This window comes from Camellia sinensis, chromosome 10, assembly GCF_055761805.1.
Source record: "Camellia sinensis isolate YWXY chromosome 10, ASM5576180v1, whole genome shotgun sequence".
In the NCBI taxonomy this organism is placed as follows: Eukaryota; Viridiplantae; Streptophyta; class Magnoliopsida; order Ericales; family Theaceae; genus Camellia; species Camellia sinensis.
This window is the reverse complement of record NC_138970.1, coordinates 167,074,932-167,147,020: the sequence shown is the minus strand read 5'-3', so window position 1 is coordinate 167,147,020 and position 72,089 is coordinate 167,074,932. Positions and strand designations below refer to the sequence as shown.

The following is a 72,089-nucleotide window of genomic DNA, read 5'->3' as shown; positions in this document are numbered from 1 at the left end:
GTATCTGGGTTATCACCCCTAGGATTACTGGACTCAGACTCAGATGAGCTGGAACCTGATTCTGACTCTACAGACTCAGTGGAATCAGATTTCGGCTCACTACCTGACCCGGTGCTGCTTGACAAAAATCCCTCCTCGTACTGCCAGATGAGAGAGGGTGCGATGGATGCATCCAAAATGCTTGATGGTGGGCTTGCAGTCGTTTCGTTCCCAATCATGGACACCGAGAAGTTATCCAACTACTAGCCATGGGCAACCAAAAACAACCCATGTCCAGCAAGTTTGAAAATATACCAAAATACTCTCAACTCTTTAAACATATTTCACACGTATAAATTGACAACCAGCAGCAAACTTATTTAAAGAATAATTCACTCAAAAACAACTATGCAATTTGTGGAATGCCCCCCCTCTCCCCCCCCCCCAACTAATTGTTCCAAATCAAGGGCTGGGGCTTGGAAACAACTCTTCTATGCCTTTTCTACATCTTACAAGGGAATAGCCACTAATCACTTAAAAAGGACAATCATATAACTCGGGACTATAAAATTTGACACCAAATAAATTAACAGACTCCATCTACAAACCATTCAAAGGATCACAAACAAACAAACCCACACCTACCTACATATAAATAGACACACACACACACACACACACACACACACACACACACACATATACACAGAGAGAGAGAGAGAGAGAGAGAGAGAGAGAAAGAGAAGTTACCAGACAAAAGTAACGTGGCCTAGAATAGGGCACACCAAATTGCAATGGGCTAAGAATGAACTCCTGTGTAACAAAATCAGCTTTTGCCAATATCTCAATCATTATTCTATGCATATCAGATGTCTGCAATATATACACACGAAAAAAGAAAGAGAAAAAGAATGGTGCCGTCTCAATAAAGTTTGGTTATTTATCAAAAAAAAAAAAAAAAGAAGAAGAGAGTAAAAGAAGATAAAACAATAAAGCAAGAAACAAAAAAGAAGTGTTAATAATATATATGTAAAGGGAACTGAATTTATTTATTGAGATAAAAGTTTTCTATACAAACCTCAAACCCTACAACATTCTCCACAAATATTGTGGGAGGAGGTTGAGAAGTTTTTGGTATAAGTTCAAGAATTTTGAGAAAAAAAGATGCCCAAGCATCAGTCGAGCCCTTTTGAAGACCTAAATAATAACAGTTTGAGAACACCTTGCCAATCAAAATGAAATTAACAAGCAGAGAAGAGAATAATTTTACTTTGCCGAGTGTAAGGCTGACAAGGAGGAGAAAGAAGCCATGCATGAGCATGATAGCTGTCAAGATCAGCAGCACTAAGGGTTTGAATGTTACCCTAAACTCAGCAAAAAAGTAATATTGACCATAACACAATTTAGATAAGCTCTAATAAAGAACTAGTCAAATGCAATCATGGGTAATCAGTATTTCTTAGCAGCCAAGGGCTAAACAACAAATTAAAGCTTAATGGCGGAAAACCCATAATCCTCCATGTAGTTGCCAAGATAAATGGGTATTAATTTTTTTTATTTTTAAATTAAGAGAAAAAATAAATAAAAGGCTGGAACGTAGGCATATATTGACAGATGATTCAAGGTTCATAGGGGTGCCACTTTCCCTACTTAGCCCAAGGGAGGGGTGCCCCTTCACAAATTTGTGAAAGAGTGAGGACGGATTAAATAAAAATAAATCAATGCAAAGGACTTCCTAACAAGTCACCAAAACTTTTAAATTTTAACATAGTAAACTATGAACGGCTTAGACAATAGCCAAAAGTAAAAAATAGATGATGATATGAGTTCCTTTGACAGATGATGACATGGCTTAGACAATAGGCAAAAGTAAAAAATACATCATGATATGAGTTTCTCAATTAGACACGCACCCTGTACTCAACTGCTGCCATTTGACCTGGCGGCTGCTCAAATGGCTTCTTCTTCATCAATCAACACTTTCTCATTCAACTCCCAACCAAATCTTCACAATCCCAAACCCCTAAAACACACTACTATGTTCAAAGCCCTCAGACCATATAACCCAATACACACACCCAAACTACTCTCTCTCTCTTCTCCAACCTCCAACCCATATCCCACCTTCACATGTCTCTCAAACCTCATTATCGTCCCCCTAATTTTTACTCTTATCTTCCCATTCTTCTAAAACCCACTTAAATTCTCTCACCCCTCAAAACATTTTCCATCTTTTGCACTGAAAATATTGCAGTTTTGCTTGTATATACAAATGAAAAGCACACACATTCATCAAAACAAATAGAAATAGACAGGTGAAGAGCACACACATTCATCAAACACATTCATAGCACTTTAAATCAACCAATCAACCCTTCACACCCTCTCTCCTCTCTCTCTCAATCTCCAATCTCTGCACCACTTTCTAGGGTTCCAATCCCCACACTCATACTTGCATCGACAAAAATGGAGTATCACTTTTCACAAATTCAACACGAGATTTAATTGTGAAACTGTTGCATAATGCGTTGGATTAAAACTGTTGTTTAGGGTTGGTTTATTTATTTTTATTTAGTTAAATCCAATGAAGAGGGCTTGATTCCAATGAAGGAAAAAGAAGAGAAAAAGAGGAGAGGACAGGCGAGGAGAGCAGAGGATAGCAGATGAGAGATATACATGGATGCTAGAGGGAGAATTGGTGGGAAGTTGCTGCTGCTGCTGCTACAAACAGTTTGTAAGGGTAACGCACGAGCAAGAGAGAGAGATTGTAAAGGTCTGTGCGAGCGAGTGTGAGGGGAAAGAAAAGGAGAGGAGATGAGGGTTACCTAGAACTCTTCCCACGCTGGTGCTGTTGGGGTTGCGAGAGGTGATATCCATGTACTGACCGAGATCGAGAGAGAGTGGGCGTCGATGTCGGCTCGGTGAGGGTGGATCAATAAATTGATGCCAGCAGGAGTGAACTAGTAGATGAAAGATGGAGAGAGACAGAGAGAGAGAGAGAACTCGAAGATGGAAGATGGAAGATGGAAAGCGAGAGAGGGAAAAACGAAAGTATCAAGGCGCCAAGCGTTTGAGAAATTTGGGACTTTTGGGTGTTTTGTGGCTATTAGCGACGGCACAATGTTGCCCATCGGGAAAAAAAAAATTAAAAATATATATATTTACGTCGGGAGGGAAGAATCGTCGTAAAAAATGAGCCTTTTACGACAACGATAGGTTTATTGTCGCAAAAACCATTGAACATATGCTTCCTTCTTTTTGAGACAAAAATTACCATCACAATAAGGGACTATTAGCGACGGAATACTAATCATCGCAAAAAGGTCCGTGTCATATACCCCTTTTTCTAGTAGTGTGAATTATTATTTTTTAATTCAATAATTAACTTTTAAAATAACGATTACTATGTTCTTAATAGTTTATATTTAATAATTAATGCTTATTACATTTAAGACAAATTTTAATTAAACAACATCAACACTTGGGTAATTAGTAAATTGTGATAAACAATTTTCATAAAAATTCGCTTAAAGTAATGATACATGAATTGGAGATGATGCATGGGTTCTCATGCCATGTATCCTATCATAATAGTGGCAGCCGCCAACATTGTAAAGACCCAATATCACTTTTCTACAAGTCTGTAACATTAGTTAACTAATCGATTCACATCCAAAATTTTGCAAAAACATCGATTAACTAACCGATTGGAAGAATTGGACACTCCAATCGATTGTCCATTTGATCGGATGGCTTTGCCAACACTAATCCATTCACCAATTGATTGGAAGGTTTGTCCACCACCAAGAGGGTCCTGTTATAATGAAGAAGAATTTGTCAAGACAGTAAAACCAAACAAAATTAAATTCAAATTTATAAATAAGAAGGAATAGAAAATCTAAAACAATTAAAGCTTAGCTGGAGTTTCCATTCCTGTGATAATGCACACCTCATTTTCTAGTTGAAACATTATGTCTAACAATTGGTAGGCAACAAAAAAAGAATGAAAATTGAAATCAATGTTAACGGGCAAATGTGACTAAAATTAAATCCAAGGTTCATTAAATAAAATTAACTGGGAAATTTTATTTGAAACAAAGATTACAGCCAAATGCTTATAAAAGATACTTACCACAACAGAAAAATAAAAGAAAGAGAATGAAACTGAATTAAACATAATTAAGTAGAGAAAATGAATAGTTAAATAGAGAGTGAGAAAAACATAATTAATGCTCCAAATGGTATAAATAGAGTAGTTACCCCTGTGTAATTATTTTCAAATCAAGCTCAGGCACAATGAAGCCCTAGATGAAGCCCTCTCTGTTTCTCCTTTGCAATTGTCGAGATGGAAGTGCTGCAACAGTGATTGAGAGGGGCTACATCAGTGGTTGAAAAGAGCGAGCAATTAAGAAGATATGGAAAGAGAAATTCATATAGAAAATTTGTTGAGGGCTCCAAAATTTAGCTATTAAATCCAATCTCAAATCATATGGAAAATCACAATTATTTTATGATAACAAAGTTCAACCCAAACATAACTAAACCAAGAACTATACTCATCTTTCATGGATAACAAAGCACTGCATATAGTCCAAAACATGAAAGCTATAAACACTTCCACAACACCCCCATTTAGAAGAAAGAAAGATTTGGGGCGTAAGGAATGCCTAACTTAGGGAAAAACTAATCTGGTGGAGGAAGCAAATCAAAACCTAGAAGAAACACACACACACACACACACAAAAAAAAGAAGATAAAACAAACAATAGCGGCAAAAACAATGAAACAAAGAAAAACAATTTATATTAGGGGCAAGAAAATGGACCTTCTTTCTTTTCACTTTTGATATCATTTTCATATCACTTGATTTGGGCTCACAACGAATTTTAGAAGCTTCATCTTCGATATCAAATGCGCTACAATAGCTGTAAATGGCCGCTCACACTTATTTTCTATTGTAATTGAACTTTAGTGCTACAATATAAAAACAAAACACATTAGAGAAAGAGAGATTACGAGAGAGTAGTGAATGGCTTGAAAGGGTCATACATTGTAGAACGAAAAGGAAAACAATATTATAAGGCAAACTCACATTAGGAATTTTAGGATGGTTCTTTCCCTCCTCTACATGGAGCTGCAATAGAGCATTTTCCTTCAAAACAAAGGTGCTCGATATTGGATCTAAAAGGGTCAGATTAGCATATTGATTAATTATTTTAAAATCACAAAACCACAAAAAGAAATGATACTTGAAAAAAAATGAAGAAAAATAAAATTTAAAGCCACGCAACAAAACAAAATCACAAAACAATAATAATAAAAATAAAATCTAAGATCAAACAAATTTCACAATCAGACCTGAACTACAAAATAGAATTCACTACCACAATATGGATTTTATAAATAGATTTACAATCTATGATCAAAATAGAATTCCCTATCACCAAAAGAAAAGATTCCTTCTATGCCTTACTGATTTAGGATAATTGTTGGAGACATCCATAGAATTCACTGCCACCATTGACTTGTTGAACTCAATAAACAATTAGACAAAAGAGAAAACAGCAAACACACTCTAGAAATCTGTTTATTTGTTTAATAAACTCAAGAAACATGTTGCCACATTACACCTTTGCTCACAACCCTTGCAATTTACACATTCAATTTAAAAACAGGGTAAGTTAAATATGCACCATTAATACTTCCATCTTAAAGTGTCTGCAATATGTTGGGGAATTTTCAAAATGGTTTTTAAAATTTATATTTTGTTTTTTGGGTGTTTTCAAAGCCTTCCTTATTTTTATTTGGAAAGCATTAATTAAGCTTGGGGACTTTGTCCCACACTGGAAAGAGAGGAAAACCTGGAGCATTTAATAAAGTGCAACATGGAATATTCCTTTGAATATGGAATTGTGGGATGAAAGCAAGTGTGCATGCACCCACACTGCAAGGATGGTGCTTCGCACCATCCGCACAAGCGCGCGCGTGGCGTTGGCTGTGTGGCGTTTGATGGCGCACTTTGCACTTAGCACGGACGCATCGGCGCCATGAGGGCGCTTTCCTATTTGCATCGGACAGGTTGGAGCGATGACGTGGCATGGGTGGCTGGAATACAGTCAGCTCCACGTGGCAATGACATATTGTCCGTTAGCGATGAGTCAACCAACCAATCAAACGATTGTGTGTTCGATCTGGAGCAGGTTGATCATAGCCGTTGAATGGAGATATGCGCGATCGTACGGATGATATGGCACCTGATCGTAATCAGGTGTGAATAGTCAAGGCATCTATTCGGTGTCAAAATGATCTGCACCATAGGACAGGTTGGAGCGATGACGTGGAATACAGTCAGCTCCATGTGGCAATGATGTGTCGTCCGTTGGCAATGAGTCAACCAACCGATCAAACGGTTGTGTGTTCGATCTGAAGCGGGTTGATCGTAGCCATTGATTGGAGATACGCGCGATCATACGGACGAGATGGCACCCGATCATGATCAGGTGTGAATAGTCAAGGCATCTATTCGGTGTCAGAATGATCTGCACCATAGATCGTCGATCCAACGGTCAGATCTGATCGGATGCGATCAAGGGACATGACCATTCGATCAGATCCATTAAGGCCTATAAATAGACTACGAATTCTATAGCGATCCCGATTGTCCCTTTACTGTTTTGTTGTTGTCTGAATGCGGTTCCGTGGAGTTGGTAGTTGTACCTATCGTGTTGTCAACCTTTAAACTTTTTTATTTGAGTTTTAGAATGTGTTGGGCTTGGTTGTTACAGGTTGGTAGAGCTTTAGCTCCCATTGTTGTTGTCCAGTTTTTGAATGGTCCGCTCGAGCGGGTCTTCTTGCGCTCGAGCGGGGGTTTCACAGTTTCAGTATTTTGTGCCTCTGCAAAACTTCTGCAGATGTGTTTTCTACGCTCGAGCTGATTTCTTGTGCTCGAGCGGGTCACGCTCGAGCGGGCTTGTTAGCGCTCTAGCGGGTTGTACTGTTTGGTGTAAGTTCTAGGAGGGAGAAATCTACGCTCGAGCGGACTGGTTTTCGCGCTCGAGCGGGCCTTCTTGCGCTCGAGCGTACCTAGCTTTTTGTCCTTGACGCTCGAGCGCTGTGTTCTCTGCTCGAGCGGGAGAGTCGTATATCAGTTGACAGCTAGGCTATTTTAAATCACTTTTTACATTTCCTTTCTCTCTCTTACTTTCCCAAAACTGATTTTTGAGAGCTCCTCACTCTAAAACCTAACTTCTCTCTAGGGTTTGATCTAGTAGGAGTGTTTTCCTCACCTTGAGCCTTTGTAAGAAGTGTGTTGATCATTGAGGGCTACTTTTTGATCCGAGAAAGTTGGTGTTTGGAGCACTTCCGAGTTTAGCTCTTCTTCTCCTTAGGTTCTACATTTGAGGTAGGGATTTCCTTGTTCTTTTTCAATACTTCGTCTATAGATAGACATGTGGTAATTTTGTATTGCATGAAAATCATATCCATGTTGGATTTGTTTGAAATCATGAGAAGGAACCTAGGGTTGGGTGTTGAAAATGGTTATGTTATCATTGATGGTTGTTTTGGGCTAATTGGAGTGTAAATTAGCATGTTGAAATTGATAGAAGAAAAAGCCCTAAATCATATTTTGATTGGTAAATTAAAATGGAGGACAGTGAACCCTTTTTTGTAAATCTCTATTGTTGACGTGGGTTGGATGAAGGTGTTAATGCCTAAGGGGTTAACTTTGGCTTTGGAATGGTTTGAAATGAATGCAATGGACTAATGTGAGTTATGGCTTTATTATCAATGGAATTGGTTTTGTAAAACAAAAAGGAATGGGATCGGTTTTGTGGAAACAAAGGGATGGAGTTAGTTTTGTGAAAGCAAAAGGAAGTGGAAATTCGTTTTGTGAAATGGGAAAGGTATTTTCTGAAATAAGTATAAACATTGAAATGTTGTATCTTGAGTGTTGAATACACACTTGTGGTGGTTGTATCTTTAACTACCATGTTGATGTTGTTGTTGGGTTTTGTGATCTCGTGTTAATTGAGCCTGTTAGTAGATGTACAATATGCATGCATCTAGAGGTTCTATCCCTGGTCATCGGTGGAGGATGACGTGGTTATGTTGAATTGTCGTGTATGCATTACACTTATGTGTTCATCTACTTTAACACATTGCTGGTATCTTGTTAGTTTATGTGTATGTAGTACACATGTTGGTTATGCCTTATTGTATTGTGGCTGTTGGTGTTATACCCTGCGCTGAGAATCAGAGGTACCGTTACCTTCCAGCTAGCGCTTGGAGAACTGACTGCGCTGAGAATTGAAGGCACCATACCCTTCCAGCTAGTGCCTGGTAAACTGGTAGATTGTTGTGAGAAGTGTATCTTTGGCTTACTACGCATATAGCTAGTAGAGCAAAGTGTTGTTATTGTTTCAGTGTATCTGGGAACATTGTGGATTGTGTTGGTTACAGTTTTGGAGGGCCAAGTTGCCTCATTGGTTTATTTTATGCATGTAGTTGAGTTTTTATCTCCCGTTTATAAAGGTATGCATGTGTAATTATGATTGAATTGGGAATGAACCAAAATGCCTTTATGTCTTTCGGTAACGTGAAGAAGATCGAACACTTTAGAAACATGTTTTGAAAAGGCACATCTATGGTATTGTGGAAAATGGAAGAAAGTAGTGGGCATAGTGAATTTAATCCCTAAGGAATTGTTAATGTTATGAAAGATTGGGAACGGGGGTTAATGAAAAGAAAGGAGAATTGAATCGCCTATGGAGTTGACTAAAATGGTTGTTTTCAAGAAAAGTTCATACATATATGTATATTTTGTATAAACTGACACATTACTGTTCTAGTATGAGATTGAGCATTCATGATCATAGCTATCTGTATGTTGTTATTGTTGAGGGCCATGTTGAGATCCCTACTGGACTATATGTTCATCCTACGTTGTTGAATCTTTTTCAGGTGTTTAGCAGGATGTACTACAAGATTTGGATCTTCTTATTTGTTGGCCACGGGGCCTCTTTGTTGTAGGCGGAACGCCATATATGTAAAAGGGTTGCACCCTTCATTTGATTAGTTAATGTTGTAAGCCTGAGGGCAATTTATTTATTATACTCATGTTGTATTTAATTAGCATTCGAAAGAGAGAGTTATTGTTCACTCCTTTTAGTTGAACATTTGAGTTTATTTCTGCATGTTATCTCTGAAATTGAATTAAGTTAATGAACTTGGTAATGACTTCGAGTAAAACAAAAAAGTGGGGCGTGACAAATTCAGCCATTTCATTCCATCCCAAAATCCCAAAAAGTATTCCTGCAATTCTCTCTCTCTCTCTCCCTCTTGATTTTGAATTTTCGATCAAAAGTTTCTTAAGCAAATTTCTGCTTTTCTTATTGATAATCAAGTTCTGCAGATTTGATTATCAGTGTCTTGGTTTTTTGATTATATCAACAGTGTTCTGATCTATTGTCGTCAGTGCAGACGCCGATAGACTAGATCTTTAGATCAGGCTTCATTGTATCCTGAAGACAAATTTGTTGCAACCCACTCCACACCTTTTGGTGGGTACACATATTGTCTTAGGAAAGTGACTTAGTAATGCGACTTGAAGCACTAATTTTCTGTTCTATATAGACAAGATCATTGCCAAATTTTGAAGACCCGAAGACCATCATTTGAAGAATTCAAGACCACTTGTTCCAACACAATATTCAAAAATCAAACCCAACAAAGTATCAAGAAATTATAAAAACATAAATCAAACAATTTCACAGAAGTCACCCATTTATAGAAACCCATTTCAAAGAGAAACGACTTATCTCATATCGTAGTAACCTATTTCACATAAATCAGACAATTTCAACCCATTTCATTTTCAAATAAACAAATCAAAACCATAAAGAAACACAAATAATTCTACCCAACTTCTCTGCACTACTCTTTTAGTTATCCATAAAGGTACACAATTTTTTTTTTTAATCAACACTACATAAACAAACCTGCTACAAAGAGGTTACAAAGTTAATGATTGAAACGCATGAAAGTAAAAGTAAAGGAATACCAAAATCAAAGAGGTTCACAACTTCTCTGCAACTACTCTCAGTTATCTACAAAGAAATTTTTTTAAAAAAATCAATCAACACTTCATATAATCCAAAAAGAAGTATATACAACTACTTATAACAAGTCTAGTCGATTCAATTCTTGGCTCAGAACTTTATCTATTACTATGTGATGTGAAATTTCTCAATCTTTAAATGTTGAAATGAACTGCAATCTTCAAATCAACAATTCAAAAGGAAAAGTATTTCTCAAGCATTCAACTTTAGCCGATAGAGACATGAGCACACGTATTAAACACATTAGAAACTGAACCAATTGGAATTCAAAAATAAAACTTGTAATAGAAGAGACAAGAAAAATAAATCTGATTGAGTTCATGTCCAATCAGAATAAAAAATTAAACAAAACAATTACACTATTATCAATACAAATATCGAACCTAGTTGAATGTACCTGTTGTTCTGGAATTAATTTCTTCAGTTGAGAATGAAGGTCCTACTTGGTATGAAAAAATTAGATGAGAAAGACCAAAGAACAATAGAATTGTGAATTTTACGTAGTATGAAAAGTTGTTAACATCAATCCCTGCCAAGCATGCTCAGTGCAAAAAAAAAATTTGGTCTTAACACTTATTTGCAATTTCCCCAAAATTAATTTCAATAATTAAGTGTCACAAATAGAAAGTTACAATCCAAATGAGAAGAAATAAAATTATAAAAAAAAATGACTTACCCTGTAATTTTCGTGAGCAACCTTGGTGGAAAGTTTGCAAAGATTCTAAGATTTTTTGTCCTCAATCAGGCACGAGTCATTCTCTATTTTAATTCATTTTCATATAAGACAATTAGCGAATGACCCGTGCCTAAAGACATTCCGAAAAGGGAAGGGAAAAAATATCTAAGCATGCTTTCTATCAATTCTTGCATAGCCAATCTCATGAATGGTTCGTATGATTTCAAATAAATATCAAATGGGTTATGAGTTTGAAAACAGTTATGATTAAAAACTAATAACTTATTGATTTGGAATCTAAGTTATTTTCAGCCATTTGATGCAAATATTTGGTAGTGTGGATACCCATATTTAGGTAGAGAATGACAAATAAGTATGAATATAAATCTCATATTTAGGTAGAGTATGACAAATTTAAAGCTAAAAGTAACGGCAAGGCCTAGAAGACATTCACCATATTGCAGAAACAAATTGTGAACAACAAAAATAATAGAATGAAAATCATGGTATTGTCATTTTGCTAGAATACATATACCATCATAGTTTTGTAGCAAACACTTAATCTACCCCCAACTTAAACTAATTACCCGATCCAATCATTGAACCCCCGAAGTTTAAGCAATGTGAAAACTTCAATATGGTAATCCAGTGTCAATACCCATTTTCAAATGTCAACAAAATATACAAAAATAAAGGTTTAAACAATAAAATTAAGTTAAAAAAAATACCACTTCAAGAACTCCAAAAACATCAAAGGGATATGAAGAATGCCCAAGATCCTTTCCAAGAAGAATCTAAAAAATAAAACAAAAACAAAGCACATGGAAACTGTTGAGGTTGTTGACCTTTGCTTTCAAGAACTACCTTCATTTTTGTTACTATCAATAAAACATCCACATTTCAGACCATTAGTTTCTGTAAACCGATTCATCTATGTTAATGTCCACAAATTGATTCATCAACATTTCCGCTATTTGAATTGGGTTTCCTATGTTTTAACTTCAATTCCGTCAATTATGCATCAACTTCAACACTGAAAGAAACCATTTGTTTCTAAACATAAGTTCCGGCATTTTGAAGACACAAATTACTACAGCTTTTGAAACAGAAATTAAGCTTTCAAACTTCAATTCAAGCACCAGAAAGCAAGAACAATTAGTACTACTAAAATTTATGCTTCAATTAGGATGTGATGCTTCTAATGAATGACATAGCGAAATATTTTACATGTGGGATAATGTTGGTCCACCTATGTTGGTTGGTAGTTGAGAGACATTGAATAACTCTGTGTGTTTTGTGCCTCTTCAAGAGCAAATAACCAAAGTTACTATCACGAGCAAATAACCAAAGTTACTATCACGAGTCACAAACAGCAATGAAAAAAATATATAAGATAAAAACAAGAGAGAAATAATTTCCTAAAACTAAAGCCAAATAGAAGGATCACAAGTCCACCAATTCAATAATTTTAAATTTTACACTTTCTTTACATTGTCTCAATTACCAAACAAACCTAAAGCACATCCACAGTTAAGTTATCAAAATTTAAAATTATGATGCACAAAAAAAAAAAAAAAAAACCACTTGCCAAAATCAAGATACCAACCTACTAACATTCACTTACAGTTTCTGTAATGGATATACCAAAGGCAAATGTAAAGCAAAAGGGTTATGTGAGCATGTTGTGACTAGAACAGTGTTGCATGCGGTGTTAACAGAGAGAAGGAAAAATGAATTGGATTAAGGAGATAAAAATGGATTCCGATATATAGATAGTTACATTCAGCCCCTTTTTTATGACCAGTTATAATTAGTTAAGATTGAAGTTGGGCTTGATATTTTAGCCTAGCATTTTATTAAATTATCAAACTAATAATCCAATTTATAGACTTTGTTCATTGACTTTTCAAAATGGACATTTATTTTGGGGCATTCAAAAATGAAAAAGTGGACCAACAAAATGGGATGGATTATTTATTTAATACATAAAAATCCACTTCAAAGGCATAATATATACCTGAGTTAAGTAATGATACATGAATTGGAGATGATGGATGGGTTTTGAAGCCATGTATCCTATCATAATATTGACAGCCACCAGCACTGTAAAGACCCAAGATCACTTTTGTACAAGTCAGCAAAATTAGTTACCTAATCGAGTGCACATCTAACATTTTGCGAAAGAATCAATTCACCAACCAATTGGATGGATTGGCAAACACTAATCAATTGTTCAATAAAAATTATAAATAATCATGCTATCATGCCTCATAATGTTCTAAAACTAGGGGAAAAAATCTTATTACTATGCAATCACTGACCCCCAAAGTTTAAGCAATGTGAAAACTTTAATATGGTAATCCAGAGTCAATACTCATTTTCTAATGTCAACAAAATATACAAAAATAAAAGTTTAAACAAGAAAATTCGGTAAAAAATACCACTTCAAGAATTTCAAAAAAATCAAAAGGATATGATAATGTTCTTAAGGTTTCCGTGTGCTCAATGACAATACCACTTGCAACGGCCGATGTCGGGAAGGGCGTAGGTGAGCTGCGGTGGGAGAAAGGGTAAGAGAGAGGAAAAGTGGATCTGAGAGGAGGTTTGGTGCGAGAGGTGAGAGAGATTAGGGGTGGGAAAAGGAAAAAGCATAAGAGAAAAGACAACAGTGGGCGGGAATTTGTCCAGCAAGTACTCTATAATTCTAAAAAATTAAAATTAAAATAAAATACCAAAACAATGCACATGACAAATTATTAGCTGCAACAAACAATATGAACGAAAAAGATGATGTCATGATCACCATTATAATTTCTCACATGTAACAACTTTGAGAGAGCTTCCCATTTGGCTCAAATTTTCTTTTCAATAGAGCATATACTGAAAAAACTTGAAAACAATGACAAAATCATCTTTCTCTACCAAAAAATAATACACAACGCTCTTTTACTAACAGTTAACAGGCAACAAACGAATAATTGGACTTGAATACAATCCTAGTGGGGTTGCATGATCCAGTTAAATCTCTTGGCACAAATGTAACTAAAATTAAAACAAAAGTTATAGTCAAACTCCTTTTTTTTAATCAAAAAACCAATAATATAAAAGATGTTATGACAAAACTTAGTTACTACTTTGTAAAAACAAAATAAAAAAATGCAACTATAATTAACTTATGAATTTACCTTTTATAGCTATAACTCATTCATCAACCTCAAAGTGCTCACACTATACCTGTAAATCAAAAATCACAAAATGACAAACAATTCTAATCGTAGGAACCTTAAAAAACACAAAGAAAGAAAGAAAAAGAAAAGAGAAGCAAAATGCAATGCCTTTACATGTAGAGATGTAAGATGAAGAAGGATGATGTTATCAACTAAAATTACTTTGATTAGTCCAAACACTTCCAAGAATTTGTTCATTGTGAATTAAACTACTCCATCTAAATTAAACTATAAACCTTCCCCAAACTATGAACTTTTAAATCAATGAATTGTAAACCCACTTCTTGTAATGATATTTGGAGGATTCAATTCGAAGCATCATACCAAATCAAAACAATAAATAATAATAATAATAATAATAAACAAAACTGAAAACCTGAAACGAACTACTACCCCTTTACCCTTAAACATTAATTAAGAAGTTTTAAGATGATTAATGTTTGTTTTGGTCGACTAATTGCATACATTTTTTCTGTTGTGAGGTGTCTTGTTAGTCCTTTTTCTCTTGTTCAAATAATGGACAAAACCAATCATACATAAGCAATTACACACATTATAGCAGTGCAAGTCAATAAATTGATTAAATGGACTACAACACAATACCCAAATTGTTAGTTCACACTAGGTTTTTTCTTCCAATAATTCATGTGTACATCCAACATAAATATATTGTGTGTTTAACTGAATTTGCAATTGATCAAAGAAACATAAATATGAAGTACCAACACAAAATACTCCTCAAATTATCAAATCTAGAAATTAACATAAGCCCATAACGAAATATGGTGGCTAAGAGAGAGAGAGAGAGAGATTAGGGCACTATGGCAGGAAGCAAGAGAGGATGTAGAGGGACAACAAAAGCAATGGAAAGCAGGCTTATCGATGGGATTGGCTAGCGGTAGCGATTGGTCGTGCGTGTAACGCCCTCAAAATAACAACATTAAACCCATCAGACAAGACATGCATTTACATATAAACTAACCACATTCCTTTATTCCTTAGAGTTCCATTACATAAGTATTACATGTTAATCATCATAACAAAATGCCCTACGGGCTTACAGCTTTCCAAGTTAACACTTGGTTACAACAAAAGAGTACTAACTCGTTTACACATTAAGCCCTTGGCTTGAAGTTACATGTAATACATCAAAAGTTAAGCAACAAAAGTATGCCCGCCACTAGCCTCCCAGCTATGTCCTTGGAGGTGGCATGCTACCTGCACCTGAAAATGATATTCCCATATAGGGTGAGCCACAGCCCAGCAGAAATACACTAAACCAACCATGAACAATGACTAAAATATTAGCAATTGATAGATGGCCAACACTGATACAATCACATAAATCACATATTTATGTCATACGACTTATAAGTCCAAGTTTCCTTTCATTTTCCCTTTTTCAACGGATAGGCATATAAGCACTAACCACATTCTCAACAGATATGTATAACAACAATATCCACATTCTCAGATAAGCAAATAAGCTATATCCACATTCTACAACAGATATGTATAACCACAATATCCACAGATGAGCATATGAGCTATATCCACACATCACAAAGATAAGCATATGAGCTCTATCTTCACTTCTAGACAAGCATATGAGTTGTATCTACGGAGTTCATCCCCTATCTTCTCCCAACACCAACCGGTTTAGAGGTACATCCCCTATCTTCCCCTAAACCGCGGAGTACATCCCCTATCTCCTCCTCTACACAAAACGTATACAAACACATTGGTTCTATACACAATCACCCAATACATACAATTAATGTATTCTATCAACCGTCAAGTTCCATGACACACTTCATTGATTAGTTTCAGTTTGCCTAATCATCATGCATTGTCTACAACAATCACGACTATCCTCCACCGATAGCCCAAAGCAGTTATTTCTAAACAGAAAATAAATGCACAATGGATATTCAATCAACATTTCATTTCTTCATTCTTCTCAATTAATTATCCCAATTAATTAAACAATGTAATTAGGTCAATTCCCATAATTAACATTTCAACCCTTAGGTCCCATTTTCATCAATGATTCAACAATCATTCCATTTTTCTATGCCAGACATGCATCTAGGTTTATTATGAATAAAACCCCAACTTTTGTAAAATTACACAAAAGCCCCAAACTTTCACAAAATTACCAAACCAAGCCCAACATCTCAAAATACCAAAATTTAAAGACAAAACCCATAGAGAGGAGTAGGATATCCCTACCTTGAAGTTTAAGCCACAAAGGAGATGAAGACTCGAAGATCAACTTGCTCCAAATCCAAACTTTTTCAGATTAAATCGAAGCTCTCAATGCCCTCTATCTTTTTAACAAAGGCCCTAGGCTAGATTCACACCCTAGGGAGATCAAATCTTAGAGAGAATGTAAGTTTAGAGAGAGAGAGGCTCAGATTTAGGGTTTGATCAAAGAAAGGAAGTGAAAAAGTGATGTTTAAGACGCTGCTGTCCGCTGATATAAAACACGCTCGCTCGAGCGAAGCCTTCGTCGCTCGAGCGACCAGACACAGAAACTCTCGCTCGAGCCAAGAAGTTCTCGATCGAGCGAAGAAAAACCCAGACCGCTCGAGCGAAGGAAGCTCGCTCGAGCCAAGAAAGGCAACTCTCAGGTCCAGAACCAGGTGCAACCGCTCGCTCGAGCGAGCCACTCTGGCTCGACCCACCAGACACGAACCCCACTCTCGCTCGAGCGACCAACTCCTCGCTCAAGCGAAGGTCCAAAATTCTGGGCAGCAACACTAGGCTCCCGAACACAACCAACCTGTAACAAACCTGCCTAACACATCCTATAACTCAAATATGAAGAAAATGGAATGTAAACACGATAATAACCAACTACCAACATCCGCGGACACATGTCCGGATCACTGTACAACAAGGGTAAACCCGGGATCGCTATAACCTCCCCCCCTTAAAGAATTTCGCCCCCGAAATTAAGCACAAGTTTTCAAAAACAGGTTTTCCTCCATTTTAGACAATGTTACATTTTAACATTCAACAATTCGACCCATTACCGGTCATCCCATCCCTTTAACAAGAGACATATCACAATATGTAAACAACATATGTATTTTCAACATGCATCAACATTATGCACTATCTTTCCAATTTCAACAATATACTTAACACATATAATGTTACATTCAACTTCCATATGAGGCAAGTTCCAAAACATACTTCCAATAATCAAAACATTTTCAATGTTTCACAACTTAAGACATATATAAAAGCTCTTAAGTTCAACAAAATGTAAAATTTAAGTACAAGATCACACATCAACAAACAAGTCCGGATATTTCTCACGGACTCCCAACTCACGTTCCCAAGTGGCTTCCTCCACTCCGTGATGTTTCCACAAGACTTTCACCAAAGGAATGGTCTTGCCACGCAGGACCTGATCCCACCTATCCAAGACCCGAACCGGTCTCTCCTCATACGAGGCATCCTCATCTACCTCTAAATCGGTCCAATCCAGCACATGTGATGGATCTGGCTCATACTTCCGAAGCATACTCACATGAAACACGTCATGCACTCCGGACAACTGCGGCGGTAAGGCTAACCGATAAGCAACCTCACCTATCCTCTCAAGGATCTCAAAAGGACCAATAAACCGAGGGGATAACTTCCCACTCTTCCCAAACCTCATCAGGCCTCGTCTAGGTGATATCTTCAGAAAGACATGATCACCTACCTCAAACACCAAAGGCCTCCTCCTACGGTCAGCATAACTCTTTTGTCGACTCTGGGCTGTAACAAGCCTCCTACGGATAAGCTCAACTTTCTCCGTCGTCTCCCTAACCAACTCCGGACCCAACAAAGGTGCATCACCCACCTCGGCCCAACACACTGGAGACCTACACGGTCGGCCATACAAGGCCTCAAACGGTGCCATACCGATGCTAGACTGAAAACTGTTGTTGTAGGCAAACTCTACCAATGGCAAGTGCCTCTCCCACGTCCCACTGAAGTCCAGGACACAACCCCGAAGCATATCCTCGAGGATCTGAATAGTACGCTCGGACTGCCCGTCAGTCTGAGGATGATAAGCCGTACTAAAGGTCAACTTAGTGCCCAAGGCACTCTGCAAACTCTGCCACAACCTAGCAGTAAAACGAGGATCTCTATCTGAGACGATCGTCACTGGGACCCCGTGCAATCTCACTACGTCCCGAATATACAAATCGGTAAGATGATCTACCGAATCTCTCACGCGCATAGGAATGAAGTGCGCCGACTTAGTCAACCGGTCTACAACCACCCAAATAGCATCACTACCCCGCTGAGTCCTCGGAAGACCTACAACGAAGTCCATAGTGACATGCTCCCACTTCCACTCGGCAATAGGCAAGGGTTGTAACAAACCCGCTGGCCTTTGATGTTCGGCCTTCACTTGCTGGCAAGTAAGGCACTTCGATACAAAAACAGCCACATCTCTCTTCATACCCCGCCACCAAAATTGGCGACCCAAATCCTGATACATCTTAGTACCTCCCGGATGCACCGCAAGGCGCGAATGGTGAAACTCTCGGAGTACTTCCTCTCGGCAAGACTCCGGTACAAACAAACGGTTTCGGTATCTCACACTCAGGTCGGGATACACCGTCAAACCCTTCTCAACCTTCCCACTGGAGATCTTCTCTCGGAGGGATTCTACCTCAAGGTCACCTCTCTGTGCCTCTAACACTCTAATCACAAGTGTAGGTTGCGCAACAACAGAAAACAAGGCCGCAGCCTCAACAGATTCGCCTAGTAGCAAATCAAACTCGCCAAGTGCTCCCAACATCTCCCATTCCCGGATGGCTATACAAGCTACCTCACCAATGGTCTTCCTACTAAGGGCATCGGCCACAACATTGGCCTTTCTCGGATGATAGTGCAACTCAAAATCATAATCCTCGATGAACTCCATCCACCTCCTCTGCCTCAAATTCAAGTCTCTCTGTGTAAACAGATACTTCAAACTCTTATGATCCGAGAATACCTCGAACCTCTCACCATAAAGGTAGTGCCTCCAGATTTTCAAGGCAAAGATCACTGCTGCTAACTCTAGGTCGTGTGTGGGGTAATTCTTCTCATGTATTTTCAACTGACGTGAGCCGTAAGCTACCACTTTCCCCTCTTGCATCAACACACAACCCAAACCCTCTCGTGAGGCATCACAATAAACCGCATAACCCAACCCTCTCTCCGGAATAATCAACACCGGAGCGGTGGTCAATCTAACTTTCAACTCTTGGAACGACTTTTCACAAGTCTCACTCCACACAAACTTGACTCCCTTCCGAGTCAGTCTAGTCAACGGTGACGCTAACCTGGAGAAATCTTTCACAAACCGATGGTAATACCCAGCTAATCCCAGAAAACTGCGGATCTCAAACACACTCTTAGGCTGTGCCCAATCTTGCACTGCCTCAACCTTGGATGTATCAACAGATACCCCTTCCCCGGATACCACGTGGCCTAAGAATTTGACTTCTCTCAGCCAGAACTCACACTTCCCAAACTTGGCATACAGCCTATGGGCTCTAAGTAACTCAAGCACCACTCTCAAGTGTGCCTCGTGCTCCTCCTCAGAAGACGAATAGATAAGGATATCGTCCACGAAAACAACCACAAATCGGTCTAAGAACTCCCAGAAAATCCGGTTCATCAAGTCCATAAAGACTGCCGGTGCATTGGTAAGTCCGAATGGCATCACCAGAAACTCATAATGGCCATACCGCGTACGGAATGCCGTCTTAGGAATATCTTCCTCCCTGACCCTCAACTGATGGTAACCCGATCTCAAGTCTATCTTAGAGAAACAACGGGAACCCTTCAACTGGTCAAACAAATCATCTATACGGGGCATAGGGTACTTATTCTTAACCGTAGCTCGATTCAACTTCCGGTAGTCTATACACAATCTCAAGGCACCATCTTTCTTTTTAACAAAGAGGGCCGGCACTCCCACGGTGAAACACTAGGGCGAACAAAGCCCTTATCGAGCAATTCCTGGAGCTGAACTTTCAACTCAACCAATTCTGATGGAACAAAACGGTAAGGTGCCATAGAAATCGGCGCCGTACCAGGCACTAAATCAATAGAGAACTCTATCTCTCGGTGAGGTGGCAAACTAACAAGATCTTCGGGAAAAACATCCGAATACTCACAAACCACCCTCGGCAACACAAGCTGGGTCTCACCACTCTCACCACTCTCAAAGCTGGCAAGTAGACTACTAAGCTCACTTCGCCCTCGCGAATCATACCCCGGTGGCAAAACACTACCAACTCGGTCTCCCAAGAAATGGAACCACTCCCCGCTCAAGGTACATAACGTGACCCTCTGGCGGTAGCAATCAATAACAGCCCGGTATGACGATAGCCAGTCCATACCCAAAATAACATCAAAGCCCTTCATGGGCATGACAACAAACGGAAAAGGAAGCCTATAGTCGGCGACCTCTATATCACATCCTCTAACACCCTGTTTCAGAATCAACTCACCACCCAAAGGCGATACCACACAAATAGGAGATGCTAACCGTGCTAACTCCAATTCCAAAACAGATGCAAATGCAGCAGATACAAAAGAATGAGATGCACCCGTGTCTATCAACACACTAGCAACCGAGTTGCAAAACAGAAAAGTACCTCTCACTACCGATGGAGCCGGTACTAAATCCTACGCGGTAACAGCATACACGCGCCCCGTAGGCCCCTGGTCTACCTGCTCACCTCTCGGAGCAAAAGACTGCTGCACAGACTGGGATGACGAAGCTCCCGGATTGGCCCTCGAGGCCTGCACAGACTGAGCTGGCTGAAAACCCTGCGTCTGCCTAGAACCAGACGCTCCCGAAGTGGCACTCAACTGCGGGCAAAACCTCTTCAGGTGCCCAGGCTGTCCACACTGATAACAAGTCAAGGGCTGCCCCCTGCCCAAACTCTGACTCTGCGGTCTAGCTGAAGAAGAAGCAGCTTTCTGACCCCCACCCTTCTGCGGGCAAACTGAAACCTTGTGACCCAGCTGGCCACACTTGTAACAAGTGAATTCCCCCTGACTGCCTCTCCCCGAGCCTACACTCAGCACTGGAAAGGTCGATCTAGAGACTGCACCCTGAGACTGCTGAGGGTTATAACCCTTCTGTCTCCTGCCATCACTCTGACTATCCTGGCTCCTCTTGGAGCCCCTCTGTTCTTCCTCCTCCTCCTGCATCATAATCTCCATATGAGCAGCAGCATCAACTAGGTGTCTATACTCTCGGATGTAAGACCCACCAACTCTCAACTTGAGGCCCCGCCTCAACTTCCGCTCAAACTCATAGCAACGGCGTTCCTCAGACGCCACCATTTCCGGTGCAAACCTGGACAGACTGGTAAAAGTAGCCTCAAACTCGGCCACTGACAAGCCCTGCTGTTTAAGCCGGCTAAACTGATCCCTCAGCTTCTCCCTAGCTGCTGCAGACAAAAACCTCTCCTGAAAAGCATTTATAAACGCCTCCCAAGTACCGCCCACACGAGCCTTCTCGTACTTCCACCATTGACCCGCATCTCCCTTCAGCTGGAAGGATGCCAAGGTCACTTTCAGTGCTCCGTCCTCAATGCCAAGCATCTCGAACGTCTTACTCATCTGTTCTAACCACTCATCAGCCTTCAGTGGCTCCTTCGGATCCCCGATAAACTCATCCGGATTAGACCGGAAGAACTCCCTCTTCAAGAAAGAAGGCCCTGTCTCAGCTGCCTGTTTCCCAGCTCTAAGAATACCCAAAGCTCCTGCTATCTCTCTGGCCAAGGCACCCATGGCCTGCTGACCCACTGGCTCGGCCACATTGGCCTGACCAACTCCCTCCTGCACTGCCGGAATCTCACCCGGTAACGGTACTTCCTGCCTCGCAGGTCTACCACGCCTAGCACCTCTTCCTCGTCCTGACATCCTAATAAAGGCAACACAGAACGTTAGCACATTCATAAATGTGCCGAAACTAAACACTCACGTCCTAATACATGGACAACTGTAATTCACTCCACATAAGCACATAAACACATAAGCACTTACGAATTTCATTTCCGGATAATAATAGTCCCGAGGCGTTACTAGAGTTCCGGTTAGAAACAGCATTGATCAAGTGCTTTTCCAACAAGACTCCCAGAAACACAAGGATCCAATCAACATCCTAGAAATTAAATCCCATACCCACATAGTCACATAAGCATGTTATCACTTAAGCACATAGCATATGATACTACATTTAAGTCTCTATCAAGCGAGACAAACCCATTGTGATCCTAATCACTTCCCACGTACCCAAAGTATTCGAACCTGGTGCGCTCTGATACCAAGTTGTAATGCCCTCAAAATAACAACATTAAACCCATCAGACAAGACATGCATTTACATATAAACTAACCACATTCCTTTATTCCTTAGAGTTCCATTACATAAGTATTACATGTTAATCATCATAACAAAATGCCCTACGGGCTTACAGCTTTCCAAGTTAACACTTGGTTACAACAAAAGAGTACTAACTCGTTTACACATTAAGCCCTTGGCTTGAAGTTACATGTAATACATCAAAAGTTAAGCAACAAAAGTATGCTTGCCACTAGCCTCCCAGCTATGTCCTTGGAGGTGGCATGCTACCTGCACCTGAAAATGATATTCCCATATAGGGTGAGCCACAGCCCAGCAGAAATACACTAAACCAACCATGAACAATGACTAAAATATTAGCAATTGATAGATGGCCAACACTGATACAATCACATAAATCACATATTTATGTCATACGACTTATAAGTCCAAGTTTCCTTTCATTTTCCCTTTTTCAACGGATAGGCATATAAGCACTAACCACATTCTCAACAGATATGTATAACAACAATATCCACATTCTCAGATAAGCAAATAAGCTATATCCACATTCTACAACAGATATGTATAACCACAATATCCACAGATGAGCATATGAGCTATATCCACACATCACAAAGATAAGCATATGAGCTCTATCTTCACTTCTAGACAAGCATATGAGCTGTATCTACGGAGTTCATCCCCTATCTTCTCCCAACACTAACCAGTTTAGAGGTACATCCCCTATCTTCCCCTAAACCGCGGAGTACATCCCCTATCTCCTCCTCTACACAAAACGTATACAAACACATTGGTTCTATACACAATCACCCAATACATACAATTAATGTATTCTATCAGCCGTCAAGTTCCATGACACACTTCATTGATTAGTTTCAGTTTGCCTAATCATCATGCATTGTCTACAATAATCACGACTATCCTCCACCGATAGCCCAAAGCAGTTATTTCTAAACAGAAAATAAATGCACAATGGATATTCAATCAACATTTCATTTCTTCATTCTTCTCAATTAATTAAACAATGTAATTAGGTCAATTCCCATAATTAACATTTCAACCCTTAGGTCCCATTTTCATCAATGATTCAACAATCATTCCATTTTTCTATGCCAGACATGCATCTAGGTTTATTATGAATAAAATCCCAACTTTTGTAAAATTACACAAAAGCCCCAAACTTTCACAAAATTACCAAACCAAGCCCAACATCTCAAAATACCAAAATTTAAAGACAAAACCCGTAGAGAGGAGTAGGATATCCCTACCTTGAAGTTTAAGCCACAAAGGAGATGAAGACTCGAAGATCAACTTGCTCCAAATCCAAACTTTTTCAAATTAAATCGAAGCTCTCAACGCCCTCTATCTTTTTAACAAAGGCCCTAGGCTAGATTCACACCCTAGGGAGATAAAATCTTAGAGAGAATGTAAGTTTAGAGAGAGAGAGGCTCGGATTTAGGGTTTGATCAAAGAAAGGAAGTGAAAAAGTGATGTTTAAGACGCTGCTGTCCGCTGATATAAAACACGCTCGCTCGAGCGAAGCCTTCGTCGCTCGAGCGACCAGACACAGAAACTCTCGCTCGAGCCAAGAAGTTCTCAATCGAGCGAAGAAAAACCCAGACCGCTCGAGCGAAGGAAGCTCGCTCGAGCCAAGAAAGGCAACTCTCAGGTCCAGAACCAGGTGCAACCGCTCGCTCGAGCGAGCCACTCTGGCTCGACCCACCAGACACGAACCCCACTCTCGCTCGAGCGACCAACTCCTCGCTCGAGCGAAGGTCCAAAATTCTGGGCAGCAACACTAGGCTCCCGAACACAACCAACCTGTAACAAACCTGCCTAACACATCCTATAACTCAAATATGAAGAAAATGGAATGTAAACACGATAATAACCAACTACCAACATCCGCGGACACATGTCCGGATCACTGTACAACAAGGGTAAACCCGGGATCGCTATAGTGCGAATTTGGGGACTCTGGTGATAGAAGGGGTTCCATTGTATTCGGTGCCAACGGTGGCGTGGTGTGGTAGTGATTACAGAGCGGTGAAAATGTGTGAGGTAGAGATTGCTAAGAGAGGGAGTCAATTTGTGAGAAATTAGGGCAAAGAATAAGATCCACAGAGAGAGAGAGAAATCAACTTACATAGTTAGAATGAAATAGTCCAAGTTCGTGAATCGGTGGTGTCAACTTTGGATTTCAGGCGGTGCAGCGGTGGAATTGGAGCAACAAAATTGTCCGTGAGGGAGGAGGAATGATAGCAAGTAGTTGTGTGAGAGAGAGGGAGCGAAAGTGACCTGAGAAAGTAGGAGGGATTATGGGCAAAATTTTGAGAGGGAATTTCAAATTAAGGTAAAATTTTGAGAAAAAATTTGTTCCTATTTTTTTTTTTTTTTTTTGTGTAGATGTGAAAAATATGTTATGCTTGTTAAATTAATATTTTTTAATTATTATTTATTGTTTATAATTTTTATTTTATTAGAGTTTTATGACACAGTTTGAGAAGAAGAAAAAAAGTACAAAATTTAAATACATTTAAAAGTATAAATTTTATTCAAAAAATTAAAATTACACCAAATATAAAAATATTAAAATAATCTCTCTTTTTTTTATTTATAGATTTTTTTATAAATATTTTACATTTTAATTATATCTAGATTAATTGAATTTAAAAATTAAATTTTTTAATTAAAATATTAATAAAATTCACTTAAAACAAAATATATATATATTGAAAATTCAAAGATAACTTTTGCAATTCTAAATCAAAATAGAATTAGTTTTTCAACCTCTGCCCACGCCATCCCCCGAGTGGTTCGGGGACTGGTTTGCATTTTCGACCCCCAACGCCATTTTTCGATTAAGTTTAAGGCATTTTCGGGTCTAACTCCCAACCTACGCGTCATAATCACGTGTCGCCTGTTCCCAGGAGTTTTGTTAGGCATAAGCAAGTTGCTCGTGCCTCTTCCCAAGTGGTTTAGTGGTTGTTTTGCATTTTTGACCCACAAACGTCCTTTTTCAGTTAAGTTTAAGGTATTTTCGAATCTAACTTCCAACTTACGTGTCTTGATCACGTGCCGCCAAGGCCGGCTAGACCATAAGGCCAGCCAAGCCCAAGCTTTAGGCCTCGCAATTTAGGAAGGTCCAATTTTCTAATAAGCCCATGTGATTCATTATTTATTTTTTGAATAAAGGACCCAAAACAAAACAAAAGGGTCCAAACTTTAATTACGTATCTAATCAATACCTAGTATTTATCACTAAAGGTGGAAAATCATGTTCTATTGTTCTACCCTATCAATATTTTTCTGTATTTTTATTATTTCTAGTGTTGTACGTTTTTTTTTTTTAAAAAAAATTATTTTTAGAGAAAACAAATATGTCTAATAAAAATTATGAATCTAGATATGAAAAAATTAAGAAAAAAATAGAAAAATTTTACTCAATCTCAAAAGGGAGCTCTTGATAAATTCATTACAACTAATAAAAATATAACAAAAAATTTAGACTAAAATTTTGTAAATGAACAAGTAATTGATCCAAAAGAGTTATAACATATCGAAACTATCCAAAAAAGAAATGATAATACAAAAAATTTAAGCGAAAGTTCCATAAATGAACAAGTGATTGATCTAAAAAAGTTTGAACATAATGAAACTATGCAACCAAAAAATGACATTACAAACAATTTAGGTGAAAAAGATTTGTTAGCAAAACTTGAATGTAAAGATTTAATTAATATTTTTGCATCTCAAAAAGCTAGAAAAATAAATTTTAAATAAAAATTTTATTAAAAAAATTATTATATAAAAGCCTCAGTTTTAATTATTGCTTTAGACCACAAATTATTTAGAGCCAGCCCTGCGTGCTGCTTAATTCAAATAGATAAAATCTTTTAATCTAATCATAAAAACTAATTGAAATGGTAAAATAATCTCATTATCCAACAACAAAAGAATGGCACCAAACAGTTTGCAGAAAAAAATAATATAAAAACCAAACGAATAAACAACAATCTGATATCAATTTTCTTAACGAATTAGAAAACCCAAGTATCTTACTGTTTTACGAAAACCAATAGGAAATTCTGTCAATAAAGAAATCAGTAGGAAATCTGTCACCATACAAAGAAATTAAGTTGGCTTAGTTCTTTATATAACTCCACTAGAAACAACGGGAATATGTCGCCAATCATCTTCTCAACACACTGCTCGTTCGAGTAATATCCTTCCACTGCTTCATCAATGTACATCTTCTTTCCAAATTCGTCCTTGTCATTGATATGACCAAGAAAGTCTCTCACAAAGTGTAGCAAGTCCATTGGCCTATTACGGTAGACACGTGCATTTCGATGTTTGATTAGCTTTTCAAACGGAGTATTGGCCGGAATTCTAGTTTGCCAATCAGTTGCACAAGACACAAGCCGTATTGCCGCATCTATTGTAACTCTAACACTGTTAAGCACCAAACGTTTATGCCTGCACTGTCCTTGTATGTACTCATTCCAAACCTTTCCAAAGAAATGAAGTTTGGTTCGCCAATGCCATAAAGATGGATGACTTGCAATGAACCATCGCACGCCACTGATAGTTTTAATACAAGCATTACCTACCATCAACTTGTGAAGATGTTTCAAGTCCTCCGCAACTTCAAGATTTTCAACCTTAAGTATCTTGTCAAAAATGACAGTGCACAAATCCGCCATATCTTGTTTAATCCCTTCATTGACAACACTACCATCAAACTTACTTGGTTTTATAGTTGTGTTTGGCTTAGATGACCTATATAGGAGGATAACTTCAACCGTTTGAGTCTCCTCCTCACCCACATAGTTTCTAACGAATCGAAGTCCATAGTTTTTAACACAACCTAAGGATCCATAGAATTCTTTTCTCTGATGAAGAAAACACACACTTAAAATCATTCCCCGTAGCACTCTTCTCAAATCATCATTAGGACGATACTCACCCCACTGTCTATAAATTGGACACCACAAGTCTGTCTACCCACATAACCACTCATCCAAAGTAGAATCAAATGGTTCAAAATTTTAAAAATAATTACACTCATTGAATTTTTTAACAGTGTAAGGTGTCATAGAGAGTGAAGAATGTATTTCATAAAAACTCTTGTTGACATTACTTTCTTGTGTAATGTCAAACTCTACTTGTTTAGTAGATGTGGCACGACCACAAGATAGTTTCAGCATTTTAGGCTCCCGGATAATTTTATCAATTTTCCCTTGGCTAGCCTCATCATTTTTCCTTTTACCACCTTTTTCAAGCATTTGTTCTTCCTGAGATAAATCACACACATTCTCGTGTTCTTTTTCTATGTTCTTTTCCTTAGGATAATCAGGCTGAGTTGTCTCAGAAGTGGAGCCTTTCTTTGGTGGTGGTGTCATCTTATGAGAGCCTTTCTTCTTTGGTGGCATTGTTTGAGACACCGAAAAACAACACAGAAACCAACTAGACAAAAACATAAAACATGAGTAAAAATCAGCACTTCATTTAAGCCAAGAAAAAATCAGAATAGAAATGCAATAGAACAAAAAAAAAATTAAAAAAAAAAACAGCATTCCAACAATACTCAAAAATAGAACATCATATATCTAACTATTTTTTTTAAAAAAATTAAATATGCTAAATACAAAAAAGTAAATCTATATCTAATAGTCAACCAAGATTAACAAAAACAAAGTATCATGAGAATTGCATTACATGGAAAGAATATAAGCATCATCGCAAGCTCGGCTCGGCCCAACATTGGGCCTCATCTAATCATTCCAAGTCCACTCCTAAGAAAACTTCTAAATATCAAGCCTGCCTATAAACCCGCTCTATATGAGCTTCTTTTTTTTTTTGGGGGGGGGGGGGGGGAGGGGATGGGGGTTGGGGGTTTCAGAATACTATTAAATAAATTTGATTATTTAATAATTAAATAAATTTGGACAGTTAATAAAATTTAATTATAAATATTTTTTGAATTTTAAGCCTTTAATTCTTAGGTTACAAAAATATTTTGGAGAACAACACATTAAAATGATGAATGAAACTTTAACTTGTATAATATAGAGTAGAGAAAATAAGCTTTCAATTTTGTGAAGGGACATGCCCTGAAATAGTCATGTCCCTCAAATTTCTATCGATGTGCCATCATAAAGCAAAAATGATAGAAGGCCCAATCTCTACCACTGCGAGTGGGAACACATGATTTTAAGGCCCTCCAAAGCACATAAAAGATAAGACTGATACAAGAAAGGTCCATCGGATCCAAAAACAAATTCACACTTTGCAAGCACCATCCTCACTTTGTGATGAGCAATCCTACAAGGGTAGGAAATATGAATGTCTATGACCTATTCCCATGAGTTGCACAATGATTTGTCGTGTATACATCAGATTAAAGATTTACATTTGGCTTCACATGTCCATCCTTTATGAAGACAAGTGTTTGAGTGATTTACTCAGAAAAGAATATCCCCAGCAAGGAAATTATGCCATGCAGGATATGAATTTAGACTGCAAGACTCAAGTGAATCATTCGACTTTATATATATATAGATTTTTTTTTTGGATCGGCAAAAGGGAAATTTATTGATGAACTAATGCAAAGTACCAAGTGAAGAGGTTACAATAAGCAGCTAAGAGGAGAAAGCATGAAAGTTTGAACTATCAAACAAAATCATGATTCAACCCCAGAGGATACATAGGAAAGATAGAAGGCAAGGAGCCAATCTAAAGCGCTAAAAGAAAACAACTGAAATACAAATAAGAGGAGTACAATAAATCACTAAATGATCCCAACCTCGAACTGGAATCATTTTTTAGAAGATTTAGTAGCCAGTCAAGAAGGAAGGGAGAGTCTCCTTTTGGATTTGATCATCCGAACTTCATGTATGTGAAGCAAGAAATTATGGATGAAGAAACTTGAAAGACCTGAATTTGATTTGGTCCAGAAAGCTGTGTGCAATTTAATATCTTTAATGAGTTTATCCCAATGCACTTGAAAGTTATTAAATATGATGTTGTTCCTAGAAAGCTAAATGTTCCAAATGATACTAAGGAACAAAGCTTCCCAGCAGTTCATTCTCTTGAGGCTTTTGAAGGTAGAGTTAAACCACCAATGAGAAAGGGATACAATGGAAAAAGGGCAAATCCATTCAATTTCCCACCAGCAAAGAATGGCAGACCAAATTGACCGAGAGAAGTGGCAGTGTTGAAACAGGTCGTCCACAGATTCAGGGTGTTGATGGCAGAACACACAGAAGCTATCTTTTTATCAACAATTCACGAGTTGCAATTTACTTTTTGAACAGTAACCAGCAGAAATTTTTTACTTTAGGTGGGGCAACATTCTTCCACAAAAGTATACTGGAATCATTCTCACCGCCAAGGCAGCTTCATAATGATTGCAAAAGGACTTAACCATGAAGCTGCCAGATTTGTCTAAATTCCAATGGAACCTATCATGGTGATCAGAGCGTGGGAGGGCGTGATTGATAATTTGGAGAAGATCGTGAAGTTTCTGAACTTCCTAAATACGAAGGCTCCTACAAAAATGGAGATTCCAGAATGGATCTGCTTCTGAAAAGGAGAAGATCTAGGATACGAAGAATAATTTTTGAAGGGACAATGAAAATAATCTTGGAAAAACAGAAGAAAGAGGTTTGGGATTGATCGAAGAATCTGTCCAGAATAGAATACCAGTTCCCGATCCCAATTTCAACACTAGATTGTTCAGGTGCAGATTATCAGAACTAGAATTAAGATGAGAAGCAGATAGGATACCTTTCCATAAAAAGGAGCACAAAGATAAGGGGAGAGAAGAGCGAAACCAGCTTTTACTACAGATATTGTATTTGTGGGACACAACCTTTCTCCATAGTTGTGGGGGACTCATTCAACTATATAACTCACTGGGGTGATTATACCGCACGATCTCTACCTGCAGTAAGGTTGACCGCACTAGTCTCCCAATCATGGATTTAAATCACAGTATCAGGTAGTGTAATGATCGTGGTCACGTGTAACGGTTATCAAGATTATCGGTCATTGTGTAATGGGACTCCAAAACTGAGCTTCTATTTTTTTTTCCAGGTATTAGCAAATGCCAAAGAAACTTATTGATAGGCAAGTTTTAAGTCTTCTGATCATATTTACCACAATTTGAATCTTTCTAATGGTTTTCATCAACAGTGGGACAACTAAAAATATATTTTCTATAGTTAAATTGAATTTCATGTTGATTTTGTGGCCAAAAAGTGGATAAGCTCATATGGTAAGAGAATCATTGCTAGGATAATTAGGAAACCTACTACGATTGATAATTCATAATTCACAATAATGAAGCAAGCACAAGCCAATATGATGGAAGTGTGATTTTAAAAATAATATTTTTATTTTTGGCTATTTTGGAAACAATAGAGAATCAAAATTATTTTGATTTAATATAGAAGATGCTAAATTAATTAGGTTCCTAAAATGTTTTGAGTTTATTTTCCTATTTTATTAGTTTGTCGTTCTACAAGAATTAGGTTTATTATAAATAATTACGCAAGCCATATAACTCAATGAGTTCTAATGTAATGAAACTTTTGAGTTACTTTACTCTTTCTCTAACAATATTTGTACTTTGATTAATGAATATGAATCAACCATTGTTGATGCCTTTATTCCCTGTATTCTTGATGAATCAACGAGTTTAGAGGAAGGTTTTGTTTATGGCATTGTGCACGAATCAATGGACTCAACATCGTTGAACTCATCCTTTCTACATGCTTCCCTACATTAGTTGGTATTAGAGCTCAAGTCCTGATCATGGTGCTAAAAGGAGCACCATCAACCATGTGGTTGGAGTGCCACTGTTGAAGATTTGTAAAGAACAAGGTATGTTCCATGGAAGGGACGACTTAAACAGATGGTTCATGCGATTAACGCAGTGGCACAATATATCGTAGACTTAACCGTTGTAAATCAACCTTACTGTCTACTACCCCAGATCCAATTGTGGGCGAAAAAATCAATACAGATGACAAACATAAATGTCAAGTTCATACTTGATGCATTAGAAGAAAGCCACAGAAGTTAATGACAGTGATATCAAGTTGCCCAAGAAGTCACCAAAGTGTCCCAACCTTTATTTGATAGTGGTTTGATGTCTCGCATGATAAGGTAGCACAAGTTGTTGGCTACTAATAATCATTCAAGCCTTTATTTGTGGTTCATCTATGTAGGCCAATGTTTTGTGTGTCCAATAAAGAGGACAAAAACCCGTTAAAAGATGATTTTGATCAAAAGTCTTTTACTAGTGAAATTAAATTTTAGGTCAACAATGAGCTATGAGTTTCTTATCAATGGACCATTCTAGTAAATTTATGTCAATGGATATTAAAAAAGATTAATCTTAAATACAAAGTAGATGCGGACAAGTATAGGCATATAAAATTATTTTGAGCAGTGAAAACTTGAAGACAACGAGTTTTCTCAAGCTGGTTAGAATGATGTAGCTGTGACTTTAGAAATATTTTTTTGGGTAAACTACCAATAGATCTTAATAGTTTGACTTAATTCCCATTAAGTCCTATTGAAAATAAGTTTTTATTAAATTGTCGCTAAAAATAATTTTTGTGTGACAATTTTTTATATATGTCGGTAAAAATTGGCAATTAGTGACTTTTTTTTTGTCATGATTTTTATAAATTGTCACTAAAACTTACAATTAGTGACTTTTTTATGACAATTTTTTTCCATAAGACCTATTAGACAATAAGTTCACTTATTAGGACCTACACGTAAGTACCCTTTTTTTTTTCTTTTATAGCTATTTTGGAAGTAAAAGGTAATTAGGAATAGTTTGGCTTAGTATAGATGCCAAATTATTAACTTTCCTAAAGTTTTGGTTTCATTTTCCTATTTTATTAGTTTTTGTTCTAAAAAAAATAGATTTATTATAAATAAGGATGTAAGCCTTATGGCTCAATAGCTTTTGATGATTTATGAAACTTTGAGTGAGTTTGCTCATTCTCTAACTTTTGCGTGTTCTGTGGAATATTGTTGATGTCTTCATTCCTGGTATTCTTAGTGAATCAACAGGTTTGGAGTAGGGTTTAGTTTTCAACATTCATGCGTGAATCAATGGAATCAAAATTGTTGTTCCAACTCGTCCTTTCTAAATGCTTCCCTTAATCACAATATTTGTGGTAAAACAATACTAATGGACATGCACTAACTACAAGTAGTTGGAATTCAAGAGCATCCGTGACATAATGGATCTATTATCCAGTTACATGAAATGGAAACACCAATAAAAAAATTCAATAACAAATTAACCATTTTATAAAGTAGGGCTGAGAATAAGCTTGAAAGATTAAGATTTCAATGAGGAGATCTCAATATTTAAAAAAGTGGAGAGTAGCAAACAAAAAAGAGAAAGGTAGAAAAATAATGTAAATGTGACTAGATCGAGTTTGGGTGTGTTGTATACCTAAAGAGGTTATGTAAACCGTATCAGTTGAAATAAGGGTTGCATTACTTAAAATATGGCCATATCAGTCGATAAGGACAAATACAGCAATACAGCACCAATATGAAATAGTATATGTTGTATCAGCCGATACAACTGTGATTTGTTCCCTTGGGGATACAAGTACACATATCTGTAGTGGAGGATCCAAATACCTTTACGTAACAGTATCGGCGATATTTTAAACCATGCCCCTACTACCTAAGCCAAGGGAGGAAGGACTGTATGTTGAGCTCTTCAACGTAGCGTCGCGAGACTCTGGGATCTAATGACTTGGTGGCTAGAGACAAAGGTGTCGATCAAAATGTCACCTCGTTGGGGATATTTATTTCATTTGAGAGAGAGAGAGAGAGAGACCGTGTCATTGAGTTTCTTGTATGGATGCTCGGGGATCAAGGTAAATCCTAACGGATTGATATGCTTTGACACGAGCTGGCATATGCTAACAAAATTATAGAATATATGGGGAATTCATTATCAATCACATGACCTTCATATAAATAGGATAACAAGTAGTACCCTTTACGCCAAACAAGAGAAAAGAACATGACAAATACAAAAAGTTAGCCCTGTACTCAACTCTATGTACTACAGTGCTCGCCTTTCTAGCCTACAACATATTTTATGAGAAGCTACTTGTTTTATAGCTCCAATTTATTTTTGGGCAAATTTCATTTTAACCCTTGTGATGGATACCTAATGAATTACGTTTTGGAACGTTCCAAAACGTGATATACTTTTGTTCTAATATGGTGAATGAAGTGATCCATAGCGATCCGAAAGTTTTTCCAATATATTTCCTTTTATCAAATTTAATAAACTAAAGCTGAGTGAAGTTTTGACATGACAAAATTTAAAAAATAGGTCACATAATGCTCGTATAAATTTGTTTCTATATGATTAATTTGAAGAAAAAAAATTACATTTTATTGGAAATCTAATTTTTTTTTTTTTTAAAAAAAAATACTTTAGACTAGTAGTGCCTTAAATTCTTATAGTATAAATTACACAAGTCTACCCCTATTGTACCGCAATTTAGAGCGTGCGGCATACTGCGTACCTGTTCCCGTTCTATGTACCGAAACAATCCATGTTTTAGTAACATGGAATTTTTGGCCCATATGTAGATGACCCTCTGTCATGTTGCAATAAACACATCACCCCCCCACAAAAAAGTAAAAACTCATATATATATATATATCACTTGTACATAGTCTCACTCCCCTACTATCATAACTTCCCCACCCCCACCCACAAAAAGTAAAAAGAGACTGAAGAGAGAACAAATAAGTAGCATTGGTGCAGTGCATTTTTTTAAATTTTGGAATTGTTAATAAAGGGTATTTTTGTTATAAAAATTATTTACTCTCCACATAGGCTCAGGTGGCTCTATTTGCACTCCACAAATTTGGTTGAACACCCCAATTTGCATACAAAAAATTAATTATACCCCTAAATGAAATTACCAAAAAAGCTCAAAACCCTAACTTCTCTTAGGCAGCCGTTTCACACTCCGATAAGGCCCTCCCTACTCCGGCCAGTTATTCCGACACCTTCTCCACTTTGGCCAACCATTCGTCAGCACGGTCCCTTCTTTTTCTTCTCTTCTTCTTCTTCCTTCCTTCCTTCCTCTGCTCCTACTTGTCGCCATCGCCGTCGATGCTGCCTCTTCTTCTTCTTCACCTACAAAACCCTAACCCAGCCTCCTCCTCCATCGCAATTACCCACCCTAGCTATCGTCCACCCTGTCACGAACCCCCTCCGCGATTGCGACTCTCTTCCCCAAACTGTCCCCTTTCTCGCAGCGAAACCCCTCCAATAGCGTTGCCATTGCCGCCACCTACTCCGATATGAAACCTCCCCGTCACGAACCCCCCGTCCCAACCCCTTTTCTTTTTTTTTTTTTTTTTCTAATTCAGATCTAAGGTTTTTGAAGCAAGAAGAAGAAGATATAGGGTTTTTGGAGGAGGAAGAAGAAGAAGAATAAGAAGAAGAAGAAGAAGAAGAGATGAGGAGGAGGTGTGCAAACTGCTATGGCGAACAGGATGTCAGGCATCAAAAGATGGCGGCGGAGGCGGTCTGCCGGCGGCAGAGGCTAGTTGTGTAAGAATGGAATTATTTGGGGTGTTCAAAGTGAATAAAAAAAATCAAAATTTCACTTGGGGTGCTCTAAGTAATGGGTTGTTCAACCAACTTTTTTTGGTGCAAATAGAGCCACCCCATAGGCCCACAGCCAGCTACTTTGGATCAAAAGCTAGTTGTGGAGTTAATTTGGCAAACCACAATGTGTAAAGTGAAATTGGCCCTAAATTTTTCTATCAAGTTACTTCCGATCTAAGAAGCATGGACACGGATACACAACACGATACGAACGAGCCAACTTTAAAAAAATACAAGACACGACACGTAGGGGAAGCATACAAAATGTATAAGTTTATATGTTTATTTTATGTTTTATATATATGAATGTATAATTCAACGATAATACAAAGAATACAATATAACACTTGATTTTATAAATTTACATTGTTTTTATTTTATTAGTATTTCTAAGTTATTTTGTTTAAACTTGTAATTAGTTTAATATATAACACGTGTGTTTAAACGATAGACGTGAGTGTCCTCCAAATGTCCAAAGTCTAAAAAACATTTTAAAACATGATACACTTTGACGAGTGTCGGACATACGTCAAGAAGTGTCCAACAAATATAGTTTTAGGTTTCCGACACAGTCACGGCCACCGTCTTAGCTTCTCATTTGTTTAGATTGAAATCCATCAATTACAAAACCCCCACCTATCATCATGAGCAACCAGTTTCCTTTTTTTATGGAAATAAAGCAAGGCAATCTTAAAGGGACTACTGTTCCTGCTATCAAAATGTGAAAAAGGACCAAAAAAAGATTCCTACTTTTCCCTCACAGAAAACAATTTTGGGACCAAACCCAATGAAAATATAAGTTTACAAAATATTTGTTTTCCCTATCATTTCCCCCAAAGTAGAACAATCAGCGCAAAAACCAATCAACCAAGAAGAGAAAACACAATGGAACAAAAATCAGAGCACACAGACACAATAAATAAATGAATAAATAAATAAATCATGATTTCATCAGAACTCAACAACAGAAAAATAGAACACAATGTATCTGACTAAAAAAAAAATTGCAAAATTAGCAAAAACGTACAAAAAGCAACTAATAAAGTAGACATAATGATTCTACCTCAAAACCGCTCTTCAAATATCAAATTTCGTCCACCGCAAGCTACCTAAAGCACCACATAGTTAGAGAGGCGATAATGTGAGATTTCAGAGAGAGAGAGAGAGAGAAAATACCTAGTTTGTGTGTGCAGAGCAAGAGCAAACGTTGCAGAGGCCGAGAATGGAGTTTGGAGGTGCCTTTTTCAGTCTTACCGTTGTCGGAAAACAAAGAAATAAAAAGAAAAAAACAAAAAAAAATGTTTTGTTAAGAATGTTCAATCCTTGACAAAATATCCTTAACAATTCTTTTTGGGTGCTCTTTTTGGGTATTGTAAACATAATAAATTTTTTAGAAAATTTTTAGAGACCAAACAAGGCCAAAATTTTGGAAAATTTTAGAGAGAGTGATTTTAGAAAAAAAATTTCCAAAATCAATAAATCAAACAAAATTTTTAAAAAATTTCTTCAAAATTTGCATCTAAAACACAAACTAAACAAGGCTAAAATATCCTTAGCAATTCTTTTTGGGTATCTTAAACGTAAAAAATGTAATCTATTAATTTTTTTTTTTTTGGGGGGGGGGGGGGGTTAATATATAATATTCTTCTTTATTTTTTTTGTTACAATTCTCTCAATCTTGTCAAGCGGTATTAGTTATAATTCATTATATTGTTAGTTATGACTTATTATGGTATTTTATGATCTATTGTCATTATTATTTTAATTATGATAAAAAAAATTAGTTATACTTATGTGGTGTTTGATTATTATTGATTTTTTTAATTGTAATTAAAAGTTATTTGATTGTGACATTTTACATGTGGAATGATCCAATATGGATTACTATTTTATAAATTAGATCAATCAGACTTGAGAGGGGAGATTTGCACCGTTAGTACGGCCGAGCTACGATAGCGCGGGTCGTGACAGACTTCACGGCGTCATGCCGTTCCCCCCGCTGATGCGGTCTACTGGTCCGTCTTGCACGGTGATGGGGATTGACCGGGCAAGCATAGGCCATGGCCACAATCGGGAAGACCGGCCGGGCAGACGTAGGCTGTGGCTTGACCGAGTAGTGACTCACTTACATTTGACAGAGCGGCACTGGTGTGTGGCGACCGAGTTAAAGTAGCCCGGGCTAGACTATGGACGCGGTTAGGGCCGGCACGCCTCTGACCGATCAGCTGAGATAAGTGGGCTTCGTGTGATCGAGAATGAAGGTAGGATGGGTGGAGGCCGGCATACCTCGCAATCGGTTAGCCTAATGAACCAGTCAACATCAGCTCGGCCATGAGCATCGCTCTTTGGCCCCTTTTTCCAAGGGACAGGCTGGCGACACATAGCTCGGTCGTGTGCATATGATGGCAACCCTCCACTAGTGATAGGCCGGTCGTGGTACTTCGGTTCAGTGTGCCACCTGGGCCAATGGCATGAGGGAGAGGAAATCTACTCCAGGCATGCGCCAATACCATTGGACAGTTCTGCGTGTACTGGTGGGAGGACTAAGCCTTTACACGCGTAAGGTAGTGAGAGGCAAGCACTGCCACCTGTCCAGGGAAGGACAGCAGAGGTAATGCGCGCACAATCTTGAGGCTGCATGGCCAGCCTAGAAATATGAAATAAGGCGAACGTTGGAGGTATGAAAATACACTCTATCACTAGCACTCACTCCCTCTCTGGTAGCCTTCTTCTTCTTTCAATGGTCTGACTTGATCGTCGGAGGGTCTATCCGGCACACCACCGCCAGGCAGCTCACCATTTCTGTGTTGCAGAGATAGACGCCGTCACGAGAAGCTTGACGTCCAAGGAGTACGGAAAGCAGAGGATATTTCGCCCCCGTACAATTTGCGCCGTCCGTGGGAAGTCTTTGGTACTCAACCCTTGTTCTTTAAGCTTCTTCGACCATTTCCATGGCCAACAATGACGAAGCCCCACTGTCCATCGTCGATGGCGTCACACCTGAGTATGTCCGCCTGAGAGAAGGCCCCCCAAATATTCCAGCCATGGCGGGCTTAGAGACCCCTTCGCGAGGTGCACGAGACAAACGCGGGAGGAGTACTGATCGCTCGCAAAGTCCAGAAGGCCGCCGACGCCGGGGGGAGTCCCATGCGCAGCACCTAGAGCACAAACTCAAGGACCAAGACGCCCTCATTCGCAAGATGGCGGCGGAGATGGAGCTGCTGAAACGCCAGATTAAAGGGAAAGGTGTTGCTGGAGAGGGCAACTTCAGTGAGCGCACCCCGTCCCCTCGTTGTAGCAATCGCCGCCAGGGGAGGACTCACTCTCTCTCCATCACCAGAAACTATGGGGTTGGAGATTCCGACCAAAGAGAGGGTAGGTCCCTCTCTCGCGACAGCACTTACCACCCCTCACGCCCGATGCCAACGTCGCAATCCTCTTTCTCCACTCGTTCTAGGGACTTGAGGGATGTTTTGGAGGAGAGGGCGCGCCGTCGGGAGGCTCAAAGAGTGTCGACATTGCAGAGGTTGAGCGCTCCGGTTCGTTGTAGTGAGGAAGTGGCGATGCCACCCCCCAAAGTGATAGCCCCTGCACTGGTGGACAAAGAGCTGGCGCGACTTACAGCCACGCCGCTGTCTCCAGAGATTGAGAGTACACCACTCCCCGTCGGATTCCACCAGCCAAAGTTCACTTTGTACGACGGCAAGACGGATCTGTACATGCATGTGAGCCATTACCAGCAAGTGATGGCTAGCCATCGGCGCAACGACGCCTTGATGTGCCTCATATTCCTAGCAAGCCTGGGAGAGCTGGGTTTGAAGTGGTTCGAAAGGCTGCCGGAGGGGAGTATTGAGGGGTGGCAGCAACTAGCGAAAGCCTTCATCACCAGATTCAAAACCAACACACGAACGCCGAAGGAGGTCGACCATCTCCTGGGCGTCAAGATGGAGTCTGGATGTTTGTTGAAGGCATACAATGCGAAGTACTGGGAACCTTACAATGAGATCCTCGACTGCCCTACCAATCTGGCGATCGCTCAATACAAATGGGGTCTCCCAGTTGGACATAAGCTACGAGATTCACTCACGATGCATCAACCCATAAGCATGGAGTCATTGATGCAGCGGATCAATGAGCACATTCGCGTGGAGGATGACGCCGCCTCCGCGACCGAGAAGGCTAATCCGGCCGTTGCGGACCAAAGGGTGGCGGGGAAAGTTCACTCGGTCGGGCAGGAGGATAACCGCCCAAACAACCGGTCAAAAGATCAGCGCCATGGTTCAAACCGTGATGACAGAAACAAGGGCCGCCGAAACGATCGGGCTGACACTCCCCGTGATACAGCGGAGGACGCCAAGAGGAAATTGAATGCACGGACTGGAATGACCACGGTCTTTAAAATCCCCATCTACTGTATTTTGAGCGAGATTCGAGGTGAACCCTTCGTCCGTTGGCCGGCCAAGTTGGGAAGTGCGCAGAGGGGCTTCAATTCAAAATATCGCTGCACCTTTCATGAAGAACGGGGCCACCGAACGGAGGAATGCTTGCCGCTCAAACAACACCTGGAGGAGTTGGTGGCGGCTGGACATCTTGACCAATACATAGATGGGGGAATGAAGGCCGCACCGTTAGGGCAAGCCGAGCCAAACGACCTAGCCGCCCTGGATGCGGACCCGCAAGGTGTAATCAACGTTATCCATGGCATCATTGAACCAGCCAGGGTCTGCGAGCTGAGAGGGATGATCAAGAAGGCCAAGCATATGAGGGAAGTGCTCTCTGTTCAGCCCACTGTGAAGAGGGGCAAAACCGAGCCAAAAGACGTCCTTACCTTTACAAGTAAGGATTTGGAAAGGATCCAGATGCCCCACAATGATGCCTTAGTGGTGACTCTTCGCGTCAAAGACTTTGACATCAAGAGAATCTTGATCGACCAGGGGAGCTCGGTCGAAATTATGTATTATGACGCGTTCAAACAAATGAAGTTGGAGGGCAAAGACTTGGCTCCCGCGACGTCCCCCATGGTTGGTTTTAACTCTCAACCAGAGTGGCCGATCAGAAAGATCATTTTGCCAGTCAGAGCGGGTTCTGTAGTAAAGCAGGTGGAATTCTGGGTGCTGAAAGTTTCATCCACATACAACTTAATTTTAGGCAGGGGGTGGTTGCACGCCATGCAAGCAGTTGCGTCTACCTTCCATCAAGTTATGTGCTTTTCGGCGCCCACCGGGCAAATCGAAGAGGTTTGGGGAGACCAGTTGATGGCAAAACAATGCTTCGTTGTGGTAAATGGCAGCCGAGCAGCCAAAGGGTTCGTCCAAATGATAGAGGGGCCTGAAGGGAAGGAGGTCCTTGAAGACGTAGGAAGGAAGGCCGAGGAGAAATCGGTAGAGGATTTGGTTGAAGTGCGCATCAATGAGGATGACCCGTCTAAGTTCTTCCTCTTGGGATCGTCTTTGTCGAGCGCCGAGCGGTTAGATTATGTCAAATTCTTAACTTCTAATTTGAAGGCCTTTGCGTGGACGCCTTACGATATGCCTGGCGTTGACCCAAGCTTCATTTGCCATCAGTTGAATGTCTTCCCTGATGCACGGCCCGTCATCCAAAGGACACGCCGCTTAGCCCTGCACCATGCTGAGGTAGTAGCGGAGGAGGTGAAGAACCTGTTGGAAGCTGGGGCTATAGAAGAAGTGCACTACCCTCAATGGATATCCAACACGGTGGTGGTTCCAAAGAAGAACGGCAAGTGGCGAGTCTGCGTTGACTACGAGACTGTCAATCGTGCTTGCCCAAAGGATAGCTTTCCCCTCCCTCGAATTGACCATCTGGTGGACTTAACCGCTGGCCATCAGAGGTTTAGCTTCCTGGACGCATATCGCGGCTACCACCAAATAGCTATGTATAGACTGGACCGAGAGATCACATCGTTCACTACTCCCGGGGGCTTATATTGTTACAAAGTCATGCCGTTCGGACTGAAGAACGTCGGGGTGACTTTTTAGAGGATGGTAACAAAGATGTTCGCTCCTCTTTTGGGCCGAACAATGGAGGCCTATATCGACGACATGGTGGTGAAGAGTAGGGAGAAGTCTTAACACCTCGACGACCTAGCAGAAATGTTTGCCATCCTAAAGCATCACAGGCTTCGTCTGAGCGCCTCCAAATGCGCCTTCGGAGTTGGCACTGGGAAGTTCTTGGGTTTTCTGGTTACAAATCGGGGAATCGAAGCCGACCCATCACAAATCAAGGCAATACAAGAGCTGGAGCGTCCTAACTCCACGAAGGACGTGCAACATCTTGCCGGGATGGCAGCCGCGTTGAACAGATTTATCAGCTGGTCTTCGGATCGTTGTAGGCCCTTCTTTAAAACTTTGAAGTCCAAGTTCTTCTGGGATGATGAGTGCGACCGCGCCTGAAAGCATATCTCTCCTCAGCCCCTATTTTGGTCACACCTCAGCCGGGCGAAGAGTTGTACCTCTACTTGGCTGTCTCTCAACACGCGGTCAGTGCGGTATTGGTCCGTGCTGAAGGCGTTCAGCACCTACCGATCTTCTACGTAAGCAAGACTCTGCTCCCAGCCGAAACGAGATATCTTCCCTTGGAAAAATTGGCGCTGGCCCTAATGATGGCGTCAAGAAAGTTGGCACACTATTTTCATGCCCATACAATAGTTGTGTTAACCGAATTCTCGCTCAAGGTGCTTTTTGAAAAGGCAGACTTCACTGGAAGAATTTTGAAATGGGCCGTGGAATTGGGACAGTACGACATCAAGTTTCGCCCGTGCACCGCGATCAAGGCGCAAGCTCTTGCGGATTTTGTGGCGGAATTTGCCCCTGGAACCCATCCGATTTATCCGGTTAACTTGGCCGGTGCGGATTTAGCACAACCCACGGTTCAGGCGATAGGGACTAGTGTTGGTGCGCAAAAGGAGGAAGGGCAAAGAGTGACCGAACCGGCGGGGGCAAGTGACTTGTTGGAGGGAGGAATTGACCAAGCCAAGGAAAGAGACCAGAATGAGCCGGTCATAGACTTGGATCTGAGGAGTTCCCAAAATCCCTCTGATTGCTGGAAGCTGTTCATTGGCGAGATGTGGAAGCTCTTCGTGGATGGGGCATCGAACAGACACGGGGCCGGGCTGGGAATTGTGCTGACTTCATCGGACGGGCTGATTATCGAGCAAGCAATTACGCTTGGCTTCCCAGCTTCCAACAACGAGGCCGAGTATGAGGCCCTACTTGCCGGACTAAGAAGCGCGTTAAGAATGAAAGCCACAGCCCTTATGGTCTTCAGCGACTCCAAGCTGGTGCTCAATCAAGTCTCAGGGGAGTATGAGGCCAGGGATGAAAGAATGGCCAAGTATCAGGAGCTGGTGCGTGCAGAGATTAGGAAGTTCGATGCCATAAGAGTAGAACAGATCAACCGCAAGGAAATAACACGACAGATGAATTGGCCGGACTCACTTCTACTCAGACAGCCTTTCCTAATCCCTTGATGATCGAATTTTTACCGCGGCCAAGTATAGAGGAACCAGAGGTAACCGAGATACTTTGCGCTAACTTAGGACCTTCTTGGATGGATCCTATCATCGCCTTCCTGAAAGATAGAATTCTACCGGAAGAAAAGAAGGCGGCCCACAAGATCCAGGCAAAGTCAGAGCGGTTTTGGCTCTCCCCGTCCGGGGCCTTGTATAAGAAGTCCTTTACCGGGCCATATTTGAAGTGTGTCCACCCCGCCAAGGTGGAAGCTTTTCTCTACGAGATCCATGAAGGCATCTGCGGCAGCCATACTGGGGGCAGATCCTTGGCTTACCGAGCAATTTCTCAGGGTTATTGGTGGCCGTGCATGCAGGTAGATGCGCAAAAATATGTTCGCAGGTGCGAGAAGTGTCAGAAGTTCGCTCACCAGATCCACCAGCCAGCTAGAGATTTTCTTCCACTGTCAAGTCCTTGGCCGTTCGCGCTTTGGGGATTGGATATTGTTGGACCACTCCCAGCAGCACCGGGCAATCGCAAGTTCTTCATCGCTGCAACCGACTACTTCACCAAGTGGGTCGAGGCCGAGCCATTAGCGACCATAAAGGAAAAGGATGTGAAGAAGTTTGTTTGGCAAAATGTAATCACTCGCTTCGGTATACCCAAGGCCCTCATCTCAGATAATGGCACTCAATTCGACGGGAAACTCTTTCGCGGATTTTGTGAAGAATTGAAGATTGAGTTCTACAATTCAACGCCGGCCTATCCTCAGTCAAATGGTCAAGCAGAGGCCTCAAACAAGACCATCCTGGATGGGTTGAAGAAGTGGCTTGAGAAGGCCAAAGGGAAGTGGGCTGAAGAACTCACTAATGTGCTTTGGGCATACCGCACCACGCCAAGACGGTCGATCGGGGAGACACCATTTGCCTTGGCCTATGGCATGGAGGCCGTCATCCCGCTGGAAATTGGCATGCCAACCATCCGGTCTGAGAATTTCGAGCCAGATCTGAACAATGAAGCAGTGGCACTGGAGCTAGACCTAGCCGAGGAAAGAAGGGAGCGGGCTTTGATCCACATAGCGGCTTATCAACAAGAACTCTCCAAAAAATACAACAAGGCAGTGCACCCCAGACTATTCAAGATCGGGGACTAGGTCATGCGCAAGGTGCTGGGTAACACGGTGGTCCCTGGAGAGAGGAAGCTCGGTGCGAACTGGGAAGGACCGTATAAGGTGACTAGCCTTGCTGGCAGAGGGGCATACCATTTGGAAGATTTGGATGGCAAGGCTGTCCCCAGACCGTGGAATGCAGCCAACCTTAAGATCTTTTACTTTTAGGATGTAATTTGCCTTTGTTGTTTAGCTAGAACTGTAAGCCTTGAGGCATTCGATGTAAGAAATAGCACATTTTCTTGTAATGAAAAATAGCCCTTCTATTTGTTTCATGTTACACCTTTCCGTACAATGACACTGCGAGGGCACTGGGCCATTATAGATGCCAGGGGCAAATAGACCGATCTGAATGGAACCGGACTGACTTTCTCTGGCCGGCATGAGGCATACTGCGCAAACCGTTGGGAAGATTGGCTTGTGAAGTAATTGGTGTATCGTCTAATTAGCTTAGGGGTTGAGCTGAATCTTGCTCGCCCAACTGGGTGTTGGCGTCCTGACCAACTTAAATGGAATATTGGTGTTTTACCCAATGTTAAGGCCGAGATGACTTTGATCGACCGAACGATATGTTGGTGAATTGCCCAACTAATAATAGCCGAGCTGACTTTGCTCGAAGGTGGAAATATTGAAGTTCTGTCCAATCTATGGGCCGAGCTGCTTTTGCTCGGACAGATCGAAACGTTGGTGAATTGCCCAACTTACAAGATCCAAGCTGGTTTTGCTTGGACGAAGGCAATGTTGGCGTCCTATCCGACGCTAGGCCGAGCTGATTTTGCTCGGCCACATCGGGATATCGGTGATTCCAATATACGCCGAACTGATTTTTCTCGGCTGAAAGGAAATGTTTGTGATTTCCCCCAACTTCCTATTGGGACCCGAGCTAATTTGCCCCACCCAAAAATGAGACTTAGAGCGTTGTCAAAGCCAGAATGGCAGGGCTAATTCTTGCTCAGACCGAGCTGATTATGCTCGGTTCAAGAAAAGGCGTGAGTTTAAGTGGAGCAATTCTAATTTCAGCTCGGCTTAGTGCGCGGCGAAGCCGACCTGCCAGTTTGAATCAAGGAATTTATGCACATGCCAACTAAACAGAAATGGCAGGTAAACGAGCAAAAAGTCAAAAATTTTCATTGATAAAGGAAATTTCAGTACAAGATGGGGGACATAGCCCGTTACATCCAAAAAACCAAGAAAAACAGAAACCAAAAACAAAACAAGGAAGATCTTTAGTCCAGTTCAAGGTCCACGGTTTGCTCGGCTGCCTCCACCGTCTGCTCGGCAATCTCAGTTGTCTGCTCGGGCAGGTTTTCCTCGGCGTCATCGTCTGCTCCATCCTCCACAGCAACCTCCCGATCAGCCACTTCATCTTCCGCATCTTGGGATGCTTCGGCAGTGGTTTGCTCGGCTTGTTGCGCGGCGGCGGCTTCTTCCTCGGCCTCTTTCCTTGCCTTAGCGATAAGCCGGTTCTGGGTAGCACTGGCGTACGCCTGCATATAGACCGGGATATGGGCTGCAGGGGGGTTAAGGAACATGTCAGCGTCCTGACCAAGGCCAACTTTTTCCACGGCGGCTTTCCAACCGCACTGGAAAAAAATGTCCTTGGTCGCTTGGACCTGACGCTTGTAAGTCTTCTCGCCCTGAGTGTATCCCCGGTCCTCGGCATCTCCGACCGCCTTGTCCATGGCTACCTTGCTGGCATCGCGCAGTTTCCTTAGCTCGGCAAGGTACCGAGCCTTCGTCGACTTCACGGCCCGTTGTTTGTCCTCGTTAGCTCGGTCGACCTTTTGGCTCAGGATGTCTCGCTCCGCCGCGACCGCTTCTTGCGCGGCCCTGAGTTTTGCTATCTCGGCCTTTTAGGCCTTATTCTCGGCGATGGCCTCACGCAGACTCTGCCGCACTTTGATCGTTCAGTCGTGGGCCAAATAGTTCTTTTGCGCGGCCTGAAAACAAGCGAGAGATCGTGAGTATTCGAAAAATCAAGCAAAAACTGAGCAAACAGTTTGAAGCAAAGAATGGAGAACTTACCATCACTATCGATTTTGTCGCCGAGCGGAGGACCTTGAGGTCGGAAAGCTCGTCGTGTTTTTTCATATCAGCGGGCAAGATCAACCCCTTGGTCAAATTGAAACCAAGTGAGTAGTCCTTGTCCGCGTAGACCGAGTTTTCAGCAGAAACTGCTCGGCCCTGGTATTTGAACTCGGGCGCCTAGACCGGGGGGGTGGCTGGGCCCTTGGATTTACCGGTCTGTGGTTGCTCGGTCTGGTCCCCGAGCTCGGTAGAGTCTTCATCTACCAGACGCGGCCCGATTTGCTCCGTCCTCGGTCGCTTTTTGGACTGACCCGCCGGCTGCTCGCTGGCAAGGGCCAGTACTGCCCCTTCTTGTTGCCCGGCGGGTGTGGAGGATGTCCCCCCGGTTGCCTCTGGTGGTTGGGACTCGCCTTCTTCCCCAACGATCATGGACTTTATGGCCCTGATTTTTGCCATTTCTTGCTCGGCTGTGAGTGGAACAAGCCTGATCAGTGGTAGGTTTGGATCTGGTTCTGGGGACGGCGCACACAGAAAGTCGGTAACCCGGCTCCTTCGCGGTGCGGTGTAGTGGTAGGTCTGTTCGAAGCCGAGCAGTTTCGAAGCCTTCCTCTCCTCGGCAGGATGGCGCAGCAGGGTTCTGATGGCCTTTTGGTTGGCCTGGTGGTAGTCTGCTGCTAGGTGCTTATCTACAAAAAGAAGACAAGTGTCAGATCGGCATGGAAAGTAATTGATGCATAAAGAAAATAGCGCGGTCAGCCGAGCAACTCACCCGCACTGCCAAAATCCTTTCTAATATACCATCCCGGTATGGGTGCCTCGGTGTCCTCATAGCGACCGGACACCCACAAGAAGTCGTCGTCATTCGTCTCCTTGTCCGGGTTGCCCTCTATGAGTTTTGCTCGGCCTTTCTTGACTTTGAGGTACCAGCAAAGCCCACTCTTATTCCTACTAAGACTATATTGATGAAAAATTTCTGCGAGACCGAGATTTATACCGAGCCTACGGTTCAGCTCGGTGACCCCGTTTATTATTTTGTAAGTGTTATTTGAAACTTGGGTCGGGCAAAGCCTTGTCTGCCTCAAAAATTCGCAGATCAAGGGTTGAACTGGGAAACAGAGCCCTCCCACTACTATTGATACGACCGTGAAGGGGCACCGGTCTAAGTCGCCCCAGGGGTATCTCCCTTCTTGGCCAGCTCTAAAATGACATCGTCTAGAATGTTGAACTCCCTACGAAACTCGGCCATCGCACCGGGAGAGCTCACCATGAATCGGTACTTGCCCATCTATCTCAGTTTTATTCGGTGAGTTTACTTGTATCTCGGTCAAAAATGTTTTGCTCGGTCCTTGAGCTCCACCAGTGATGGTTCTGGACTAAACCGATCGGTCCTAGTTTGTTCTGCATTGTTAAAAAATGAGGCCAAGGGTTAGCGCGGCATTCTTGGTGTTCTACCGGCCTGACCCCTATCTCCGCTAGACTACTTGGTCGATTTCCTAGCTCGGTTTATTTCTATTTGCGGATCTAATGGAGTATTCAACTCGGTTAGGCTTTGAAGTGGAGACCTCAAGTTACAGCTCGGTTCCAAGCAAATAAAGGGGGCACTGGTGGTCACAAAAAAAAAACACGAAGCACGGTGGCACGGAAATGAAGAACAGGTATAAAAAATTTGAGAAATAGTAACAGAAAATGCAAGGAAGGGTAGTGTAACTTACCAGGGGGCAGATGCGAGGGTGAACGCAACCTCGAGAGCTCGATTGCAGCCTTCGAAAGGAACTAAAATAGAGGATGTAGCACAGAGACAGTAATGGCAGTGATCTTGGAGGTTCGAAGGTTTGGGAGGTTTAGGGTTTGTTCGGAGGAGAGAATGGACAATGATGGGTTCGAATGACTCTTGGGCTGTACATAAAAAGGGAGGAAAAACCCAAACGGCGCAGCCGTTTGAATTTTGCACGTGGAGGACGGCTGGGCTGTACGACCCAATGGAAGGGAGCCACGTGGCACTGAAAACGCGTCTGTCAGTACGGTGGTACGACGCTTGACAAGACTGCTGAAGAAATGACCGACCAAATGGGATAGCTCGGCGACAGATATGATCCCAACCATGCTCGGCTTGGAAATGATGCAACTCACTGTCCGTCGAATCGGTCACGGGGATAATCCAAATCACGATAGCTCGGATAGGATTAAGGGGCAATTGAGAGGGGAGATTTGCACCGTTAGTACGACCGAGCTACGATAGCGCGGGTCGTGATAGACTTCACGGCGTCATGTCGTTCCCCCCGTTGATACAGTCTACTGGTCCGTTATGCACGGTGATGGGGATTGACCGGGCAGGCATAGGCCATGGCCACGGTCGGGAAGACCGGCCGGGCAGACGTAGGCTGTGGCTTGACCGAGTAGTGACTCACTTACATTTGACAGAGCGGCACTGGTGTGTGGCGACCGAGTTAAAGTAGCCCGGGCTAGACTATGGACGCGGTTAGGGCCGGCACGCCTCTGACCGATCAACCGAGATAAGTGGGCTTCGTGTGACCGAGAATGAAGGTAGGATGGGTGGAGGCCGGCATACCTCGCAACCGGTTAGCCTAATGAACCAGTCAACATCAGCTCGGCCATGAGCATCGCTCTTTGGCCCCTTTTGCCAAGGGACAGGCCGGCGACACATAGCTCGGTCGTGTGCATGTGATGGCAACCCTCCACTAGTGATAGGCCGGTCGTGGTACTCCGGTTCAGTGTGCCACCTGGGCCAATGGCGTGAGGGAGAGGAAATCTGCTCCAGGCATGCGCCAATACCGTTGGACAGTTCTGCGTGTACTGGTGGGAGGACTAAGCCTTTACACGCGTAAGATGGTGAGAGATAAGCACTGCCACATGTCCAGGGAAGGACAGCAGAGGTAGTGCGCGCACAATCTTGAGGCTGCATGGCCAGCCTAGAAATATGAAAAAAGGCGAGCGTTGGAGGTATGAAAATACACTATATCACTAGCACTCACTCCCTCTCTGGTAGCCTTCTTCTTCTTTCAGTGGTCTGACTTGATCATCGGAGGGTCTATCCGGCACACCACCGCCGGGCAGCTCACCATTTCTGTGTTGCAGAGATAGACGCCGTCACGAGAAGCTTGACGTCCAAAGAGTACGGAAAATAGAGGATATTTCGCCCCCGTACAAAACTATTTTTTAATTAAAAGATATATACGAATGAAAAGTTTTGATACCAACACATAAATCAATTATTGAATCAAACATAAAATATATATGAGTGGACAATACTTGATTTGCCAGTGAGTCCACTTTTAAAATTTCTATCCATCTATTCATATGTTTATAAATTAATTAATTATCTATTTTTGTGACTCAATTGTATGTTTATAAATTTATTAATAAAAAAGTTACTGATGATAATCTTTAGAAAATTCTATTTTCTGTTTTTTTGTATTTTATTTATCATATTTAAATATTAAAAATCTTATATTTTAATAAGTATGAGTTTTTTGTAAAATACTTTTAAAAAATAAGATTTTTTGTGCTCATTAGTTGCCGGTGTAGACAATTTGCTAACTTTGTTTAATTCGTTAATTTGTAAAAGAATCATGTAAAGCGTTAAAAAAAAGTAAACAGTAAAAAATGAAAGAGTCAAGAAAAAGCATAAAAATGTAAAATAGAAGTAATTACCAAATATATATATATATATATATATATTTATTTATTTATTGATAAAAGGGTATTTTAATTCCTATGGAAAAGATTCTTTACTAGAGTAGAATGCGTTTTATTATCTTTATAAAGGAAAATGATTGGTGGCCCTAAAAAATTTGCCCCTAATGCCCATAATTTCCATTTTTAGAAACTGTTTCCTTTTTTTCTTTCTTTTTTCCTTTTTTTTTTTTTTTTTTTTACCTAAAGTGGAAATTTCGGGGCATTCGAGCCCCGAAATTCGGGCCCTCAAGCAGCGCCGCTTTATAAAATCCAAAAAGACAAAAAGAACAGTTAGAATATTTTATTACCTTTTACGGAAATCAAAATAGAAAGGAAAAAGGACTCTTTCTACTTAGAAGTGTTTTGAGAAGATGATAAAAAGTTAATTTTTGATTTTTTATCAAGTTTTTTTTGACTTTTTTGGAAAGTGATTTGAGAAGGTAGTATAAAGTTACTTTTTTGCTTTTTTGTATAATATTTATTTATAATGTTACATCACATTACAATTACCAAAATACCCCACCAAACTTAGGAAATTTACTATTTGACCCAAGGAGTTGTTTGAACAATTATGTAATTTCATGGAAGGCAATTAGGTAATTTCACCACTTGTGTTTTTTTCCCTTCCCAAATCACCTTGCTTGCTTTTTTATGCTGCTTGTGGCGTTTTTGGATTGTTGCAAAACGCAACTTTTTGCATTCTTCTCAAATTGCCACTAAGTAGTTGTCTGAATTCGAGGCGTCCAAATTTTTTTCGTTTTTAATCAAACACATAACCCAGCGTTTGGAGTTGGTTTTTTGGTTTTTTTAATATATTTTTTTATTATTATTTTAGTTTGAGTTAGAATGCCTCATTTGAGATTTTTTAGTTTGTTTAACTTTTATAAGATAAAAAATAAAATAATTATGATTTAAATGTGACATTTTATCTTATTAAACTTTTTAATTTATCTTATCTTTTAATTACTAAAATAATCTCAAAATCACATGCCAAACATAGGCAAAATAAGAAGTTAATAGTGTGTTTTTTGTTTTCATCTTCTGTTTCCAATATGTGAAATTTTTTATTAAATACTAAACAATGGATATGATAAATTACATTTGACCCCATTCCATTTTATCGTTTCTTCACTTTAAGAGTATTCTTTTTTACACTTTGACTTTTAATGTTTGTAAATTAAAAAAAAAAAATTGAACGGAAATGCCACATGGCATAAAATGTAGCAATTAACTCTCTTTTTTCCCCCTTAAGTTTCACAATATTTCACTTTAATTCTTAATATTTGTAATTTTTCTTTATTTATTCCAAATGTCCATTTTTGTTCAGTTTTAAAATCCAAATCCAAACCCAAATTTCAACTCCCCTCTATTTCTCATATTCGAATCCACCATCAAACTTCCACTATTCTTTTAGTACCTTTTTCTACCACAACCTCTTCTACCTTTTGTCTAACACTATTACCTTCTTTTGTCTCATTCTTTCTTCATAAAACCTATGCACTATGACTGCAATTCATATAAACCCAAACACTTTTCTAGTTGGGTTTTCCAACTAGAGCGTCCTGTTGGGCTTTTGTGGATTTACCACGCAATTCATATCGATAATCCTGAATCGTGAATATGTAAAGTTTGCTAAGTATTTCATTTTTATAAAAAATTAAGTTGATCAGATATCAATAGCCACTTGATTATATTGTGTTAACAATTAATTTTTAAAATCATAATTATTGTTGACAAAAATTTGATGTGATCAAATATCTATCGATATCCAATCAACGTGATTTATTTATTTTTTTTTTTGTAAGAATGAAGTACTCAACTAGTCCTAAATATTGAAAGGTTTGAATCATCGTTGTGACTCCGTGGTGAGTCCATGGAGTCTAACAGCACGCTCCAGTCCGAAATCAGACTAAAGACAAGCCCAGACCTTTTTATAATGGGAGATCCTACATGCACCATGCTACATAACTTTGTAGTATATTACGTATTTTTGCGATAAATATTATATATTTTTCTAGTAAAGGTTATGATAATTTATGGTTGAGAAGAAGTTACGCATTTTTGTGATAATATTATGTATTTTATGGTATTATTACACATCTTGTGGTTTGAAAATATTGGCTAAAATAATGTGTAATATTACCACAAAATGTGTAAATTTATTTCGGAATCACAAATTGCCGTAATTCTTATTAGAAAAAATACGTAACATTTATCATAAAAATGCATAATATTTACCATAAAAATACGTAACAGTGCATAGTGTTTCCCTTTTATTATTTATTTTTTGAAGAAAAAATTCAAAAATTAGTTTGGTGAAAAAAACACTAACTATTTTCATAAGTTTCTCTTTTTTGGAGCAAAAATATTTTTTTTAAATTCAAAAATATATTTTTTGATTTTTTTTGGGGTCAAATTTGTTTCTAATTATTCAAAAAAAAAATAGAAAACAAATTATGAAAATTTCACCAAATGTTAATGTAATTTATTTTTAAGCAACATGACTTCCAAAGTGGCATTTTTCCATTCAAATTGGACAATATTTTGTTTTGAGAGTAAATTGAGAAAAATTACAAACTTTAAGGGCTAAGGCAAAAAATAAAATTAATGGCCAAAGTAAAATTTTAAGTAAAGTGTAATTTTTTATTTTTTATTTTTTATTTTTTTATGCCATATGGGTGTTCACGTGGCATCACGTGCCTATTAACATGGCATTTTTTTGTTTAAAATTGGATAGAAGTTTATTTTGAGAGTAAACCTAAAAAAAAAAAAAAATTATCAAATGTTAAACATCAAAGTGAGAAAATGCTAAAATTTAGAAGAAATAAGGTGTACTTTACATCAGTTTAAAAAAAATTAAAAAGGATCTATAATATTAAGATTTTATAAGATAAAAGAACATACAATATTTTCATAATAGTTGGGATCCCCTTAACATTTTCATAGAGAAAATTCGACTAAGAGAAATTTCGACCATGATACAGAGAAATTTCGAAATTTTACTAGTATTGAGGGACCTTAGCTATAAAAAAATATCTTGGACCTCTTCTGCTACACAAAATTGAAGAGAAATGTTTCACTAATATTTCAAGAAAAAAAAAGGTGTACTTTACCCTTGATACATATGTAAAAAAATATTAAATTAAATATTGTAAAATGTCTATATAAATAAATTTTGTTAATGTATATCGTTAAATTAAATATTAAAAAACTTAAAAAATTATATTATAGTGAGATGTGCATTGAAATTAATTTTTTTTTTTTTTTTTTTTTTTTTGATATTGTTAAGGACTCGTTTAAGAATTGACTATTTCAGTGACAAACAATGTCTAAATAGTTAATGAATGCTTATTAAGCAAATTGTTGAGGTGCCGTTTGGTAACACTTACGTTTTCAGTTTTCTGTTTAAATTTATAAAAATTTAAAAAATTTAAATAAAAACTTGTTTGGTAAAATTTTTGATTTATAAATCAGTGGTCTCAGTTTATAAATTTGGCCAAAAAATGAAAACACAAAAAATGTGTTTCCATTTTGAGTTTTCTGTTTTTTTGTACCACCAAACACTAGCCACCACCCGCCATCATTTTCCACTACCGTCTTCCGCCACCACCACTCACTACCCACCCTCCACCACCACCTGCCACCACCACCCGCTACCACCACCCACCACCTATCACCTACTTGCTACCACCACCCACTACCCCCCTATCTTCCACCCGCCACTACCATCCACCACTCGCCACCACCACCCGCCACCTGCTTGCCACCACCACTTACCACCCACCTGCTACCACCAGCCACCCACCACCACCAACACCACCAACCGCCCACCACCCACCCGCCACCCACCTGCCACCACCACTCACCACCCACTCGCTACCACCTACCACCCGCCACCGTCACCTACTCGCTACTACCTACCACCCGTTACCATCACCCACCCACCACCACCACCACCACCCGCCGCCTACCTGCAACCACCAGCCATCCGTCACCCACCTGCCCCCACCACCCACCACCCACTTGCTACCACCCGCCATCCGCCACCCACCTGCCATTACCACCCGCCACCACCACCACCACCACCACCACTACCACCACCCCCACCACCCACTCGCTACCACCCACCACCGTCACCCACCCACCCACCACCATCTGCCACCTACCCGCCACCACCACCCACCCACCACCACCACCATCACCCACCACCCACCCGCTACCTACCTGCCACCACCACCCACCACCACCACCACCACCCACTCGGTACCGCCTACCACCCGCCACCGTCACCCACCCACTCACCGCCACCACCACCCGCCACCTACCTGCCACCACCGGCCATCCGCCACCCACCACCCACTACCCGCCATCCGCCTTCTACCTGTCACTACCACCCACCACCCGCCACCACCACCACCACCACCACCACCACCCACTCGCTACCACCCACCACCGTTACCCACCCACCCACCACTACCACCACCCGCCACCACCCATCACTACCCGCCATCCGCCACCCACCTGCCACCACCACCCACTACCTACCACCACCACCACCACCACCCACTCGCTACCACCCGTCATCGTCACCCACCCACCTACCACCACCACCACCAGCTACCCACCACCCACCGTCACCACTTTCCACCACTGTCTTCCGCCGCCACTTGTCACCACTTGCCATTTCTCGCTCTTTTTTATATTTTTAAATTTTTTTAAACATTTTGTCAATTACCAAACGCGTTTGTAGTTTATGTTTTTCTAAAAATAAGCTAAAAATAAACAAAAACTAGTTTATAAAATTTTTATAAATATAAACTGAAAACGTAAACGTTACCAAACACAATGTTGAGTATTTTCTTCTTAAATTCCTTTGGCAACACTTTAAAAAGTCACTTTTTTTTTTTAGTAAATTTTTTTAAAATTATGTCAATTTTTTTATTGGGTTAATTACACTAATAGTCCCTATAGTTTAGGACTTGCGTCACTTTGGTCACTGACTTTTCAATTGTGACACATTTGATCCTAAATTTTGAATCTTGTTCCAAATAAGAACAGTTGAAAATATTATTAGATTTTTTAAGGGCAAAATCGTCAAGTTGATAAAATATAAACTAATTTGACAAAAATAAATGTCAAAAAAAATACTTTAAATTTTTTTAAAATTATTTTTATCCACCAATGATAAAATTATGTAAAATTAATAAAAATTACGTGATTAATTTTTTTAAATTAATTTTACATGATCATCTTCCAAACACATAATAAAAATTAATTTGGTAAAGAAAAATGTCTAAAAGATTTATCAGTTTTACATAATTTTATTTTTAGTAGGTAGAAATAATTTTAAAAAATTCAAAAATATTTGTTTGATATTTATTTTTGTCAAATTAATTTATATTTTATCAAATTGACAATTTTACCCTTGAAAAATCTAATTATATATTCAATTATCCTTATTTGGAACAAGATTCAAAATTCAGGGTCAAATGTGTCACAATTGAAAAGTCAAGGAGCAAAGTAACACAAGTCCCAAGCTATAGGAACTATTTGTGTAATTTGTCCTTTTTTATTTTATCGGTCCGTGTTGTCAAGATGAATCTAAAAAGTGCATTTTTATGAAAAATTTTGAAAAAAAAGTCAAAATAAGCCAAAAAAAAGATCCCCTATTTTTTTACTTATTTTTGACTTTTTCAATTTTTATTTAGAATTCTTTTTTTAAAAAAAAAATCTATTTGTCTTATACCCTAAACTTTTTTTAAAAATTCACCAAAGAAGATAAAAAAAAAAAAAAAAGAGGTAAATCCTAAAACAACACTTAAAGGGTTGTTTGGGAACTACCTAAGGCCTCGTTTGGGAACAAACTAATTTAGTAACTTTTTGGTTATTTGGCTAAAATATGAGTTAAAAAAACTAGTATGTTTGGAATGACTTTTTAGCTTTTTACGAAAAAATGTGTAAAAAGTAGAGAGAAAAGAGAATCTTTGATTTTTTTGTATGGGTTGTTGGCTTTTTGACTAATTTAGTAACTTTTTAAATTTTTGACTAAAAATGAAGGTTCCCAAACGAGGCCTAAGTATATTTATTTAAGTCATATCGCTTTTATATTTTTTTACACATATTTTCATAAATAGTAAAAAGTGTACTAAAACCTCTTTTGAGAAGCAATAATGTTTGAGAGTTCTAATATAATTCTAATGATATGGAGAATACCTGTGAAGGTGGGGCCCACACTCTTCTCCCTCTATTTAGAGCTCTCAAATTAGAGATATGTATCATTTTTTTTGAAAGAGTTATGTTAGGAACTTCAAATATTTTATCAAAACTCTCACATAGATGTGAGACCCACACATATTATAAAAGTCCAACTCCATGAAAAAGTTTAATAGAATATTTAACAAAATATTTGAGATATATAACATTTCTCTTTTTAAAAAGCCTAAAACGATAATTTATTAACTTATTAGAATTACATTACTTATTTACTTTTAAATACTTTTTCATCATAAATAAAAAAATTAATTACTTTCACACTTCCCAAAGCCGCGAACCTCGAGCAACCCCCACTCAAAGATCTCAAATGAGTAAAACATTTGTTTTATTTTATTATTTGTTGGGAAGCTTCCTTTGGAAGTTTTTTGTGGTACCTGCCAACAACCAAAAAAACACAAAAGAGACATGTGTGATGTCTCCTAACACACAAGCGGCGGCAGAGCAACAGGGGAAGAGCCGACAGGGTGATCAAAACCGAATAAAAAGGAGAATTATAAATAAATAAAAAGAGAATTTTTTTTAATATATTTGGTGTTAAAATTTTATAAGATAAAAAATATATAATATTTTTATAATAATTAAAAAAATTTAATATTTTTATAAAAAAAATTTAACTTAGAGAAACTTTAACCCCGACACATTGAAATTTCTCTGTCACACCATTTTTAACTTTTTTCATATATTATGATTAGTGATGAGATTATTAAATTATTTTTATAAAAAAATTAAAAAAAATAATTTGTATATTAAAAAATATCTAAAACAAATATAAATTCTTATTAAAAAATAACATGTTGCAATTGCGAAAAAAAAATTACACTGTGGATTTTATTAATAATATTCAAAAAATGTGTTAAATGTTTGTTTAAAGGCTTGACACATGTCCACTCTCAAATTATCAAGTGAATATAGATGAAATTAAAGAACTCAACTTCAATGACTAACAACTATTGGAAGTCCGACCATTGAGGCATGATAACTATTAATTAATAGAATTCAATAATTGAAATGTTTCAAACCACATCTCTTTATTTTCTCAAATGTTCTTTTTTTATGATTCATGCATTCATTCTAATATTGATATAAAATTGGACGTGCGGAAGAGTAAAAAATATCAAAATTATATATTGAGTTATGTAATTGTTGTGATGAAAAATAAATATTGTTTTCCCCTTCTATGGCGAGTTATCTAGTTATATCTCTAATTAAAATGTTAGGTGTGCTTCTACATCATTATTGAATGTTGCTTTTATTTTTTAAGATACTTTATCTCATAATTGTTTGTGTTTTTGTGTTATGAAATTTATTGCATCTGTATTTACTAAAGTTATTAGATGGACCTAATGTAAGAAATGCAAACTATTTCAATGTCATTCTCTGGATTAGAAATGCAAAAAAAATATACAAAAAGTATATGAATAGATAACATTTTACAAAATTTGTTTGTGAGTCTCACTTCTTGAAAATCCTATAATTCATTTATTTTTTTGTATTATATTTTATATTTGGTTTCTGTACTTTTTTTTATATACATATATAGTTTTCTTTGTTTTATTATTTTTAAAAATTAATAAACAAATAAATCATTTTCTATTTCAAATAATTTCATTTTTGTTTTTATTTTTTATTTTTTTTAAAGTAGTTTTATTTTTGGGCAATTACTTACTCTTTTTTTTCTATATATTGTAATTTTGTGCATTTTAAGTGCATGATATTTTCACTAATACACTCGGAGATGCACTATGAGAAATATCGTGTGAAAATCAAGCAAGAAGAAAATAAATAAATAAAACAATACGATGAATGTGGAGCAAAGATCAAAGGTCAAAACTACCAAAGCCAACAAGCAAATAAACAAGTAAGTTGAATAGAATGTTTAACCCTAGACATTTGAAAATTTGTAATAAAATTTTATAACTTTCCTTTTTGCTAAGAAAATTTTATTTGGTACTAGCTAAATAAAATTCATTTAAAATAGTTTTTTTTTTTTTTAACCCATTATCACCAAATAGAGAAGAATATAGCCAATTAAACCCATTAAAGAAGAATTGACAATGTCCTTCCAAGCACAAACAATTACCCACCCCCTTCCTACATTTATTTTTCTTCATTCATTTGGTCATTTTTTCCCCTTTTTTCTTCTTGTGTTTGTCAATATCAATTCCGCCTTTCTTCCCTTTGTGCATGTACAAATAGAGTCGGAATAACAAACCAACTATGCAATGCAAGTGTGCATGTGTGTGTTTTGAATTATTAAAACACACCACATATTCTACAATTAACTTGGAAACTAAAACTATAACTACAAGGACCAGAAATAGAATTGACTTTAGAAGTGTGAAAGAGATGGAGAACTTGATCTGTCATGACCCGAACCCGCCCCTATGGGTTAAGGACATAACCGGCCAGTAATCAAGAAATTACCTACGGCCTTAAACCATATAAAACATGTACCGCCCTCAAAATAAACCCATAATATATAACATTGACATGCATTAATAAAAGAAAACCAACCATTATACCATTCATCAGAGTATTCTTATTGAAAAGCATTACATGTAACATGAAAAGTAAATGCCCTACGGGCTTACATCTTTCAAAGCCAACACTTGGACACAAAATGTGAGTACTAACTCAATTACAAATTAAGCCCTTGGCTTGATTGTTTACATGTAATATCAAATAAAATAAATAACAACTAAACTAAACAGAGTCTTCAACTCCAACTCCTTCCAAGCTAAGTCCTTGGAGGTAGCATATCACCTGAACCTGAAAATGATGTTCTCGTATAGGGTGAGCCACAGCCCAGTAGAAACATACTAAACCAAATATAAGCATTGAATAAAGCAATAGTATTCAATAGATGGTTAACACAACTATTCACTTTCCCAACATACAGTTTCATGACATTAATGTCGATGACACGTTTCATTTTCCATTATTTGTTCAACTTTCCATTTATATCAATATGGCTCAGAACCTGGCCAAACTATAACAATGAACTAAATATCACATTAACATTTCTTCCAATATCAACAAAACAAATGAGACTAAGGCTCATACCAAAACACTTCCATACTTCCCGATTGATACACATTTTAGTGCTGTATCAACAACATGCAAAAACACTTCCATAAATCAATAAGCACACATATAGTGGTGCTAATGGAGTCCATCCCCTATCTCTTCCCAAACAAAATCCGGTTTAGAGGTCTATCCCCTATCTTCCCTTAAACCGTGGAGTACATCCCCTATCTCCTCCCAAACAAAATGCATATACAATGTATTAAACACTTGGCATATACAACACACAATCAATACACGTATTTTTTGTATTAATTCAACAGTCAAAATCAACGACTTAACCAATGTGATTAGTTTCAGTTTTTCCTAATCCACATGCAATGTCTACAACAATCACGACTATCCTCCACCGATAGCCCAAAACAGTTATTTCTAAACAGGAAATAAATGAATCAACTAATATAATTCCAACATTTTCATAGGTGAGTGATTAAACAAATCAACTACACCATTTAATTAATAAATTCCTCAATTTCATGAACTCAACTAAATTCCCCAATTTTCCCTAAATTAATTATACAAATTAATTTATTACAACAATTAGAGTTTTTCCCAAAATTACCAAACAACCCCCAACATATCAAAATACCAAAACTTAGGACAAAACCTATAATATGGAGTAGGAAATCCCTACCTCGAAGTAAATAACCCGAATGGAGAAGATGAAGGCCAAAAACCAAAGTGCTCCAAATCGCCAAACTTTCAGATTAAAATGAAGCCCTCAACCCACTCTACCTTTCTTACAAAGGACTTAGTATAGATTTACACTAGAGGGAGATGAAAACCTAGAGAGAAGGTGTGTAGGGAGAGAGAAGATGGTTCTAGGGTTTTGAAATCAAAAGGGAGATGAAAAAGTGATATTGAAAGGTTGTTATTAAAGCCCATTAATTGGAAAATGAAAAGACAAGTTAAAATTAAATGAACACTAATTGAAATTAAATGAACACTAACTAGCATTAAATGAACACTAGTTAGAAATATGAATGGACAAGTTTGTCATAAAATCCCACTAATGGAATATGAATGGATCACTAATTGGAATTGAATGAACCATCATGAAAATTTAATAGACACTAGTTGGAATTAAATGGACATCAACCCTTGGTTTCCAAACACAACCAACCTGTTTCAAACCTGCCCAACATATCCTATAACTCAAAAATAAGAAATTAAAGGACAACAACAACAATTATATAACAACAGGGTCTACGGAACATAAGTCCGGATACAACAACCGAATGGGAAAACACCGGGGTCGCTATAAAACATAACTCATCAGAGTAAAGGGGCCAAACAGAAGCAAATTTAAAACTTTGTCCATAGAGCCGTGCTTATATGCACATTATAAAATTTCACATAAGTATTCGTTAATAACTCACATCAAAGGGAAGTTAACATATAAACTGTACATACAGGATCATCCAAGTCTTAGTCAGCCTAACCAAAACTTATGTACAAAGATAGACCAACGTTTTCGCCAACATGATAAAATATAACAAAATAGCAAAATGGCGAAGATGAGTCTCGTGCGTAAGACGTTTTGGCTGACTCTTCAAAACCTTGACCGTTTCACACAACTTCACCGAGGCTGGGTTTGGACCTCCCTTGGCTCACCTACAGACACATGAATGAGCGTGAGCGAATGCCCAGTGAATAATATCAAATAAAGAAGTTACACGAACGGTACTTAGAACAATATACATCAAACGGCCTTGGGCCCAATTCATTCATGTCCGACGGCCTTTGGCCCAATCATTCCTGTCCGACGGCCTCTGGTCCATTCATTCGTATCATACGGCCTTCGGCCTATTCATTCATGTCATACGGCCTCCGGCCCATTTATTCATATCCAACGGCCTCTGGCCCATTCATTAGTCCATTCATTCATATCCAACGACCTCTGGCCCATTCATTGGCCCATTCATTCATATCCAACGGCCTCTGGCCCATTCATTAGCCCATTCATTCATATCCAACGGCCTCTGGCCCATTCATTGGCCCATTCATTCATATCCGATGGCCTCTAGCCCACTCATTCTTTCATTCATAGCAGACGGCCTTAAGCCCAACCATATGGCATTGAAACATTTGTCCACAATTCAAATTAATAGACTCATAAGACTTATAGGGAAATAAGTAATTGGACAAATAACATACTTCAAAATATCTTTATTAAGATATTACTCACAGTATTCTGCCGGTGGATTCACCCTTGAGCTCGACCCTACACATTACATAACACATACGGGTCACAAACGATTCAATCCGTTCTTAATTCATACATCCCTCTTAGGCTTCTTTCTTATCCTTTTAATTCATTCTTAATGTTCAACGCATGCCTAAGTGTCACGACCCAAACCCGCCCCTATGGGTTTAGCATCGTAACCGGCCAGTAACCCGTGGTTACCAAAGGCCTGCTTAACAGTAAAGACAGTAATACAGAGTAAGGGGCTGGCGGAAGCCAAAACTATAATTAAAAGATGTTCAATGAGCTGTGACAATCTGAATGCAAAAAAGACTTTTATGGACAAGTCACATTCATAATCAAAACATATATACATTCATTACAAAACAGAGACGGAATGGTGAAACTGAGACACCCCCAAAACAGCCTTAGCTTGACAGACTAGAACCTCGAAGTGAGGCACAAAGGTTGGCTTAACAAAACATAAGCTCGGCTTGACGCTTCTAGCTTCGGTCCGGTGCCTGGACACCTACATATAAATATAAATAGTGAGCTAAAGCCCAGTGAATAACAGCTGTGTAAAGAGGTTAAGAATGAATGTCTTTTCAGAAATAAATCAGTTATATCAGTCATATGTGGTGCATCCAATAACAAGACAGTACAGTAGGTCTTAACAGACCAAACAGTCAGTTGATGACCATCATAACAGTATACAGTATTGGTCCCAAGTATTGGAACCGACAGAGATCTCTGTAACAGTAGCAGTATAGTAACAGTACAGTAACAGTAAGTTGTTATGGATGCCACAAGTACAGTTCATAAATAGGACATCATTCATTCAGTAAACAGTGTCACTTCAAAAAACAGTACAGTTAATTGTTCAGAAAATAATCATCATTGAACATATCTTTACAACATTGTTACTCACAGAGTACTGGGCTACAGACAGGTTAATGAGCGTCCTCGGATGCCAACCCTACACAGTAACAGATCGAACACACACTGAATTACACACTAGGGATTAATAACTTAGCCCCCCCTAACTTGACTCAGTGTGGTTCTATAACATTATCCTCATTAAGATGCCTTAAACATGGCCTAGGAATGCCTAGGATGGAATGAGGATGCAAAAATATACTTTAAAACACTTTTCAAAATTTTGCTGAAACATGGGTCTCGCTCGAGCGTGGATTTGTACGCTCGAGCGGACATGCAGACAAAGGAGCTCCGCTCGAGTGTGAATTTCTACGCTCGAGCGGACTGCAAACTCATGAAAAAGTATTGGATGCACGATTTTTACGCTCGATGAACGCTCGACCTCTTCTTGAGCGTGAGACTCAGACCCTCGCTCGAGCGTGAATTCTCTCGCTTGAGCGGACTGCAAAACACATGAATTTCTAGGCATATGCATTTCACGCTCGAGCGTGAATTTCTACGCTCGAGCGAAAATGCATGTACTCAGAGTGTACGCTCGAGCATGAAGTCCTCCGCTCGAGCGTAGATCCAAAATCTGGAATTTCTAGATTAATCCTCAAGCACAAAACTCAACTTTAAAAGCTTCAAACTCGATTCTTTTGGGCTAATTTTCTGGAAAACATTTAGAAACCCATAATACAACATGTTTCAAAGATCATTTTGTAAAATCAAGCCCAAGGTAAACCAATTGAACACAAAAATTAAGTGTAAACATGAAGAACAATGTAAAATCATACATGCATGAGTTCTCATGAACTCTAGTGTTCCAAAACAAGATCAAATGCAATGTTGAGCTCAAAATCACGGTGGATTCATGGACTACAACTGAAATATAAACATGCATGGAAGAAATTCATGCAAAATAACCTCAAAATTCAAGAATATGAACATGCATGCATGAACTCACTCTCAACTCAACACTTTAAACCAATTCTTGACTTTAACTCCAAATTTCCATGAACCATGCAAGAAATGACTTAAATTCACAAATGAGAGGATGAAATCTCTACCTTAGGTCTTGAATTCAAAGTATACAAGCTCAATTTTGCAAATTCCCTTCAAGTCTTCTAAGTTTCCAAGCAAAGCTCTTGATGAAACCAATTTCTCCTACTTTCCATCTCTCTCTCAATTTGGTCTAAGAAAATGGCTGAATAATGGTGCATCAAATGATATGAATCACACTCCAAACAATGCCCCTAAAGTGGCCCACTAAGTGGCAATTTTGAAATAACTCAAGTTGATGTAATTTAACATTATTTAATTTAATTAATCATTCTAAATCAAATTTTAATTAAACCTACCATAAAATCACATAAATTCTAATTAGCATAAAAAACTAATCAATTTTCGAATCGGTCGCCGATAAGGCTTTCAATTCGCAATTTGAAACTAAAAACATGAACAGATCATTCAGTAATCAAACAGATAAAAATGCATTTAAGACAATACACTCATGCAATCGATTCAGGATTTCATTCTAATTAGTTACTTATCATGCTTAATAAGAGATTATCACTAATCAGAGGGGAGGGTTGTCACATTAAGAGTGCTTAGAAGTGAAAGGGAACGGAAAATGAAACACAGAACACTTTTATAAAATTTCTGAAATAGGGGTCCTCGCTCGAGCGTGGACTTTCCCGCTCGAGCGGACCCATTAGGTCTGCAAAAATACTGGTTACCTCATTTATACGCTCGAGCGTGAATTCGAACGCTCGAGCTGAAAGTCATTCTACATAGCTCCCCGCTCAAGCGGGAGCTCGAGCGTGAAGTTACCCGCTCGAGTGGACATCAATGTCTCCAAAAGTTCTGGGAGCTCGCATTTCACGCTCGAGCGGCGCTTGCCCCGCTCAAGCGGAGATGCCAAATTCTGGGTTTTCTAGTAACCATTTTGAGCTTCAAACTTGCATTCAAATCAACATATCTTGCTTATTATGACTCAAACTTCATATATACATTTACTAACATGATACAACACTATATTCATCACATTATGAAGCTCAATTTCATGAATTACTTACATGCATGCTCCAAATTAGACCAAACTTGTTTCCAACATAACAATTTCATGTATTCAAAACTCATACTCTTATGAATTGTACATGCATGTGAGATATAGCTCTCATTCTCAATTCAAATGATGAAAAGATGATCAAAAGCATGAATTTCAATCAAAGATTCAACATGGATCATGTATTTCAAGCTCAAACATACAAATTCATGGCAATTTCCTATATGCATGTATATATTGACTTCCAATTCAACAAAACCAACTCATTTCCATCATAAGCAATTCAACTCGTGTTCTTGATCACCAATCAACTTTGAATTCACAAGGTTACAAACTAAAATCTATGAATTTACTCACCTAGGAGCTTCAAACACCCAAATTCTAGCCAATTCTTGAGTTAATCTTCAAGATTTCCAAGCCTCTTGCTCAAATCTCCAATTGTTTCCCCTCTCTCCCTCTCTAGCTGACCCTCTCTCTATTTCCTTAGAGCAATCTCAGCCAAGTTGAATAAAAAGAGAGGAATTGAGTGTATAATGGCCCTTTTATAGCCCCACTTAATCAAATTTGATTATAACCAATTAATGGCACTTAATTAATCATTCTGAATCTAATTATTTTGATCCAAATCAATTTTAAATTAAATTTCACCGTAGGCTCTAAAAATTATGTTAATCATAAAGGCGTAGTCAATTTCGGTTTCTATGGCCGATAAGGCGTTCAATTTTCAATTTATAATAGTAAGTTGAATAGATATTCCTACGATGAACAGATAGAAATTCAAAACCACATATATTCATATAAATGGCACACAAAATCATATCAGACACATAATCACATTCATAATAAAGATCAATTAGCATAATACGGAACAGGGTTATCACATGATCGATCATGAAAAAAACAAAAAGCCGATGCATGCCAAAAATTGATTAAGAGAGAGAGATTTTAAAGGTTTCTCATAAATCAATTTGAGAGATAGATGGGGGGTTATTGTTGCAGATGAAGGGATTTTGAGTTTTGGAAGTGGTAGAGGGGTTGGAGTTAGTATGAGGCTTTGGTAGAGGGAAATCATTGAAGTGAAGAGGGCAAATAGAGAGAGAGAGAGAGAGAGAGAGAGAGAGAGAGAGAGAGAGAGAGAGGTCCATATATACCTGATATCTATATGATTTGAGAGAACACCATCACTTCAACGATGGAAAACGATGGAAGCAAATAGAGGCTTATAGTCCCATTGTGGCTGGAACTCAACAGAGGCTACTAGTTATTGTTGGAAATTAAGGATTAAACAAAGATGGTGAGAGTAGCAGAAGATGAGGAGAAAGAGTGAGAGACGAAAAAGAGAGAAAGATAAACATAACTATTGTAGGGGAGTGAGACAAAAATAGGAGGATAGAGAATTAACCGGGTGCTCAGGTTTCCCATTTTCTACCACTAAACAATTCAATGGTCCTGATCAATTATTTGTAGTCCAAGGGCAGATAATTGGGTTGCATATAATGTGCAACCTTTAATGGGTTGCACACCCAAACAGCTCCCTAGAAGATTTTCAAAAATCATTCTATTCTATTATATATTAGTGTATACTCATACTTGAAGGCACAGAGTAAATAAAAATAAGTCAACAAAAAGAAGAATAAAAAAATTAAATAAATGGGGAGGAAAATAAAAAAAAAAGAGAGAGAGAAAATAAAAAAATAAAATGAAAATGAGGAAAGTGGGATTATGGGATCATTCATGAGATTATTCAAGGGATCATGGGAGGGTGGATGAGAAAAGGAAAAAGTAAGAGAGAGAAGCGGGAAAGTAGGATACATCACATCCATTATTTTGTAGTTTAAATAGATCTGAACCATCCAAATGTCCTAATAAGACAAATGTGTGTAGGACAAATTTAGGGATGTAATAATGGCCTGGCTGGGCCCATTCGGGCCTCGCGGGCTCTCGCCTTTTTAAGGGCCCGGCCCATAGGATAAAAAGTGGGGCCCAGACCCAGGCCCAAGCCCAAGCCTACTCATAATACGGCCTGGGCTCAGGCCTAATCGGCCCTTTTTTAAATTAGGAATAAAAAATTAAAAAAAAATTATACTAGAGTATTTTAGTTAAAACTAATGAGATTTTTGGTTGGTTATTTTTCTTGGTGATATTTAAATTTAATTATGTATGACTTATGTTTTTTTAATTATGAACTATAACTAAAAAAGTGTGCAATTATGTAATTTTTTTCTTTCGAAATGAATAATTTTATACATATGAAAATGAAACTTTCAATATTACAGTATTAAATTATTTATATAATATTTATTGAATGAATAATTTTTATTTCAAAATGAAATAAAATATTACAAAAATTGATATTATTAAATAAAATAAGTGTAGATTATTGATGATGGTAAAGCAATTGCATCATTATAGGTCAAGTACATCCCAACTAGGTTGGCACCTACTAGCCTATCAGTCATTTGCATTATACTTCACCTTAATAATCTAATACAAAAAAAAAAAAATGAAATGAAATAAAAGAGTAAAAATAAATTATTGATCAATCATCGGATGAGACAGACATTTCAGTCGCGTTACCCGTGAATATGTCATCCAAATCATTTTTAATTCGCTCATTTTCACTATAATTTTGTCTTTTTGTAAGCATATGCATATGATCTCTGGATATCATCAATGCCTCAACGATTTGGGGTGAAAGCCTGATCGGGTAATCGCTCAGCACTCGTCCACCTGCACTAAACGTTGTTTCCGAAGCAACTGTAGAAATATGAACGGTTAGGATATCACGAGCCATCTGTGAAACCACAGGCCACATAGTTTTATTTTGTTTCCACCATTCTAAAATGTCAAAATCATTGGAATCATCCACTGACAGGCTTTCCAAATAATGTTGTAGTTCAGAACTACTTACACTTGTATGTTGAGATGCTCTTCTACTTTTTATTGTTGAAAAAACACTTAATCTCCCGCTTTGAGATGAGACGGCTAGTGTAGTGTGTGTAGGTGTATTTACAGATGCAGTTGTCCTGTATTCTTCAAATAATCTATTGTATGTTTGCATAATAGGGGCAAACTGTGTTTGATAAACAAAAATATGCTCTAAAAATTCTTGTAAACTAATTTCTTTACACCTATGATCAATTATTATGACTAAACCTAACAGATGAGGCAAAGGATCAAAACATTTATCAAATTTTGTTTTCATTAATGTAATAATGGTTATATAATATTTATTACCATATATTTTATGAAAACTTTAATTATTTCTGCTAGCATATGTAAAACAAATGGTGAAGTAGGAATATATATATAAGAAAATAATTTTGTTGAAAAATTAAAAACTTTTAAAAAATCTTTATATAAGGCTACTTGGTGCCAATTAAGTTCAGTGGGAGTCAATACTCCTCCTATTAATGTTGTTGCAAAAAATTAATCTATTGCTCTTCTTTGTTTACAAGCTATTTTGAACATATTATATGTTGAATTGCACCTACTATCTATATCTAAAATTAATTTTCTAAATGGCATATTTTCTCGTTGACAAATTTTTCTATATTCCAAAATTCGATTACCAGAAGACATAATAGTAACAACTGTATTTTTTATTACAAGTACAAAAGTTTCGTATATATGCATAGCTTCTTTAACAATCAAAATTAAAATATGGGCACAACAACGAACATGAAATAAATTACGATCAACAAGTAATTGTAAAGTTAATTTTAAATAGGCTACAGTTTGATTATAATATGATGCATTATCTAAACTAATCGTAAATATTTTATTTTGTAAAGCCCGCTCATATAATACATTTCTTATTTCTACACCAAGCGAATGACCAGTGTATGGAAGTTCAACTAATTTAAATGAAATAATTCTTTTATTTAATTTCCAATCACTATCAATAAAATGTGTAGTGATACATTGATATCCAAAACCATTATTTGATCACAGATCAGATGTTAAACAAACTCTTCCATTCAAAATTTTAAAAATATCAAATAATTCACTTTTAACATCCTCAAATTTTTTTAAAATCCTGTTTCTAGTAGTATTTCTTGAAAAACTTTGATATTGCAGTGCAAAACTTTTGCGAATCATTTCGATAAAATCAGGACATTCACTAGTAGTGAAAGGCTGTTCTTTTTTAATAACATAATCAACAACATAATTTTGTGCACGTATAGGGTTATATGAAAATGTTTGCAAATTACCAGTTGATGAAGCCCCTGATTGTATTTGACTTCGAATATCATGTTGTTGACTTTGTAAATGTTTGTTAGCATGCATTTTTAGATGACTAGTACCCCCTACAAATGCAACACTAAGTAAATGTGCACAATATTTTATTTTCCTTTAAATGTAATTGTACCATCAGGATTATTTATAGATATTTTTTCAAAATGTTCCCAAACATTATTACTTCTACTCCTAGATGATGATCCAACTGTTGGAAGAGGGGTATTAGAAAAAGAATCAATAGATTCATGTTGTGTAGTATATGTATCAACATCGACATAAACATTAGGCATACTAGGATCCATAGTAATGTAAGTAAAACAATATATAAGAATGAACAATTAATTTAAACAATATGTGTTAGGACCCTTTGTTGTCAAATTCCATGGAACAAAACCAACGTTGTAACAATTTCTAATTTTCTAGATTTTCCAGTTTTGGTCTTCTCGCTCGAGCGGGGAAAGTGACGCTCGAGCGGGGTTTGGACCCTCACAGCATCTCTGCTATGCCTGCAGAATATACTGGATGTTGTGATTCCACGCTCGAGCGTGGAAACTTCCGTTCGAGCGTGAACCCTATATGAATCACGGATTATGAAGTCTCTGCTCGAGCGGGCATTCCCACACTCGAGCGGACCGCACGATCTCAGATACTATAAATTCATATGTTGGGTCAATTCTAGGATTAAGTCTCCTAGATCTTGTTTAAGGTTTTTTAGGGTTTGTTTGAGGTTTTCTTCTGGAGATTTTTGTGAGTTTTCCTTGATAAAATTGAATGAGTATGACACTCATGAATTGAGAAGCAAATATCAAGGAGGTTGATCGAATACATACAAGAGGGTTAATCTTCGGTGGATTCTGAATATTCAAACGTAGTGTTTCAAAAGTGTTTGATTCAGTACATAGTCGTTGATTCGACAAGTGAAGTTGTGGATTCAACTTCAGGTTAATCAGTTCCGAGACGAAGGCTTGGTGAAAGAATTACAGAAGGTGTGAAGACAAATTGACTGAGTTGGGTAATTTGTGTATTATCTTTGTAATCTTTCTTTCTTCAGTAGTGGATTGATTAGTGGCGTTTCGCCTGTGGTTTTTGATTATAATTGAAGGTTCTTCAATTGTGGTTTTTCCACGCAAAAATCGTTTGTGTCGATTTATTGTTTATTCAGAAAAACAACAATCCAAATCACTTTCGTAAGTGCTTGATGATTTAGATTGCGTGTTTTGAATAATTGGGATTTGGAATATTTTAATCTTGATCTAATCACAAGTCACTTAGGATTTTCAATTGGTATCAGAGCAGGTCACTCTTTGTTTTTATCAAAACTATAGGAGTGTGATTTTGTGTGATTAGTGACATGGATTCTATTCGTGAAGGTAACTTGACCCATAGACCTCCTTTACTCGATGGTACAAACTATTCTTATTGGAAAGCTCATATGAGAGCATTTTTAAAATCCATCGATGAGAAAGTTTGGCACTGCGTGATCTATGGGTGGAGTGAACCTACTGTCACCATTGATGGTGTCGATATTCCTAAACCCCTTGATAAATGGGACACAACTGATTACCAAACTCAAGTTAGAACAGTAAGGCTCTCAATTCCCTATTTTGCTCCGTCACACCTGAAGAGTTTCGTCGTATCTGCACGTGTGAGGTAGCAAAAGAGGCCTGAGACATTCTTGAAACGATTCACGAAGGTACTACTTCTGTCAAAAGGTCAAAACTTCAATGTCTCACATCCACATTTGAAACCCTTTTTATGTGCGATGATGAGACGTTTGATGATTTCTATGCAAAACTTAGTGATATCGTGAATTCCTGTTTCACACTCGGTGAAAAAATCCCAGAAGCTAAAGTTGTTGGAAAAATTTTGAGGTCATTACCCGAGAGGTTCCAATCAAAAGTGACAGCCATTGAGGAGGCTCAGAATGTTGATACCCTCAAGCTTGATCAGTTGGTTGGAAACTTGCAGACTTATGAAGCCCACCAGATTTCAAAGAAAAAACAAAAAGATAGTGCGGCTTTCACTAGTGCTCATGAGACTGCAAAAACTCCGGAAACTGAATTTGATTTAGAGTCTAAGATGACGGCTATGTTTACTAAACAGTTTAAAAAAAATTGAAGAAAAAGAAGCCTAATTTCAGAGACCCTATTTCAAAAGACAAGAGTAATGAAAAACCCAAAACCTTTCCACCAAAACTTGCTCCAAAAACTGAAAAGAAGATTGTAAAGGGGCAAGGGGTCAAGTGCTATGAATGTCAAGGGTTTGGCTATATTGCCCTTGAATGTCTTTCGAAAAAGAATCGAAAGAAAGTCTACACTGTGACTTGGGATGATGAAAGCGGGTCGGAGCAAGAACCCGAAGAACCTGAATCCGGAAAAGATGGGGATAGTGCTTTCATGGCATTTTGGTCCACATTCACTCAACCTCTTCCTAAGCCAGCGGAGTTAGCTTGTGGTCAGAACCTGCACCATGCTCCCACCTTTGACGGGAGTAACTACTTGTATTGGAAGATCAGAATGAGGGCATTTTTGAGAGATTTTAACCCAAAAGGCTGGCAAGCCATTGAAGAAGATACAGAAAGTGCTGATAATCCGAGCAATCAGAGAGCCTTGATTTCTATTTGTGGAGCAATTTCTGATGAAGAACAGCAACGGGTTGCTCACTGCACAAAGGCTAAAGATACATGGGAGATTCTGAGCCAATTCCATGAAAGAGGAGATGCACCTTCACCACCATCCAACAACTTCTCTGCCTTAGTTGCCCGACTGGATGAGGTCAAGAAGAATGAGGAGCAAAAAGATGATGATGAAACATCTACATCTGAAGACAATGATGAGATTACCGGTGATGATCTACAACAAGCTTACAAAAAGCTTTATGATAAATCTCTGAATCTGTCTAAAATCAATGACAAACTCACTCTCAAGCTCAAAGCATGTGAAAGTGAGAATGTCAAGCTGAAAGGAGAACTTGTAGCAGCAAAGTAGAATATCATCAAGATCTCAAGTGACAGGCAAGACTTATGTGGAAAACTTCTATCCTGTGAAACTGAAAGGAATGAACTTCTGAAGGTGTATTCCACATATGAAGAGAAGCTTGAAAGTCTTGAGATGTCACAAGCTACATTGGAAGAGATAGTCTGTCAGAAAGATGAAGAACTCCGTATTGTTAGAGCCACTATTGCTATGTGGAACAAAGGTTCCAAATCTTTAGAAGACATCCTCGGGTCTCAACAAATGGGTTGTGATAAAAGTGGGCTAGGCTATGGTGCGACAGCTCACAAGGGACAAGCCTCTACTTCACATGACCTGAAGACTCAAGCAAAGGGAAAGTTGAAGGTAGACCAGGGTGATCCCTCTCTTCATCTACCTCAAGGGGGTAAGATCAACAAAAGGGAGGTAAAACCTGTTTTTATTTGTCATCACTGTGGTAGGTATGGCCACATTCGTCCTTATTGCTATGAATTGTTTGGTAAGGTGTCTCAAAAGGGTAGAAATTTGAATACTTTTTGGGTTAGGAGACAACCTTACATGTCTAGGCGGAATACCAAGATTCATGAGGGTGTTCACAACGCCAAGACATTTACCAAGACCAAAAAAATTTGGGTGAGAAAAGATGATTTGACTTGTTTAGTTGTTCACACTACCCTAAAAGCACGTGACTCACATATGTGGTATCTTGATAGTGGGTGCTATCATCATATGTCCGGTAACAAATCCTACTTCACCTCCCTTGAAAAATATGAAAGAGGACTTGTTACCTTTGGAGATGGCGGCACTTCTAGAGTTATTGGTAAGGGCTCTATAAGTGTTGCTGGTCTTCCCAAGCTCGAAAATGCTCTTCTTGTTGATGGACTTAAAGCAAATCTTTTGAGCATTAGTCAAATGTGTGATT

At 38.8% G+C, this 72,089-nt stretch overlaps 3 protein-coding genes across 3 annotated transcripts; 2 read left to right on the top strand and 1 right to left on the bottom strand.

Annotated features, from left to right (window-relative positions):
• Positions 1–513: 513 nt before the first annotated feature.
• On the bottom strand, positions 514–1,949 carry LOC145800845 (tRNA (cytosine(38)-C(5))-methyltransferase 2-like). The gene is made up of 5 exons (XM_082890592.1): positions 1,893–1,949; positions 1,271–1,343; positions 1,058–1,176; positions 730–852; positions 514–579 (listed from the first exon to the last, which is right to left on the bottom strand). The coding sequence occupies exons 1-5, from the start codon at positions 1,947–1,949 to the stop codon at positions 514–516; spliced, it is 438 nt and encodes a 145-aa protein (XP_082746718.1).
• Positions 1,950–38,021: 36,072 nt separating this feature from the next.
• Positions 38,022–41,066, top strand: LOC145800843 (uncharacterized). Its single transcript, XM_082890591.1, has one exon. It carries the CDS (start codon positions 38,022–38,024, stop codon positions 41,064–41,066), a length of 3,045 nt encoding a protein of 1,014 aa, XP_082746717.1.
• Positions 41,067–41,689: 623 nt separating this feature from the next.
• Positions 41,690–42,556, top strand: LOC145800842 (uncharacterized). Its single transcript, XM_082890590.1, has one exon. It carries the CDS (start codon positions 41,690–41,692, stop codon positions 42,554–42,556), a length of 867 nt encoding a protein of 288 aa, XP_082746716.1.
• Positions 42,557–72,089: the final 29,533 nt, after the last annotated feature.

Bases quoted from the DNA above. Each gene is read 5' to 3' on its own strand.
- LOC145800845 (XM_082890592.1), bottom strand. From the start codon at position 1,949: ATGAAGAAGAAGCCATTTGAGCAGCCGCCAGGTCAAATGGCAGCAGTT. The intron at 1,177-1,270 runs GTCAGCCTTACA...GTTATTATTTAG, and splicing joins ATGGCTTCTTTCTCCTCCTT to GTCTTCAAAAGGGCTCGACT. The intron at 580-729 runs GTAACTTCTCTT...AATGGTTTGTAG, and splicing joins GGCCACGTTACTTTTGTCTG to ATGGAGTCTGTTAATTTATT.
- LOC145800842 (XM_082890590.1), top strand. From the start codon at position 41,690: ATGGCGTCAAGAAAGTTGGCACACTATTTTCATGCCCATACAATAGTT.
- LOC145800843 (XM_082890591.1), top strand. From the start codon at position 38,022: ATGGCCAACAATGACGAAGCCCCACTGTCCATCGTCGATGGCGTCACA.